Genomic DNA, 72089 nt, shown 5'->3' on the forward strand with positions numbered 1-72089 from the left:
GGATCTCTGTGCTCTCACTAGGTCAGGTCCACTGTTTCTGTTATTCTATTCTCACACTATTGAAGACTCTGTGGTTATTTGTTATGTAACTAAAGCTGACTGATACATAATATCCAGGATGGACAGAGAGAAGGGAGGGAAGTCTCAGGACAGAGATGCTTTTCATTGAAAATGTGGTGACAGGCTTTGCAAAGACCAGTATGCATGTGTCTATGATGTTGGGTCTATTTAAGATGCTCACACAGCTCCAGTGAACCCCTGACTTTTTTTTTTTATAAGGGATTCATACAAGCTGATCCTGTCTCAGCTAGGAGGGCCGGGAAGTCCAAAGAAAAGAGAAGTGAGATTGTTGCTTAAGTAAAGCACAAAACAAGGCACAGTTGGAACCAGGGTTGCCATGCATAGTTACACAGGCTGTGTCCTGTGCACAAAGGTGCCAGGGCAGCCTGAGATGTGCTGGATACCAGGAATTGGCGAGGCAGAGAGGAGGAAAGTCCTTCTGCATCCTCTTTTAAACTCGGGAACACATCTGTAAGATTAAAGTGCAGGCTTAAAACCTCTGGTCTCAGAAGAGCTCAGGGACGGGATGGCGTTCAGCACTAGACACGCAACTTCCTCAGTATAAAACAACTCAGTGGCTTCTTTGCTGAAGCTCTATAGATGGAATAATAACAGTCCTTCCCCCAACAGATAAAGTTGGTATAATTCTGGTCTGCTTGGTGTCTCCAAGAGCACAAGTTCCCCAGATAAAGTCACAAGACTGTCAAAGGGGAGGCATTCTTCTTGCAGAGCCAGTGGATTCTGGTTCTGTGATGGGGGTGAACACAGCATTCCTCAGCCATGTTCGGACTCTGATTCTCATGTCTTTGAGGTCAATGACTTGATGGAACCTCTAGGAATATCTCAGGGTCCAGCTGTCTGGGGCAGACCTTGCTGGAGTTCAGTGGGTCTGAGAACCCAGCACTGTAAGGATCTGAGCAGGCTGTTAGCCATGCTAACAGAGGAGAAGAGGGAGGCCTAGAAAGGCCCCGGGTTCTGTAGCTCGTGCATAGCACCATTGACATGGAAACCCAGGGACTTTCACTTTTCTTCTTGTGTTCACTCTGGGAGCAAGGATGGATGGCAGTGACAGTATTGGACCAGGATAAAAAAGGGCCGAGTAGCCAGAACAGAAAGTTGGTATGGAGCTACATGCTTCAGCAGGGAGCAGCTGGTTCTAGGGGGCTATTAGTAGAATGCCTTGATTCTAAAACTCCATTTCCAGCTGGAAGACATACCTGAAGACAGGTTAGTCATGCCCTAGGCCCCACAGACCAGGTCCATGGCTCAAGTTGGCAGATGCTTTGTCATTGAAATCACATGCTAAGACCTCTGAATTCTCACACACGGATGGATCAGGACAAACGAGGTTTCCAGATCAGAGTGCCCCTGATGTGTTGTCCTCCCACTGGCAACAGGTAACAGTGTGAGTGGCGCAGTCAATAGAGGCAGGTAAAAACCACATTCCCCAGACACCAGGACAACTAGCCTCAAATGTGTTCTCTGAAGTATGGGGTGGGTAGGACTGGGCCTAGCTTGTCCCTGGCCTGCACACCATGAAGTTCTGGCCTGGTTCCTTCCTCTTTCTGGGCTGTGAGGACCTTCCAAGCTTTTCCATATATCCGGCCTTGACCACATGAAGACTCAAAGCAACTAGCCAAGAACAGTTATCTCCAGACTCTTCTTCTGCCCCATCCTGTGCCTGTTTCTCCTTCTTCTCCTGGTTCCCCCACCCCCTCCCCACTTTCTGGACAGAATGGCTTGCTATTGGTTTTTTGACCTCCATTAGGTGAATGTGTTTGCTTGGAGCACATTGATACACAAGGGGGCCACTCAGTCTAAGTCATGGTCTCTGGAAAGCCCCAGCATCTCAGGGTGAAGAGACGACTTTCTGGTCAGAGGTTTGGGTGGCTGCCAAGCAGAAGGGAAGTGCAGAGGCCGCCTTGTCCTCAGTGTTGCAGAGTGTGACCATCCCCTTTCCACTGTGCTCTTTACCCAGTCTGGGGGGCAGGAAATGACTCTGGATGCTCCTGCCCCAGAGAACACGAGTTGGAGCAAGGCCAGGCCTGGGAAGGGGAAAGGAGGCTGGCTCAAGATTGTGTAGAGACTTCATCAGAAAGCCGGGGTGGTGGGGAGGGGAGGAGTGAACAGAGGTCATCAGGCTGGAGGTCTGCCTGTTTAGGCCCTTGCACCAAGAGCAGGGTGGACGCAGCTGCTAGCATGCACCTGGTCTGGATGGTCTGGCCTGGGCAGGGAACTGCTGATCTCCCGTGTTTTATCTTCAGAACCCAGTGCCTGGCATTGCTAGGTGCTCAGTAAACATTTACTGACTTTGTGTATTCTGCATTCTTCCAGATCGTCAGTGAAGTCCTGGCGTCTGTGCCATTCAGAACTTCCGGTTGGGTTGACTGCTTATGCCTCTGAGAAGCAGAGCTGGGGAGACAAGCTTTGTACATGTGGTTAGGCACCTTGAGCCATTGCTAGGCCAAGTCCCTGCTTCTTCCAGGCCTCAGTTTCCATATCTATGAGGCAGAAGAGAGAGGTAGGGCGTGAGGTCCCACTAGTTCTGGGGCCTCTGTTATTGTCTCCCATTGGAGCCTAAGAGAACTTACTGAACTGATCATGGGGTCTGTTTGAAGGAGACAAAGCCCCACAGGGGCCACACTTGAACCAAAGCAGAAGGGACTAAGGAAGCAAACACCCCACACTACTCTGACCATCAGGAGCCCATCCTTGGTCTAGTTTATAGCCATGCAGGACACTTAACAAATATTCCCTTGCATTGTAAGCCATGTGTGTATTTGTGTCAAAGAGTTCGCATTGTGCTTTACACACTTAGTGATTCATCTGCTTGGTCTTCCCACAACATTCATGGACCACCTCAGGGCGGCAGGAAGTAGGGTCTCCACTGGGAGAGTCAATGCAGTGAGTAGAAAATAAAGCCACAAGAGCCCAGTGTTCTGGGGGTTGAGGATGGCACTTTTCATCTCCTTGGGAACAGTGTGTTGAGTTCTCACCAACATCCCTCCATAGAGAGGATGAATGACTCCTTCTCCATGAGGACACTGGTGCTCAAAGAGACCAAGTGACTTGCTCAAGTACCTGTCCTCTCAACCTCAAACTGGTACTCAGAATGTTACCTTGTGTTACCACATAACCACAGAGACATACATACATACATACATACATACATACATATCCATAACTCACCTTCCTTTGAGATTCATCTTTTCTTAATCAAGGCTATTTTGTTCCTCTCTCTCTCTCTCTCTCTCTCTCTCTATATATATATATATATATATATATATTATAGTCATCAAATTATGATATATATATAACATACATAATAACATATATAATATATATATATATATATATATAATATATATATATGATAAAAGTAACTTTTTGGCTACTATATTTTCAAAGCTGAGTGGCCTAGGCTCTTGAATCATTTAAAAAAGATGAAGGTACTTTGGGCTTTCAGCTGTTTTTCTACCTCAAGCTGGGCAGTCATTTCCACCCCTTCTCTCCATGGAGATCTTTGGACATCTAGGCACAGAGGCTGTCCCTGGCCAGCTGTGAGTCATCATGGCCGGGGGGAGCCCCCTCCTTGCCTCTTGTAGGTCAAGCTTGCTCTGCATGTATACTTGTTTCTCTCTCGCCTCCAGTAAACAGCTGTTCTCATGAAAGTGGAGCAGAGTCACACAAAGCAAAGCAGAGGTGGCCCGGGTTAAACCTTTACATTCTGAGAATGTTGGTCGGGTTAGGTCTGGTTAATACTTGGATGGGAGAATGTGTGTCAGTATTTGTCAGAAGACGGAGACGTCTGAATTGAGCCCCTTTTCGCTCTGTGACTCTGATCCAACCCCTCAACATCTCTGAGTTTCTTTGAACTCACTTGTCCTATAGATACTAAAGTGACAGTCACCTGGCACAGCTCACTGTGGGATGCCAGGGCTCGACAGCAGTTCATAAGCGGCGATCGAGATGAAGGGAGGTTAGGAAGGCAAGCTGGCTTGAATGCTGGAAGGAGACTGCTTTGGCATATTTCACTTTCAAACTCTAAATGCGCCTCTTAGGAGCCGTGACTTTAAGCAAGCTTTCACAGTTCCTGGACTCAGCATCAAAGCTGGCCAGAGAAGATCCCTGCCTGCCCTTTCCATAAGGATGCTTTCCTGGCCCCTGGGTTTCCTGAGTTCAGGGTCTCCCCATAACAGTGGAGCTCCACGCTCTTTACTCCACGGAGTTCCTCAGGCTAGGTTCTAGGCCTCCATGCTTAGACCCTCCACCCAGGCCATCAGTCAGAAGGAAACAGCCCTAGTAAACAGTGGAGCCCCATGCTCTCCACTCCACGGAGTTCCTCAGGCTAGGTTCTAGGCCTCTATGCTTAGACCCTCCACCCAGGCCATCAGTCAGAAGGAAACAGCCCTAGTAAACAATCAACTTGGGTAACCCTTGAGGGCCAAGCCACCAGGGCCATTGGCTGCTCTCAGAGCACTGTGTGCAGCAGCAGTTCCTGAGCCCCAAGGACCAGTCCTGCCTGCTAAAATGGACGGCTTCCTCCAGGTGGCCAGCAAGGGTGGGGCAGCTTCACAAATAAGGAAAGCCGGGGTAAGAGTCAGTGTTTACCCCTAGGAAACAGGCAGTGATAGTGCTGTGATAATTCCCAGGAGGCTGTTCCAGAGTCAATGTTTTTAAGGAATGAAAGGCGGCGGTGCCCACCTTCGCTTTGAAGTGCTGTGTCTGTTTGTGCACTTGATTCGGGTAGGTGGAGCCCATAGGACTCCGCTTCTGGTGTCCACTTCCCTTATAGGGTTCCATGAGAAACACAGGTGTAACAATTAAAAAAAAACTATGCAAAGAATATGGACAGAATAGAAAATATGTCCTCAAATGTGAAAGCAAGCTCTCCAATGCCTGGAGACCCTGACTGCAAACCACTGGCAGCACTTGGGGCAGCAAAGGCTTGATCAGTGCACAGTGTCTGGGAATCCTGACACCAGGAGAAAGGTGTTTTGTTTGTGTTTTGTTTTTTTTTTTTTGCATGTGGCAGAACTTCTCTCAAAAACATTTAGCCTATAAAGAATTGTATAGACATCATGTTTTCCTTACTTATGCTGTAAAAATAATCTTGGGAGAAAGATCCATCAACATTACACGTTATATAATACATTTGAGAAACATTGCCTAAAACTCTAAACAAAGACCATTCTGCGTGTGGTCCCCAGGTACCAGGGCAAATATGGAGCCTGACTCATGCCAATGGATACAGTCTAGTTTCTGTCCAGCTAGTGAAGACTTGAGCTCAGAGGTTTTACAAACTTGGCGGAAATGCCTTTTGGAGGGCACAGTGAGGACCAAGCAGCGATCTATCCAATCAGCCCCCAATCTTCCTAGAAGACAGACCGTGGGAGAAGCTGGGCTCAAGGTTGCCTTTCTTCGCTTCATCTGGGAGGGCCTCAGCACACAGCTGTCCTTCAGTCGGTCTAGGGTAGCAGAGCTGGGCCAGGTCCAACTGGCCTTCACTCTGCCTCACACCCCAACACCGAAGACAGCTGCTGATTAAATACTTCAGCAACAAGGACCTTAGTGTTTGGGGTGACAATCTGTTTTCACATCACTCAAAGGCTTGTCCTTACACTGTGCTGAAATGGGGCTCCCTTGAAACTTTACCTACGACTTCTAGTTTCTTCTTGCTGGGAAGCTTTGTGGAATCCAGTGTGTGCCTTCTTCACATGCTTGCCCTTAACTGTGTGAGAATAGGTCTCTGTCCTCAGTTTCTTCAACTTTAGGGATGTGTTCCTTAATAACCTGGGGACTCTGGACTCCACATTAGAGTCTTTGGAAAAAGTCTGTGTACACCCTGCTGGCGGCTTCTGTCTGCTTCTGGTCCCACCACAACTCTCTAGTTGTCAGTTGGCTACAGGGAGAAACCATGATCTGGAACTAGGGCCAGATGACAGTGGTGGCTGGGAGCTGAGGTGGCCTGCTGTTCTCACATCGCTCAGTGTGTGGAGACTGGCTGCCCTGGCTTGCCAGCCCAGGCACACACAGGCTTAGCAGGGTCTGGATGGCAGTACCTTCAGGTCTCGGTTGAGGTAAGCAAAAGGAAGTTAGAGACTGCTTCTAATGAGCCTTCCCAAGCAGTGACACCGATCAGGCACCAAGCCTGGACTCTTTCTTCTGGTCCCTTCATGCCTCCTCAGGGGACAGGGTGTCTGGATTTGAGCAGACTAAACGGTTTCCATAGCTGCTCTCTTTCCTAGGGAGGCTGCTCCCTCAGCTCCCAACTTCCTCTTCATGTCTGAGGTTTATCCACCAAAGAGAAGAAGAGGATTGGAAAGACGAGAAGAAGGGAAGAGAGGAAAAAGACAAAGACAGAGGGGAGAAAGGTAAGGAAGGAGAGGGACAGGAGAGGGACACCTGAAGTCTAGGAACTCTGGAAGTGACTGCCTTTGGTGGCTTCCAGGGAGCCACCTTGAGGGGCTACCTGCTCATCTCTGCTAGGCCCAGAGGTGAAGCCACTTCTTTGGGAATGGCAGCACAGCAAGGAATCAACACAGGAGCAGGCCTGGGTGCCTCTCTGAATGTCATTTGGCCTCTTGACTCTCTAGCATCTGGGTCACCCTCCAAGACTGATAGCCATTTTGGCAAGTGACCTCACAGAATGTGATGTGCCCTTTAGACACTCATAGAATTTTCAAGTTGCAAAATGCACTTTTGCTTTGGACATGCTCTGAAATTTGCCCCAGCTTTACTTCCTCCTCAGGTCCTCCCAGATGACACAGGCCTCTCTCTCTTCTCTGTCCTATAGTGTGCCCCCACCAAAGCCCTTATCACCATGCATTGAAGTGATATCTGAGAACTCCTTGCTGGAAGAGACTGGGTGCTCATTCATCTCTGTCTCTCTAGAGCCCAGCTGGCAAACAGTCTGCTCTGGTGATTCTCATAGTGCCCGGAAGAGCCCCAGTAGTTCCAAGAAGGCAGCTTGGGAGCCCTTGGAAGGAAGAGCTGGTTTGTGGCACAGTGGGGGGAGGGTCCAGGTTTCCCACCCACAGGCCCCACTTGCCCCTGCTTATGTACAATTGTGGGCTTCTGAGTGAGGCTTCACTTGGGCGGAGAGGGGCGATAGGAAGGTTTCCATAGTATAGAGTATAAGAGCCAGCTGTCTAGCCCTGCTGTGCTCTGGGTTATATGTGTGTCATAAGTTTTCAGCAACTGCAAAGGAGCTGCAGTTTAATATCTGGGTACCAGCCTACTTCCTTCTTCCTCTTCTAGTAGTCTTCTGTGTAATTCCCCTGTCCTTCCCATTAGAAAGGGATCAAACCCCGTGTCTGCTGTAGAATGAAATTGTTTGTTCTCTACCCAAGGAAACTATGATGACAGACAAGAAGAAGATGTTTCTAAGGAACAGGAAATGGCTGGAGCCAAATCACTCCACCTTTATTGTCTTTAGTCAAAACCAAACTCATGAACATTTATTTTATGCCTAAGAGCCTGAAGGGACACCAGCATGCACAGCAACTCACAGTGAAGATAGGGATCAGAGGCTTAAAACCTGGATATTGGGACTGCAGAGGTGGCCCAGTGGCTAAGAGCACTAACTTCCAGAAGACTGGGTTAGATTCCCAGGACACATATGGCAGTTTACAACTGTCTCTAACTCCAGTACCAGGGAGACTGATACCCTCTTCTGGCCTCCCTGGGCACCAGTCATGTATTCGGTACGCAAAGTTACATGCAGACAAAGCATCCATACACATAAAATAAGTAAATAAAATAAAAAAGCCTGAGTGTCTGGGATTCTGTGTCTCCCCATCTCTTTTTGTTTTTGTAATTAGTTTGTTTGTTTTTAATGTGCATTGGTTTGGGCCTGCATATATGTCTGTGTGAGGGTGTCAGATCCACTGGAACTTGAGTTACAGACAGTTGTAAGCTGCCATGTGGGTGCTGAGTATTGAAACAGATTTCTCTGCAAGTGCAGCTGGTGGTCTTAACCACTTAACAATCTTTCCAGCCCCAGATTCTGTGTTCTTAAGGCATGATTGTAAAATTTTAGTGTGGTAGAAAGAATACGGGTCTGGTTCCATCCAGCTGGAATCTGGTATCTCATGTCCACATTATAATTATGGTCTCAGATGTACTGTTAACCTCTGAGCTTTGAGTATTTTGTTCTAACATGCTATATTTTGATTACCAAATAAGATCTGTGAACCTCTCTTATAAAATACCAAGACCTAATCAAACGTGATACTTGATGTCAGTGATAAATCTGAACCTGAAGACAGAAAAGGCTGTGGGTTGGGGCCAGGGGATATCATCACACAGGGTTGCCAGGGACTTGTGGTTCTATGTCTCCCTTTGAAAGGAAGCTGTTGTCCAACTTAAAGCCTCGGGTTGTATTACATCTGAGTAAGCTGGGCACACCTATAGGAAGAAAGAGAGTGGGGACCAGCTTGGCCTCTTCCAAGAGAGGCCTGCCAGGACCTGATGTTAGTTACCCCAGAACCTATTATCAGACTCATCAAGGAATGAACAACAGCTTAATGGAAGGAAGTGGCAGGGACTAGCAGCAACCAGCCACAGTGGGCATATCTCTGAGGGCCAATGCCATTTCCTGATTAGAACACACTCATGTCCCCCATCTTGTGGAAGCAGATGTCAGCAGATATTAGCAAGGACCTCAGGAAACAACTGAACAGTTGGTAGCCAGAACTTTTGAAATGGAATCTAGGTGTGGTGGTACACACCTTTAGTCCCAGACCATGAGAGGTCAAAGCAGGTAGATCTCTGTGAGTTCAAGGCCATTCTGGTCTGTGTAGTGGCAGGCCAGCTATGAACTGTCTCAAAACAAACACGAAAAGGAGCTATGGCCCAGATATGAAAATAGCCTTCCATAGAAACCACCTCCAGACTAGCTCTATCCCTTTTAATTCCCAATTCCGAATTCTTTCTGGGATGACATCATTGGCCTCTGCTTCCTTCAAAGATGGCACATACCTGTTCTTCCTGTCCCAACTTCGTTTTCCTCCTTTCTGACTAAATGCTAAAATTTACCCAGGCTTAAGTCGGATTGTATCAGTAACATAGATTACTGGAAAAATAAAGTACACAGGTCACTTGTATTGACTTTATTTTTATGATGTTACTTGCATTGTCCATGTGTAACACTGAATACAAGCTTCTAATCATACCCTCTAAGACTAAAGTAAATGTGTAGATTAAACATCATCAAAAGACCACAATAAGTAAGGTTCAAAGTGTCTTTAATGGACGGAGGTGTTGGTTTGGCTGAAAGCAGATGGTTATCACACAGGGGCAGGGCCATTCAAATCAGTTCCGCTGTATCTGGCTCATCATATACAGCACACCAGCCAGCCCTAACCGGAGTCACTGCAAGACCTTGATGTAGCGCTGTCATGTGACCTTTGTGGTGCACAGACATCATTTCCATGCTGTGTCAGCCTGTGCTCCTCAATTCATTTGTTTATGTTCGAAGTGCTGCTTCATGTTGCCCAACCATCCGATGAGCCCTGAAGCACCTGATCACCTTTACCATACAAAACAAAGGCTGTAAAGATTCCCCAAGTGACTGTTGAGGGTCCCTTAGAAAGCCTATTCTGGTAGTTGTTGTGGCTTGAGGTTTTGCAGGAAAAAACAAAACCCCAAAAGCTCTTCTTGAGAAAGCAGGTGGGGAATTTGTTCCACATCGCCCCCTGGTGGTGAGTCCGTAGGCCACCTGCATAGTTCTCTAGAGAGACCTGGCTTGAGCTGGGGAAGATAGTGCCTGAAAATGTTGACATTTTGGCTGGGTTAAGGGGCCTGGACATTAGGACAAGAAGGGGGACCTGTATAACCTAGGTCATGACTAAATCGGAGATTTTTTTTCTTCCTGTCACTTGACCTTTTCTCTCCAGTGATTTCCTTTTGCTAACAAGGTCATTGGAAACATCCACACTGGGTAAGTGCCTTGGCTCCTAGGAAGGCCATATAGAACCTCCTCTACTTGACAACTGGGGCTCCAAAAGCAGATACATTAGCTCCTGTGAGATCTGTGGCTTCGTCTGGCTCCCTCCTGGACCCTATGTCCCAGAACCTCACAACTCTGTGGGACTCAGGAGCAGGGTTTGAGCTGGAAGGCCATCCTGAAGGCCAGATTTTCCCCAGACCACATCTCATGCACCTTTCTCAGGGGACTTAAAGAGACAATTCTCAAATACCCAAAGGCTGCAATCATGGCATCCTCACTACAATATTTCTCTCCCAAAGGTCAAGTCCCAACTGTTCTAGTGGAAGTTTCACCCCAGCCCCTGGCATCCATATAGCCAAAGAGTCTGGGATGTTCTGGTGGAAGATCTATCCCAAGCCCTTCCCCTATCTCTCTCCAAACCTACTGCATCTCAAAATCCCACCAAATGATGACTCTTCCTCCAGAGATGCTTAAGACAACTCCCACAGGGTATTTAAACTGTCCCCCAGAAAACCGACTCATGGCTTTCCCGTCTCTCTTTCCCTCTCCTCTCTGGGGGGGGGGGCTGGAAAATCATCTGGGAGCATTGTATCCATTAAACGTGGGCTTTTTCTAATTTGTTTTGATTTAGTCTCATTTGGATTGCTGCATTGGCGGAGAGGCTTATCAGGGTGTAGAAACTTTTCACCAACAATGTTTGGAAGTATTCAAATTCCAGTCTCATCACTTAATCACCAAGAAAAAGTTCTTAATATGCTTGACCCAGTGACTATACTAGTAGCTCAGCACCTCACCCTACATTGTCACCATTTCCAGGCTAAACCTCTGAAGATCCTGCCACTCTTCCCCAAACAAGAACAATCTTTGGTTTTGGTGACTCATTTTTCCACCCAAAAGACTTTCCCAGGCCCCAGACTGCCGTGAAAACTGTGTGTTTGGACCTCTTGGGTGTATGTGAGGCTCCGGCCTGGAATTGTGGTAAAGCTGAATGCTATTCTGAGATGTTCTCTAGCCTTCTAGCTATTTCAGGCCCCAGTAGTCTCTCTGTTCATGTCTCAGCCACAACTTCCAAAACTCATCCTTTTATACCCCTGACACCCCCAGATCCAAAATAGCACCAATCTGGAGGTGGTGAGGAAGACATATTAGATAGAGCAGGTATGTGTACATACTCCACCCCATCTGCAGCTGGCCCAAAGACAGCTAAGAAGGAGCGAGGCCTAGAGGCCAAGATGGAGCTTGAGAGAGGCAGCCAGGGCTTATATCTCTGCCCACAAACTGGAGCAGTAGCAATTTACAGAGCTGGCCAAATAAAGGAGGGACTCATTTCTTGCTTGCTGAGTTCCCCTGAGCTGAGTACCTCATTCTGAGATGGCATCCATTCCTCCATTTTACAAATATTCCCAAGTGCTTACCACAAGCCAGCTACTGTATAAGATCCTGGGGCTACAACTGTGGCAATAGAGGCAAGGACAAAGAAACAAACAAAACAAAACCCCTCTCTGATGGAGCTTGCATATAACAACAACAACAAAATCATGTAATGAATTTTCACTAGCCTCTGTACTTTGCATAACACTTTCCCATTCCATTTTTCAATAGATCATTCATCATTCTACTGAGTTCCCGGCACTAACAGGGTATGTCATCAACCTCCTTGTTCTTGTTGGATCCATCCAGTAATCCTCTGGGTTCCACAGTATTGTAGCCTTTAAAAAGATTTGTGTCTGTGCACAGAAGTACAGGTGCTTGTGGAGGCCAATAGAAGGCATGGGGTTCCCTGAAGTTGCAGGCAGATGTGAGCCACTGGAGACAAATGCTGTGAACTGAATTCTGGTCTAGAGCTGGAAACACTCCTAACCATGGAGCCATCTTCCCCAGCCCCACAGTGTAGGCATCTGGTCTGTGGACCTGAAACGGCTTCAGGTGAACAGAAGTAGAAAGAGAGGAGCTTGAGGCATGGCTTTCTTTTGTGCGCTCTTTCTGGTGGGTCAGCGGATCTGGTAGGAAGAGCAGGGAAACGCTCCAGCGGTTCTTTGCATTTTTCTGTGCAATTGTCCCCAATAAACACCCATTTATCATTTATCTTGGGTCTAGTGATACAATTACATCCCCACCTTCACCCACCGTGTTCTCCTCTTCATTGCAAAAAGGACAGAGATGCCAGAAATGTCTGTACTGTGTGAGGTCCAGACAGCCAGCATGGCAGGGCAGGAGTCTGAAGCCACAGACCTCTGAGGTTGGAGTCCAAGCAAGATCCCATCCATGGTGCACAGAAAAGTAGGTGGTATTCCATTACAGACCTAAGAGCTCAGGAGACTGGTGTGATTGCACAGTCTTTAGCTTTGAGTCAGATGCAAGACTCCTACCCCATCTCAACTGCATGGAGGACTGGATTCTGCCTCAATACTTCTGGGCTCAGTGGCACTTTCTGCACCACAGGGCAGCCCATGCTAGGACTAGACACTGATAAGATTACAGTTCTTTCTGTTTTGTGAGGAAGTTCCTGCCCCAACCTGTTCATCTGGTGGCCCTTTCAGGGATTCCTTCCCTTCAACAGAACCCTGCACAGCTTGGATTTAATGCGCTGGTTTCTTTCTCTGATAAACTGCATACTCCAACCAGGGAGAGGCTCCCTCCTCTGCATTCCTCAGGCTTCCAGCCTTCACATCTGGCACCTCGTTTATCTCATTGTTTGGGAATATCCTTGCTCATGCGCCACCCCATAATGCAATGCTGCACACACTCGGTCCTCGGCTCTGAGTGAGCACTAAAGGTGGTCCCCAGTGCTCAAAGAACACTTGGTCACTTCAGCCATGTGCCAGCTTGAAAAGGTTGGCTCAGTTGTTTGTCCACAGCTGCTTTGCAAGAGGGGAAATGCCCTCTTTCTAAGTCTGAGTTATGATACTAACATGACCCATAGCATGTGACAAATACTTGTGACTTCTGGGTGCTGGCACCGAGGACATTTCTGAGGGCCTTGTCTGGCTTTTTCATTCCTTGTGCATGTGAACTGGGCACATTGGTGTGACATGACTGGGATCCAAAGCCAGATGGGATGTCTGGGTGTCTTAACCATGCATTGACCAACCACCCAAGAAACAGAACCCATGGAGGGAGTCCTAGTAGGGTACCCAGTGAGGTTCCTGCAGCTTCACGGTTGATCCCAAAGCACTGCATCTGTCCATGGCTTTGTAGGTTGACCCCCTTCTCTTGAAGTTGTTGGTGACCAAGAAGTGGCAATTGACAGACTGTCATTTGAATGGTCCCTAAAACAAGCTCTTCAGAAGGTTTGCTTAACTGTTTCTGCTGCTAAAGATACAGGGCCCTAGCAGCTTATTGCCCCAGAGCTTTCCCCGTACCCTCCCTTGGCAGAGTCCTCACTACAGAAGAGCAAACAACCATGCTGCCAGTACCCATGGATTCCTAACACCAGAGGTTGAGTTGAGGAATCTTTCTTTAAACTGCTATTCCCTCCCAACCCAATAAAGGTCTATTTTTGTCTTAGCTCAGTCCTCATCTAACTGTGGCCTGGGACTAAATAAGGCACCAGGATTCTTTTTGTTGTTGTTCAGTATGGGAGCTTCAGAAAGTTCAACACTTTTAGACAGGGTAACTATTTTTCAATTGCCAGTTCCTGCCTCTGTCACGTGGCAAAGTATGCTAGAGGTGGCGTAGTGATTGGGAGGCTGCCTGTGTCCTGGGTCCATCTCTAACTAGCTGTGTGTGCAGCTTTGTCCTTTGTCTATAAAGTCAGCATTGTTACTCAGCATCGTCACAAATGGTGACTATTTCATGGGTTCATTGTGAGGGTGAAATGAGAGTATTAACATGTGTAGGTAAACATTTATGGAGCAGCTATAGTCCAGTTTGTATTAGGAACTGAGACTATGGAAGGGAACAAATAAACAATTGTCAGACCTATGGCAACTGTAGACACTGCATGGGAGGGACAGACAATGAACCCAAAGGTGACACAGCTAGCATAGTAACAAGTTCTCTGGAAAGCCAGGCAGTGGTGGCACTAATCCCAGCACTCTAGGGGCAGAGGCAGGTGGATCTCTGTGAGTTCTGGGTCAGCTTTGTCTACAGAGTTAGTTCCAAGGCAATGAGGGGTATACAAAGCAACTCTGTCTTGAAAAACCAAACAACAACAACACAAAAATTCTCTGGAGAAAGGGAAACAGTGGGGCAGGTGGAGAGTCCAGGGTGTAGTTTTAAAAGGGCGGGGAGGAGCTGGGCCTGATGGGTGCAAACTTGTATTCCCATCTAATTTACTTTGTAACCTAAGTTACAAAGTAACTTAGGTTACAAAGTAAATTCAAGGCTGGACTGGGTAGTTCAGTAAAACCTTGTCTCAAACTAAAAAGTAAGAATGAAAACCTAAGATTGGATTAGAGTGCTTTGTTAACACTTGGAAGGCCCCAGGCTTATCCCTTGCACCATGAACCCCGTGCCCCCACAACTCCCCAAATCAATTTGGGAGGGAGGCTTGGCTGGATCCTCCTGTAGGACACAGGGAAAGAGGTGAATAGTGAACCCCATGGAGACCCAGGGAGGTGAGCACAGCCCTTGCTATTTACTGAAGTTCCAGCTATTTTCATTACTACCTGCCTGGTCCTCCAGGTCATTTGAGTTTGTGACCTTGCTATGGCTTCTGTTGATACGGCTACAGAACTGCTCCTGGGACTCCAGGGTTGGCTGGAAGAAAATAGAGGGGCATAGAAGGAGCTTCAACTCAGTCATTCACTCTTCCACTGAGTGAGCTCCCTGAGGGCAGACCATAGCCCTTGGCTGGGGCAAGGTCCATGCTCTCCTTAGCTGCATGGATGTAGGGGTGAGGTCCATGTTCTCCTTAGCTTCAGGGATGCATGGATGAAGTCCATGTTCTCCTTAGCAACATGGTTGTATGGTTGAAGACAATCTTCTCAGGGTCTGAAGGAGCTAGAAAAGCTTGGAGAGATGGGGAAAGGGACCGAGGAGATAAACCCAGCAGAGGCAGCTCTACTTTGGGGACGCATGTTTCCAGTTGTGTTGGTGACTCTAGGCCAGGGCCTGGCTCTTTTAAAAGGAGTCTGGTTTCCAGCTCATTAGAAACGGTCTGTTGGTTTAACTGCCTGGCCAGCTCCTGATCCGATGCACATCTAAGCAGATTAGAGACATTTTTGTCAGAGTTGCGATTTTAGCAGGCAACAATTAGTGTGCCCACCAGGAAACCAGGTTCGGTATGAAAATAGAGACTTCCCCTGGCAACTTGAAATTCAAGAAACAGCAGCAGCTTTCTCAGTGCACCACTTCTTTATGTGGAAAACAAGGGGTGGGGGTGGGAGGGAGTGGGTGAGAAGCAGAAAGAATAGGACTGCCAAGGGCTTGTGCTAATCACCAGCATAGGAGAGGTAGGAGGGATCAGGCTGTCCTTGGGCTGCAAGTAAAACGAGGAAACCAATACCCATTCATGTGGCTCCTGGCAGGATTACACAGATATCCTAAGTAAAAATTCTTGGTATATGGTGGGTGTCCGTAGAAGTCAGCTCCTTCCTTTCTCTCCTGTGGACCCCATGTTACAGCTCATTGGAGATCTTTCCCTCTCACTAGATCAGGATAGAGGTTTCTTCCTTGTGAGACAGGTTCTGGGGAGAGAGGATGGAGAGAAGAAAGCAACAGGGTATATGAGGCTCCTGGACAGGAATGGTTTCAGGAGGAGCAGTACTAGGGACTCCTGCAATGAGCGCTATGGGCATGCACGGACATTCTATCCGCACAATCTATGTTGGCCTGAGTGTGACTAGCAACCAAACCCACCAGTGTGGGAAAATCTCAGCAGTAGATAGGAGGAATACCATGTGAGGGTCATTCATATCTTCCCACTCTAAAAAACGTAATGCAGTAATACACATATAATGCTTCTAAATCCTGTGTCATTTCCCATTTATTTATTTATTTATTTATTTATTTATTTAGTGTGTATGTGCAGTTGAGATCTCATGCCACGGCACATGTGTGCATGTCAGAAAACAACCTGATTGATTCTCTCCTTCCATAATGGGAGTCCAGAATCAAACTCAGGTCATCAGGCTTGGTGGCAAGTCCTTACTTTTCCCAGCTATGTCCTCTTTCTTGCCCCATCCTGTGTCATCCTGGTTGCAAACATCAGAACTTTTTTTTTCAATAAGCACAAGGGAAGCACATGCCTATGGAGTCCTAAGCTGAGCAAAACAACCAAGCCAGGAGGAGGCTGCTGGCATCACTAGGGCAAAAGACCCAAACACCACCGAATATTCCCTTCCCTCTTAATTTCTACCTGTCTCTTCATGACAGTCTTGGCCTGCTGGAAATATGACTGATAGTAGCTTTGCCACTGGGCAGAATAAGACTTTGGCTTTCTCAACAGTCGGTTAAAAGTTCCCAAAAGACTTCATTGGTTCAAGTGTGTTGGGGACTATTCCTGGGTCAGTCAGTTGAGACTGTGGGGTGGGGCACGCAGCACACCCACCCTATGTGGTAGTGCTAAGAGTGGCAGAGTAGACAGTTCTATGGAGTGTGAGTGGCCACCATAGGGCTGACATGACTGCCAGCTTTCCCAGGGCACCATCTGCATGCTTAGATGCTCCTTCAGCATCGATGTCTCTCTATTCCTGTTCTTCACCTCCACTCCTCTCCTGCATTTTCCACTCCGACCTGGCAGGGTCTTTGCAGGTTATCCTGGCAGCATGTGCTAGGGCGAGTGTGGATATTCTTGTCAGCAGACTGGTGAAGTTTGTGTGCTGTGCTTTCTCAGCCGGCTTCCCCTTCTCCACCCTTGGATCCTCCCATGTGGAAGAACATTCCTGCAAAAGTAGAAACAGGTCCTGGCCTCTAGGGTTTCTACTCATTGGAAATGTTGTCGAGTATCTCATATAATCCAAGTGGCTGTGGGGTGGGCAGAGCCAGGGCTTCCAACGTGGCAGCTCACCGGCTCCCCAGGACAACGTTAGTTCCCGAGTCAGCTTTGATTTTTCTCTATCACCAAATGGTGACAGTGACATCTTACTCTCTTAGTGGGAGAAGTGGGTTGGTTACGTGCTCTGGATACAAATGCTTGCAGCACGCAGCTTTATGTCATCTCCCTGCACAGTTATCTTCAGCCACTCTCATGAAATATAGTTAATAATGATGGTTATAATGCTAGGAAAGAAACATGGTGGAAAGGGTTAAAAAGATAGTTTTTCTAATAAAAAAATAAATAAAAAGCGAGATACAAAACAAAACAAATAGTCCATTAATACAAATAAAAGTAACAGTATTTTTACATTGATGTTCTTGCAGTGATGAATTTAGAGCATGGCAATGTTTGTTTTCATAACTTCTAAACAGTTCTAATTAATCTCATCAGAATTAATCTGTGTATATTTATTTATGTTTGGTGAACAGTAGAATTATATCCTTATGTCTTTGCTCAGGGTTGATTGAATAACACATTTTAACGTAAAAGTTCAGTTTATGTGAAATAACATGCAAAAAGGAAAAAACCCTAATATAAGAATAAATTTAGCAGAGAGTCAGAGAAATTCTGTTTTGCAATAAATTGCAAGAGTTATATCATCGCCCATGTCTATGTGTCATAGGCATCAATTGTAGAAGCTGACAAACGTTGATGTGCTTGGAAATTTTCTGGTAAAATGAAAATGTCACCATTTGTTTATTATTTTTAGTTAAAACTTCCAGTCTTTGTTCTGCAAAAAGTCAGAGTTAGCACAGTTAAGATTATATTACATCATTGCTTAGATAAAGGGCCCAGTTCCTGGTGATGATGGCCAAGGTACTGTGACTCTGCCCACTGGACTCTGACGACTCTCGCCAATTCTCCTGGCATCCACAAAGGAACAGCATCAAAGTCACCATGGCTCTGCTCCTTTGCTGTTGTAACCACTCTGCTGCCATGCTTCCCGTTCAGATGCAGAGGGTCTGGGTACCTCAGGGTTACACACAGAGTGAGCCTGAGTAATCCCAACTGTTAGGAATTTACCCGAAACCAACTTCTGTGGCTGAATCCATGTGTATGGAGGCGTGGCCACATAATCGAGAGTTTCACTTCCATGTAGGATGCGTACACAAAGCCTAAGCAGTGAAGACTGTGTTACTTAAATGCATATTATTAAAACTCAGCAGTGACACGGCAACTGTTTACAATGGAGACCCACAAATGTTATTTTCGAGAAGTGCTTTATCCCTGACATTGTTTGCAACTGCTGGCACATGGGGATAATAAATGGCTGCCTGGCTTTATTCTTGTTTGTAAACTTTCTGCAGATTTTCTCTTTGCTTGCACCCGGGCAGATTGCTCTCCTTGTTCAGTCATTGGCTCACCACTCATTGGACATTGCTGTGGCCTGTGGCCTCGGTGTGGGGGAGTACGCACGGGTTCATATAAGATAAAGACCTCAGGGCCCATCCTGGGTTTGGGGGCTTAGGAGAGGGGCACTGTTGTCTCAGGCAACTGTGTGTGACAGCTATTGCAGTTTCCTTTTTTAGATGATGACCTCTCTCTCTCTCTCTCTCTCTCTCTCTCTCTCTCTCTCTCTCTCTCATCTCTCTCTCTCTCCCTCTTCCTATCTCTCCCTCTCCTCTTCTACTCTTTGTGATCTGGCATGATCACATATGACCACAAGTGTAATGGGCTATAATTCAAATCACATCAGCTACCATAATGTCATCAAGCCATCGCTCTGAGCCCAGAGAGCAGAGTGAATCCCATTCCTCCAATAGTTTTCACTGAGAAACCATCTGAGAGCCATCAGACTATGGATTATTAGGTAAATGGAGCTGCTACAACACACCCCACCCTCACAGTCTATGCCAACACAATTTATCCCTCTTAACATTATTCCTTTGCCAGCCTCTGCGTGTAACTTTTTTTTCTGTGTCAATTCTGCATGACCCACTCCAGGCCATCTGAAGTTCAAACACTGGCCATATAGTGGGCGTAACTGAGCAGGGATGTCCAGAAGGTTACACTGCTGTTTCTTGTAGTTGGTGAGAGAAAGATGCAGTAGAGACAATTTTGGAGGGGCCATCTCACTTAGGTTCTTGGATTCCTTTGGCCCCTTCTCTACACCCCAGTGTCCCTGGCCAGGACTCTGCTCTTTTCCTGATGGTGCAGAATACACACAGGATGCCCAGTGAGAAATGCAAGTGGGAGTCTGATTTGGCATCTTGGGGTTCTAATTGCAGGGTGATATTTTTAGTGATCTCAGGTCAAGATAGTCTGATCACAGTGAGACTCTGACTTTGATTTTATGCCAACAAGGGAGACTCTGGAACAGTTACTGTTCTCTCACTGAGAAGTAACCATGCCCCCCAGCTCAGCTTTTCTCGTCTCAGATAAGCTGCTTTCCATGGTACCTAGTGGGCCCACCAGACCTTGCCACCAATGTGTTCACTATGTCACTATTTTTTTTTACCCAAGGATTGCTTAATTACAAATCTCTGAATATAGGGAAGAGTTTCAGGGTCCTCACTGCCACCTCCACGTGACATTTACCCCAAGCCTGAAATGGTTGCCACACTCAACAAAACCAGCTTATGAATAACTTAATTTTCTTGTCAATCTAACGCGTCAAACACTCAGTAGAGTTGTTTTGAAAAAAAAAATAATAAGGAGAGAAGGGCATTTGTTGAAAAGCAGCTGCATCTACAGAGGGAAGAGTGGGGGAAACAAGCAAACAATGGGAAGGACAGAAATCAAGGCTGTGGCGAAGGCCTCAGGAGCAGGGGCTTCTGGTCCTACATTAATAATGTGGGAATTGTCTGCAATGAGACAGGTGGTGTTGCTTAGAGGAGAATTTGAAGTGGCGCCTGATGGTGGGCAGAGACAACACTGAAGAAGGCCTGCTGGGCAGAGGTTGGTGGGCATCCCTGGTGGGCATCCCTGGTGGGCATCCCCACGTCAGGGATGACTCAGGGACTGGCAGCCTCTGTGGTATGTACAGTACAGGTTTGGGGAGGAGGTTGTGACTTCTTCCTACATTACCATTATCCTCTATGCGCCCCATCATTGGTACACACTACAACTCACTTCCCAATGTTAACTGGCTGATTAAAACACACTGTTAGCCAGATACAAGAGATTATAAAAGAGGTTCAAGACCAAGTCAGTCTCTGGTTAGGAAAGTAATGGTGACCTGGGAAAGGAAAAAAGAAGACATGGAGTTGATCCCAAGGCTAGAGGAAGAGTTGAAAGAGGGGTGATGTCCCTAGTATGATTCTGCCTGATACATTGGTTCTAAGGCTCAGTAGTCAGTCCAGCCTCTCTCACACCAAAGAGTTCATGCCCCCATTCAAAGGGAGATTTGAAGGACACAGACCGAAATGCCGAAGGCTCTAGAACTGTCTTTTAGGTTGTGAACTAAAGACTGACAAAGGCTATTATTGTTAGGTAGATAATTATGAAAATGAGTACAAGTTATTACTGAACAGCCAGTATGGGGGCAGGAGAGATGGCTCAATGGTTAAGAGTGCTTCCTCCTCTTGCATAGGACCTGAGTTCAGTTCTCAGCCCTCAGGACTGGTGGCCTACAAGTGTCTAAATCCTGAACGCCAGAGAATTTGATAGTTAATGTGTCTGCCTTCTGGAGCCTGTACTCAGACCCACATAACTCCTCCCACACATAGCCCTCTTTTACAGACCACACACACACACACACACACACACACACACACACACACACACACACACACACACGCACACACACATGTCCTAGGGCTGGATAGGAGGCTCAGTGATTTAGAGTACTGGATGCTATTCCAGAGGAGCCAGATTCTGTTCCCAGCTTCCAACAACACTTACAACCAGATATAGCTCCGGTTTCAGAGGGATCTAATGACCTCTTCTGGGCTTTTTGAGCACTGCATGCTGTACACAGACATATATAAGACAGACACCCATAAATGGAAAATAAAGATCTTCAAACAAATAAGAATGGCCAGCTTAGGTAAAACGTGAACTGCACATTGCTGGGGAAGAACCAATGAATCATAGGGTAGTCCAATGAGAGTCACACGGCATCTTTTCTCTGGGGGCTTTAAATGCACACCACTGTGGTCTTAGCCAGAGTGTGGCTCAAGGCCTGTGGACATCGGTGGATGCACTCTGAAACTGCGCAGGGAGACACAGACTCAGAAGACAAAGAAGAAGTGCTGAAGTCATCTGCCCCGAGAGGTGGGAGCAAAGTCCCATGGGAAAATGTAAAATGTTCTGATGAAAATGACGATGAAGAAGAGGATGGTGATTTTGATGATGAAGAAACTAAAGAAAAAGCTCCAGTGAAGAAATCTATATAAGAGACTGTAGCCTAGAAGGCACACACAAACACACACACACACACACACACACACACACACACACACACACAAACAAAACAAAAAAACCAAAGCTAATACAAAGGACTAAAATTATCAACATCAAGATCAAAAAGTCAAGAGCCCTTCATCAGATAGGGAAAAGCTCCTTTAACAACTGTATATGGAACAGCTTGGGCATTGCTGGTCAGTTTAAGCCTGGAGATGGGAAAAAGAGAGGAAAATCTAATTCACTCCCAGCTGCAACAATCTACACTGAAGGCTGTGCCCTGCCCTTAACCACCTTCCCTGATGCATACTCACATGCCCTGTGGGCTGGAAACAATTTTTCTAGACGTCTGTGAGTCAGACAACCTTGCTTACCTTCTTCTACCTGGTCATATGGCTCATCTCTTTGATCATTTTTTAGTTTCCTTAGCCATTCAGTTAATATTGGTATGGGGGAAAATGTGGTATGTAACTGGCTCCTCTCTGTTCTATTGCCCATATGTTGACTCTAGCCTTATTTCATAGTTCCCATCTGCATGTTCCAAGTCCTGAAGTACACTTCAAGATTCCCAAAAGACAACAGCAACAAGAAAAACAGGAAAACAAAAAGAACCAGGTGTGGTGGAGCACACCTTTGATCCCAGCACTTGGGAAGCACAGGCAGGTGGATCTCTGTGAGTTTAAGGCCAGTCTGGTTTAGGGCCAGCACTACACAGTGAGACCCTGTTTAAAAAAAAAAATCCCCAAAGGGCACAATTCATCTCTTATTTTTTCTGAGGTTTCTAATACATTTCAAAATTACAGCAAGGCTTTTACTCCCTTACCTGATTCTCCACCCTACCTGCTTATTGTCTCAGACAACTCTTAGACCTTATCATCACAGCATCACATTCTTCCCTGGGCATGTTTAAGACCTTAGGTTCAGTATTTGCCAACACACACACAGACACACAGACACACAGACACACAGACACACAGACACACAGATATACAGACAGACAGACAGACAGAAAGACAGACACACACACACACACACACACACACACACCTTGCCTGCCATACTTCATTATAGTGCATGTTTTTTATCTCTATTATCAAGCCTGCTGTCCTTCCACACCCTGAAGCCTGTAAAGATAATCCTCTCAAAATGGCGTTATGATAAACAAGATGGAAGGTTTTGACACAGGCATGGATGAGAGGGAGAATTGAGTATTCCTATTCATGGTTTTTATTTAAAACATTAGGTTGACAGTTCAGTGACGACTGTGCAGAAAGTTGATGATCTGTTTAGAACAAGATTCCTATCGTTACACTGTTGAGTAGAATCTGATTGATTTTTTTTTTCTCACCATTAGTAAGTCTTTCATCAAGTTCTGGTTTCCACTCAGGCACAATCAGATTACATATTTCCAACTCCAAATGAAATTCTGTAAGAGATCCAGCAAGCTGCTTTGCACACAGTAGACACTCAATAAACACTACCTGAAACATAGCAATTAGAGAAAAACTCAAATTCATTTTTATGCTAAATCTTTCATCAAAGGATCTCCTGACTCCCAGAACTTAGGCGAAAGCTCTGATTTAGTCTGGTTGCTCTCAAGAAATAGAGGGAGAAGGGCAGTAATGAGGCCCTCCCTCAACTCTGCCTTCCACAGGTCTTTAGTCACCACCACGCCCTTAGGTGCTGCACGGGATAAAAATATGTCCTCTCACTTTTCTTGTCTTTTCTTCTTTCTTTTTCTAAACAAGAGACCCCTAAAATGGTATATTTGTGGCTTAGCTGAGAAAAGCCTTCCGCCTCTTCCTCATTGCCCAGTGGAGGCAGATGTAGTGAGGAAGTCACATTGATGTTAGCTCACGATGCTAACCAGGTTCTGGGCCTTCCTTGAACTTAGAGCTGTGAACACCCAGCCTTTCTATAAAGCAGCCTATTTTCAAGACAAAGGACAAGGAAGCAAGGCCTTAGTGAGCTTGTCCAGTGCTGAGTTTCATGGTACTGCTGAATAACTGCTGTGCCTCACTTTATGCTTGGTAACTAGAGATCAGAGCTTGTATCCTGTAAGGTGATTAAGAACCAGAAAAGCCCATCAGAATAATCAATAAACATCAATTAAATCATTTGTTCTTTTTCATTTAAATTAGAAGAAATCTTGTTTTGCATGACAATACCAGTTCCCTCTCCCTCCCCTCCTCCCCTGCTCCCCACCGACCCCCTATTCCATCCCCTTTCTGCTCCCCAGGGAGGAGGAGGCCTTCCATGAGGATCTTCAAAGTCCGTCATATCATTTGGAGCAGGGCCTAGACCCTCCCCCGTGTGTCTAGGCTGAGAGAGTAGCCCTCTACGTGGAATGGGCTCCCAAAGTCCATTTGTACACTAGGGATAAATACTGATCCACTACCAGAGGCCCCATAGACTGCCCAGTCCTCCTGACACCCACGTTCAGGGAGTCTGGAACAGTCCTATGCTGGTTTCCCAGCTATCAGTCTGGGGTCCATGAGCTCCCCCTTGTTCAGGTCAGCTATTTCTGTGGGTTTCTCCAGCCTGCTTGAGACCCCTTTGCTCAGCACTCCTCCCTCTCTGCAACTGGATTCCAGGAGTTTAGCTCAGTGTGTAGCTGTGAATCTCTGCTTCTGCTTCTATCAGCTATGGGATGAAGACGCTAGGATCTCATTACAGGGGAAGGGCATTTAAAGTAGCCTCTCCACTATTGCTTAGATTCTTAGTTGAGGTTATCCTTGTAGATATCTGAACATTTCCCTAGTGCCAGATTTGTCTTTAGACCTATAATGGCTCCCTCTATTATAATATCTATTTTCTTGCTTTCCTGTATTTTTCCTCTGACTCAATCTTCCTGCTATCCCCTGTCCTCCTCTCCCCTCCTCTTCTCCCCTTCTCTTTCTCCTAACTTACTCTTCTCTCCCACCACGCTCCCAATTTGCTCAGGAGATCTTGTCCCTTTCTCCTTCTTGGGGGAACCATGTATGTCTCTCTTAGGGTCCTCCTCGTTTCCTAGCTTCTCTGGCGGTGTAGATTGTAGACTGGTAATCCTTTGCTCTATGTATAATATCCACATATGAGTGAGTACATACTGTGCTTGTCTTCTTGTGACTGGGTTACCTCACTCAGAATGGTTTCTTCGAGTTCCATCCATTTGCCTGTGAATTTCAAGATTCCATTGATTTTTTTCTGCTGAGTAGTACTCCATTGTGTAAATGTACCACATTTTCTCCATCCATTCTTCACTTGAGGGACATCTAGGTTGCTTTCAGGTTCTGGCTATTACAAATAATGAATCTATAAACATAGTTGAACAGACATCCTTGTATGAATGTGCACCTTTTGGGTATATGTTCAAGAGTTGAATTGCTGGATCTTGTGGTAGACTAATTCCCATTTTCCTGAGGAATCAACATACTGATTTCCAAAGTGGCTGTACAAGTTGGCACTCCCACCAGCAGTGGAGGAGTGTTCCCCTTTCTCCACATCCTCTCCAGTATAAACTGTCATTGGTGTTTTTGATTTTAGCCGTTCTGACAGGAGCAAGATGGTACCTCAGAGTTGTTTTGATTTGCATTTCCCTGATAGCTAAAGATGTTGAGCACTTTCTTATGTGTCTTTCAGCCATTTTGATTCCTCTATTGGGAATTCGCTATTTAGTTCTGTACCCCACTTTTTAATTGGATTATTTGGTGTTTTGGTGACTAGCTTCTTGAGTTCTTTGTGTATTTTGGAAATTAGCCTTCTGTCAGATGTGGGACTGGTGAATATCTTTTCCCATTCTGTGGGCTGCCATTTTGTTTTGTTGATTGTGTCCTTTGTCTTACAGAAGCTTCTCAGTTTCAGGAGGTCCCATGTATTAATTGTTGATTTCAGTGTCTGTGCTACTGGTGTAATGTTCAGGAAGCAGTCTCCTGTACCAATTTGTTCAAGAGTCCCTCCCACTTTCTCTTCTAATAGGTTCAGTGTGGCTGGATTTATGTTGAGATCTTTGATCCATTTGGACTTAAGTTTTGTGCATGGCAATAGACATGAATCTATCTGCAATCTTCTACATGCCAGCATTCAGTTGTGCCAGCACCATTTGTTGGAGATGCTTTCTTTTTTCCATTGTATAATTTTAGCTTCTTTGTCAAAAATCAGGTGTTGGTAGGTGTGTAGGTTAATATCAGGGTTTTCAATTTGATTTCTTTGGTCTACCTGTCTATTTTTGTGCCAATACCAAGCTGTTTTCAGGACTATAGCTCTAATACAGCTTGAAGTCAGGGACAGTGATGCCTCTGGAAGTTCCTTTATTGTACAGGGTTGTTTGGCTATCCTGAGTCTTTTGTTTTTCCATATAAAGTTGAGTATTGTTCTTTCATGGTCTGTGAAAGACCATGTGCTGGTATTTGATGGGGATTGCATTGAATCTGTAGGTTGCTTTTGGCAAGATTGCCATTTTTACTATGTTGATTCTACCTATCCAAGAACATGGGAGATTTTTCTATTTTCTGTTATTTTCTTTAATTTCTTTCTTTAAGGACTCCAAGTTCTTGTTATACAGGTCTTTCACTTGTTTGGTTGCCATTATCCCAAGATATTTTATGTTGTTTGTGACTATTGTAAAGGGTGATGTTTCTCTGATTTCTTTCTCAGCCCATTTATTGCCTGTATATAGTAGGCTACTGATTTTTTTTTAGTTAATCTTGTATCCTGCCACTTTTCTGAAGGTGTTTATCAGCTGTAGGAGTTCCCTGGTAGAGTTTTTCGGGTCACTTCTGTAGACTATCATATCATCTGCAAATAGTGAAAGTTTAACTTCTTCCTTTCCAATTTGTATCCCATTGATCTCCTTTTGTTGTCTTATTGCTCTAGCCAGAATTTCAAGTACAATAGAAGAGGTAGGGAGAGAGTGGACAACATTGTCTTGTTCCTGATTTTAGAGGAATCACGTTGAGTTTCTCTCCATTTAGTTTGATGTTGGCTGTTGGTTTGCTGAATATTTTTTTTATTATGTTTAGGTATGTTCCTGTTATCCCTGATCTCTCCAAGACCTTTATCATGAAGGGGTGTTGGATTTGTCAAAGGCAAATCAGCACTTAGTGAGATGATCATGTGGTTTTTCTTTTTCAGTTTGTTTATATGTGGATTACATTCATGGATTTTCGTATGTTGAACAATCCCTGAATCCCTGTGATGAAGCCTACTTGATCATGGTGGATGATTTTTCTGATGTGTTCTTGGATTCGATTTGCCAGTATTTCATTGAGTATTTTGCATGAATGTTCATGAGGGATATTGGTCTATAGTTCTCTTTCTTAGTTGTGTCTTTGTGTGGCTTGGGTACCAAGGTAATTGTAGCCTTGTAAAAAGAGTTTGGCAATGTCCCTTCTGCTTCTATTGTGTGGAACACTTTGAGGAGTATTGGTATTAGCTTTTCTTTGAATTTCTGGTAGAATTCTGCACTGAAACCATCTGGCCCTGGGCTTTTTTTTTTTTTTCTTTTCTTTTCTTTTTTCTTTTTTTTGTTGGGAAACTTTTGATGAGGGCTTTTATTTCCTTAGAGGGTTATAGGTCTATTTAAATTGTTTATCTGATCTTGATTTAATTTTGGTAAGTGATATCTACCCAGAAAATTGTCCATTTCCTTTAAATTTTTGAATTTTGTGGAGTACAGGTTTTCAAAGTGTAATCTAAAGATTCTCTGGAGTTCTTCAGTGTTTGTTGTTATTTCCCCATTTTCATTTCTGATTTTGTTAATTTGCATTCTCTCACTCTCTCTCTCTCTGCCTTTTGGTTATTTTGGATAAAGGTTTGTCTATCTTGCTGATTTTCTCGAAGAACCAACTCTGAGTTACATTGATTCTTTGTATTGTTTTTTTTATTTGTTTCTACTTTATTGATTTCAGCCCTCAATTTGATTATTTCCTGGCATCTACTCCTCCAGGGTGAGGTTGCTTCTTTTTGTTCTAGAGCTTTCAGTTGTGCTGTTAATTCTCTAGTGTGACTATTCTCAGTTTCTTCATGTGGGCACTCAGTGTTATGAACTTTCCTCTTAGCACTGCTTTCAAAGTGCTAAGTTTGGATATGTTGTGTCTTCATTCTCATTGAATTATAGGAAGTCTTTAGTTTCTTTTCTTATTTCTTCCTTGACCCAGGAATGGTGCAATTGTGTATTGTTCAATTTCCATGAGTTTGTAGGGTTTCTGCAATTTGTGTTGTTGTTGAATTCTAACTTTAAAGCATGGTGGTCTGATAAGATACTGGGGGTCATTCCAATTTTTTGTACCTGTTGAGGTTTGCTATGTTGCTGAGTATGTGGTTGATTTTAGAGTATGCTCCATGTGGTGCTGATGAGAAGATATATTCTTTTGTTTTAGGATGAAATGTTCTATAGATGTTTGTTAAAACCCAATTGGTTCATAACTTCTGTTAGTTCCTTTGTTTCTTTGTTAAGTTTCTGTCTGGTGGTCCTGTCTAGTGGTGAGAGTGGGGTGTTGAAGTCTTCCACTATAAGTGTGTGAGGTTTTATGTGTGATTTGAGTTTCAGTATTTTTTTTTTTTTTACAAATGTGGGTGGGTGCCTTCGTATTTGGGGCATAGATGTTCAGAATTGAGACTTCATCTTGATGGATTTCTCCTGTGTTGAATATGACATGACCTTCTTCATCTCTTTTGATTGATTTTAGTTTGAAGGTTAATTTGTTAGATGTTAGGATTGCTACCTGCCACTTGTTTCTTGGGTCCATTTGATTTGAAAACCTTTTTCCCAACCCTTAACTCTGAGGTACCATCTGTCTTTGAAGTTGAGGTGTGTTTCTTGTATGCAGCAGAAGGATGGATTCTGTCTTTGTATCCATTCTGTTAGCCTGAGTCTTTTTATAGGTGAATTAAGACCATTAATATTGAGGGATATTAATGACCATTGTTCATTCTTGTTTGTTTTGGTATTGTGTTTGTTGTTGTTGTTGGTATTGTGTGTGGATCCCTCCCCTTTTTGGCAGTTGTTAAAGTGGGATTATCTATTGCCTATGTTTCTAAGAGTGTAGTTAATTTCCTTGGGTTGGAATTTTCCTTCCAGAACTTTCTGTAGGGCTGGATTAGTGGATATGTACTGTTTAAATATGGTTTTGTCATGGAATATCTTGTTTGTTCCATCTATATTGATGGAACAATGATTGAAAGCTTTTCTGGGTACAGTACTCTGGGCTAGCATCTGTGGTCTTTTATTGTTGGTAAAATATCTATCCAGGACCTTCTGGCTTTCAGAATTTCCATGGAGAAGTAAGGTGTAATTCTGATAGGTTTGCCTTTATATGTTACTTGGACTTTTTACTGATCTTAGTATTCTTTCTTTATTCTGTATGTTTGGTGTTTGGATGATTATGTGGCAAGGGGATTTTTAAATCATTATTTTTAATGGGCACCTGATTATGGGGTAGCTGCTACATTCTAGCCACCCTGTGTGTCTGCATGTCCACACATATCATACATACAGACACCCATATTCCACAAACTATGTTACTTATTGTGAGTCTGTCTTAATCTTTATCAAGGGAAGAATTGGTCTCTTGTTTTCATTACTTTATTCTTATACCTTGTACAATGCCTGGGACTTAGGAGAGGTTCCAAAACATTAAGTCAGTTTACATTTAGAGAAATCCTTAAATATATACATATTTACACACATACATACTGTTAAAGCTTGGATCAGGACCGTGTACTAAAGGCTTAGCCATCAACCTATGGCATCACTGGTTTGTAGCAGAACCTTTAGGAGACAGGGCCTGGTTCAAGATGTTCTGACATTTGTGGTATACCCTTGGAGGGATATTGGGACCATGGCCCCTCCTGTTTCTTTCACTTCTTGGCCACTATCATTGTTCCATGTATGTACTCCTCACCATGATGTATTTACTGCCTCACTATAAGCCCAAGACAAACAGAACAAATAGAGGTGGTCAAACCTTTGAAACTGCACTAAGATAAGCATCCTTTTGGTACTACCTCACATCTACACACAGAGAGACACACACACAGACACGCACACAGACACACACACACATAGTTACATTTGCCTATAACTGAAATTGCCACCCACACATATGGACAATTAGAAATACAGTGGATTTTTTGTTTGTTTGTTTGTTTTAAAAACAGGAATCTCCTTCTTAAAGTAGAATATAATTAGGTAGCAAACATCACCTTGTGAGAGATTTGGTTAACGTATTCCAATTTCATAAAATATATTAGAATATAAATCCCAAGATTTTAAGAAAGTTTAGTGGGCTGGAGAGATGGCTCAGAGGTTAAGAGCAATAGCTGCTCTTCCAGAGGACCTGGGTTCAATTCCCAGCACCTTCATGGCAGCTCACACCTGTCTGTAACTCCAGTTCCAGAGGATCTGATACCCTCATGCAGACATACACGTGGGCAAAACACCAATCTACATAAATGAATCTTTTTTTAAAAAGTTCAGAAGAGGCTAATACTACTTCCTAAGAAGAATCAAAGGGATGTGGGGAGATGTCTCAGAGAGATAATGCAGGCAGATGTAGAGAACTCAGGAAGTTGCCAGGCTAAAAGGGTAGAGTTGAGGCCCACTGACCCCTTGGCAGGAGCTGGATCAGAGGCGCAATTAGCTGACAGCTGGCTAATAGAACACGGGTTCTGATTGGCCCAGTCAGCGGGATGGTCCTCCCACCTGCTCCCTACTGGAGATGCACACGTTGCATCTTTTCAGGTTGTTTCTTTTCAGGCCAGTGTGCTCTTTATCAGCATTCTTTGGATTGCTAAAAAGGACAAGCCTTGGACAGTCCAAGCCTTTTGCTGAGAACATCTCTGCTTTTCCAGCAACAGGCCCGAAGCAGGGAGTTCTTCCTGAGGCTGCCCAGTGTTAGGCACTGGGCGAATCCTGGTTATCCCGGAAGAGAGACACAGTACCTCAGAAAGGTCTGGAGACTTTTATCCATGAGATTCCTTCCGGGAAGTCACAGGCCATGAAGACCTCCACATGAATGGCTACCTAGAGCCACATGGTTTCTCCCCAAGCTTCCAGGAAAGCAGGACCCGCTACTTCTCTCCCCGTCCACTTTTCTATCCTAGTGTCCCCAAAGACAGAGGAAACATGGGTGATCAAACTAGACAATGCCAGGGACTGCAGAAAGAGCAGGGATCTATACAGTGTGGCTCCGCCAGCACACACTATGTAGGAGGGAGTCCCGAGAGTGTTAGCTGTCCTGATGGGAGACTTTTTCTTCCTTCCTTCCTTCCTTCCTTCCTTCCTTCCTTCCTTCCTTCCTTCCTTCTTTTTCTCTCTCTTTTTGAGGCCTAGGGCTGAACAACATGATCCCATTAGTTTAGCAAATAGATGATATAGAAAAATATCTCTTTCCCCACGTAAATAAGAAGCTACTTTAATGCAAGCCTTCATATCATTATAAGCAAATTATGTGTGATTTCATCTAGTTAGCGATGGTGAGCCTTCAAAATGAGCTCATTCCTTCAAGCATTCATTCATTAAAAAAACAAAACAAAACAAAACAAAACAAAACAAAAAAACAAGAGCTAGCCGTGTGGAAGGCTACTAGGCAAGTGGGGAATGCTGATAGAAATTAGGAGGGAGTGAATATTTGTTTTGCTGCACGGCATGTTGGGTGCTTCTCCAGTCTTTGCCTTTAGTATTTCTAATCACCTTGAGCAGTATGACAAAGACTGGTGTCTGTCCACCTATGGCCATTCTCACCCTTTTGGGGTAAGACAACATTATGAGCTTTGCAGTTTAGCAGTGTGCCTTCCAGACAAGTAGTATGTGGGATAAAGGGCACTGCAAGTGGACATAACACCAGGAGCAAGGGACAGAGAGCAGGAAGGCATGGGAAGACATCCTCTGGTATGGCTGCTTTGCAATGATAGCGGGAGTGTGACAAGGGTAGTCTGCTGGCATCAGGTTAGGGTCTGTCTAGAGCAGCAGGTCAAAGAACTGTCTTACCAAGTGTGCTGTTGCTCCAGGCACAGACAGGGGATGGGTCTGCCCACCATGTGGATGACAGAGAGGAGGAGGACAGATAGGAAACCAGAAGGCCAGCTAGGAGACTAACTAGGGAAGCTGCAGCAGGAGAGAAGGGGTGGGGCAGGCATCCCAGCGATGTTGTGGGTGCAGGACTGACAGCACTTGGCAGCCCGCTGGGAGTGGGAGGCAGGGAGACAGAGGAGCCCAGGACAACTTGGCACTTCATTTCATCTTGCTGTGAGGGAGGAACATTGCTTGAAGATCCTCTCACTAGCTTTTCTCTTGATCAACACATTGAACAAGGAGTTCTGTGTATGATAGAAAGACCTCCCTTTTAAGGACTAGTGAGAGGCATGCTCGGAGCACATTCTGTTTCTCTGAGGATGATTTGCTGGTGGCGAATTAAGGTGATATATGCACCAAGTGGATACCTTTGCAGAACGGAGTCCATGCTTTATCCAGGAGTTGACATGGTCCAGAAGAAAATGGGCAGTGTCTTGTATTTAAACTGCCAGCTAACCTTTCCTCTTTCCTTCCCTCCCTCCCTCCCTCCCTCCTTCCCTCCCTCCCTCCCTTCCCTCCTTTCTTCTTCTTTCTTATTTTTTGGAGACAGGGTTTTACTATGTAGCCCTAGTTGCCTGGATCTCAGTATGTAGACCAGATTGGTCTTGAACTCGCAGAGATCCATCTGTCTCTGCCTCCTGAGTGCTAGGATTAAAGGTGTATGCCAGCATGCCTGGTGATATTTTAATTTGTAAACTTATCCAAAGGTTGGTACCCTAGAGAATCTTAGGGATCTTAGAAATCAAGGAATGGCACATTATATGTTCCTAAGGTTCATACAATCCTCTCAGAATGTGTCCCACTATGGAGGAAATATGACACATTCCTGGTTTGTGAAATGTGTACGTGCATGTGGTATATGAATGTGTGTGTGCAATGTGGTTATGTGTGTAGCGTATACATGTGTGCATGAATGCACTCTCAGGTATATGTGGAGGTCAGAGGTTGATGTTCAGATGGTTTTCTCAGTAACTGTACCACCTTTTTGTTTGAATCAGAATCCCACTGAACGAGGAGATCACTATTTCAGCTAGGCTAGCTGGCCAAGGATCCTAGGGTCTGCCTGTGTCATCCCTCAGTGCTGGAGTCACAAATGTACACATCGATACCCAGCTTATCCAAACATAGGTTCTCACACTTGTCCAAAAGCATTTTACCCATGGTGCCATCTCCTCAGCCACATCACTAATGTTTGTTTGTTGAGACAGCGTCTCTCTACATAGCTCTGGCTGGCCTGGAAATCAATATGTAGACCAGGCTGGCCTCAGATTCCCAGAGATCTGCCTGCCTCTGCCTCTGGAGTGCTGGTACACGGGGGTCCTACATCACTGATTTTCTGTTTGCCTTTGGTCTTCTTTGCCTCCCCCTCTCAGATCTTTGATCACATTTATTCTAGGATCTTGAACAAGAATTAATGTAAAGGTGAAGCACAAGCTGAACTAAAGGCAAAGGCCGAGTTAATCATGTTCAAATATTAGCTAGCAGATGGAGGATTTCAGGCTCAAAAGAGCTAAATAGTCGGTATCCCCAGGAAATCCCAGTCAGTTTCTTGCTCTGGTGAACAGCTTCACATTCTGCATGGCTGCAGCAAGCTCAGTGGGCACAAGTCTTCCGAGTGCTGATTCATCACTAAGAGATTTGCACAGAGAAGCAGAAAGAAAGCATTCTGTGTCTATGTACTTTAGAAACATTCATCCACGAAGAAGAAGCCATGTTTGCTTCTGAGGATGAGTCTTCTGTGAAGCAAAGCAAGACCAAGCCCATCCATGTTGCTTCTTGTGCTTTGTGAGAGTCTGTGCTACCCCATTGCCTCTTCCAGTTCAGAAGACCCATTTAGAGGCAGGGCAATATCCCAGAGGCAACTGTCCTATAGCCCCTGATGACTGGCAAAGCCCAGATCCCCCCACCCACTGTCCACGCTCTGATCTGTTCAATTTGATTGAATGTAGTCATAAAGCTAGAAAATAAGAGAGGGAAAAGAGGCCCCAGGGCAGTGGGAGAGGAAAAATAGAGTAAGTTTAGTATGAATGCAGAAATGGGGTTATAGGGGGAGGCAGGAGGCTGGCAGGAGAGAAAGGATGGGAGTAGGGAAGGAGAGTCATCAAAAACTGACTTATATGGGACTGGAGAGACAACTTGGGGGTTAAGAGAACTGGTTGCTCTTCTAGAGGACCTAGGTTTGATTTGTTGAACCTACACCGTGAGTCACAACCATCTGTGATTCCAGTGCCAGGGGCTCTGCTACCTTCTTCTGGTCTCCTTGGGCACGTGGTGCACAAACATGGAGCTAAACATCTATAAACTTAAAATTAAAAAACACAAAACACCCATGCATGTTTAAAAAAAAACCTGTTTGGAAATGCCTTCTTGAAACCTATCACTGTGTGGGCTTTTTAAGCAGGGGCTCATTGGGCAAATGCATCTGGCGCCAAGCCTTAAAACCTGAGTTCAGTCCCCCAGAACCACATGTTGGTGAATGCTACAAGTTGTCCTCTGACCTTCATACATGCACCATGACACCACCCACAGATACACAAAAACTAAAATAAAAAGTAAGAACTAATAAAAAAAAGTATGAGCCCATTCATGTCACTTTTGTGCAAATTCTCCCCTCCTTTTTCATCACACTTGGAATGAAACTCAAATTCCAGGCTCAAACCTGCAAGATCATTCAGGATTTGCTTCCTATAGACCTCACCTCTTCCTCTTGCTTTACCACACAGGCCTCCACATGACCTTGAACTTGACACCTGATCCCACTTTCCCACCTCTCATACCCGCTGTTCCTCCTATGTAGACCCTCCTTGTTCTAAGTATTCATGTGCCACGCTTGCTTGTTCTCTGTAGTTTCAGCCCCTATGTCATATCCCATCAGCCATCTTTGTGACCACAGAAAGAGACCGCTCACCCTTCCAGGCAACAAGAACTAAATCTTGTAACAGTTCTGCTGTGGGTCTCTTGTGGTCCTGGATATGTAGGAAAAAGGACTGGAATGACCAGGATTTGAGGAGACAAGGGAAGTAGAGGATGGCTTGGGATGGTAGCTATTTCCCACCGGCAGGGTGTTTTTCCAGTTTTTAAGCATTCTGCCTGCATTGTGGATCCTACTGAAGCCTAGGGCTATGTTAAGCAAATGCAGACACCCAAGAAATGCTTGATTCAGTAAAGAAGCAAAACTGGACAACAAGAGCAACATTTCTGGGAGCTCAAACAGGTAGTGAGAGGCGTGCGGAAGAAAGGCGAAGATGGTCCTGGTTGTTGGGTTTTGATCCTGGAAGCTGGGCAGTGAAGAACAACTATCATCCCACTCTTCAGGGTTCACTTCTTATTTACATGTGTACAAGAATGTGTTCACATATGTTCAGGTGCTTGTGCATGTGTGTGTGCATGTGCGTGTCTGTGCAGGCCAGAGATGAACGTGGGATATCCTCCCTGAGGTGACATCCACCTCGCTTTTATGACACAGGGTTGCTTCTTGGCCTGGTGCTCACCAAATAAGGTAAACTGGCTGGCCAGCAAGTCTCAGGAATCCTGTCTCAAAATCAGGTCATTGGGCTTGGTGGCAGGTGCTTTTACCCACTGATCTCCCAGCCCTATCTTGTAATAACTCCAACTTACAATGTAGCTGGACTTGAGGGTACCATTCCATAAAACAAGAAGATGGCCTTCCCAAGTGCCTATGTAGCAAAGTGGGACCCATCACCCAGTCTTAGCTTCTTCAGTGGCCACACAGGGTCGGGAGAAGTTAGAAGGACCTGCTTCTCTGTATCTCAGATGGGCTCCATGTTTTAGTGCCCTGAAGCAGAAAAGAAGGAGGATCTGCCATCCTCCAGTGAGGCTGGATCCCAGCTGAGGCCTGGGTGGGTAGAATGCATGGGAGTTGTGGAGGAGAATAGTCTGTATGCAAGTCCACACATGCCCGTGGGGTTTGTTTTTGCTTCTTCCCATGTATGTTGATAAGTTGCCCATTGGCTACAGATATTCTGAATCTTCAGAGTCCTCCTTATAGCAACAGGTTTTGTCCTCCTAGCCCATGAGCCAACATGGGAAGTGGCCTTCCATGTCCCCAAATCTCTTGTGTTTTCACTAGCACTATGAAGTCCCTATGGTGAGTCCCCTTTTCTATTTTCTCAGCATACCTGATACCTTTTAGCCTCAACAAGTGGTACTTTCCCACTCAACAGCTGTTCCTGAGGTTCTGCTATGTGGTAGGTGTCACTGGCCTGGGAGGACAACTGTGAGGAAGCCCCTCAGGCTCAGCATGCCCACTACTACTCATACCTTGGCCCAAGCCTAGTTCCCATCTCAAGCCTAGTTCCCATCTGTCAGCTGAGTGGACAGCACCACTGTTCCCATAGGCCCTGGAGAGCAGTGGAGAACACCAGACACCCAGACTACCTGGATTCTAGCTAAAACCTTTGATGAGGCTGTTGCTTTGTACCTTAGTTTCTTCACAGGGTTTTGAGGACTGAGGGATCTGTTGTGTAGAGGTAACGTGTGTTACTACCAGCTATCCAGTTTCTTCAGAGAAACAGTTCCTCTGCCTTTCCTACCCTTCCAGTACCCATCAAGTCTTCAATGACATTCTAAAGGGTTGAGGAATCTATTAGGTACTACCCCTCTTCTACATAGGGGCTTTAGACTAGCCACCATCACCTGCTCAGTGGATTGTACAATTGTTTCTCTTTTTTCCCCAGAAAAGAGCAATTTATTTCATTACATTAAAGGGTAAGACCCATAATACGACCATACAAAGTTAGACAACTAGAGAGGCCAATACCCAACTGTCACACAGAGAGAATAATGGCTCCTGTCATTAATACACAAAGAATCAAAAGTCAAAGCAGGATACAACTTTCACCTATTATTGTAGAACTACAGATTTTCTTTCTTAGTGTTATGGCTCATATGGTTCTTATTGATAGGCTTATTGACTTCGTTTTCTAACTTTAGTATGCTATAGTAGCAACAGAGTGAGGAAAAAATGGAGTTATTTTTGATGACGTGGCACTGAGAGACTATCCTATGGGAATATTTTGAAATAATAAAAACATTTTACTCACAAAGTTGATCACAGAAATATCTGTAATACTAAAATTTTGGAAATAACCTAAATTTCCAACAATTGAAAGAAAGTTAAGCAAATTATAATAAAACTATGCGATAAAATATATTACCAGCAATATAAAATATCTGCAAATGTCACTAATAAACATACATAATATGAGAGAAAGTAATAACAGAAATTGTATTATAAAGAACATAGAGAATCAAGAAATGTAAAATATTCATACCTCCAAAAGGACAAGATATTAAGTGACAATCTCAGGATAAAACACTCAGATATTTTATCACCTTTTATTGCATTTCTGATTTCCAATTTTTCTATAATTAACACATCAAAATTCATACTGAGGAAAAATACCTTTTTAAAAGTGAAGTAAATAGCAGAATTTTTAGACATGTTCGCTTTCCCCCACAACACAGTCGAGAGAGTCCTGAAAGCCTCAGCCTCTTAGCATCAGGGGCAGGGGAGCCAGGCTGTGAAGAATGGCTATGAAAGGGTTGGAGGAAAGAAGAGAGGCAACAAGCTAGAAGGGCCAGGGAGGCAGGGATTGGCAAGGGAAAGTCAGCCAAGGGAAGGGCATTGTGGAGCAAGGGAAGACTCTGACTGCTCAGTGGAGGTACTGTTCAGTAGGCACTGATGGTGTTCTTAAAGGACAGGGTCAAGAGGGATTTTTAGGAAGACACATGGATTCCTTAAGGGACAGGGGAGGAAAAGGGGAGGAGGTAAACTGTTTAGGAAGGAGAGGGAGAAGGACAGAGACAATGGTGATGAGAATGAAAGGAAGAGGCTGATGGCCTCTTCTATGCCTAAACCACACTTTCTACTCTACGCCTAAACCAAATACAGTTTGGTCATTGTGTACAATTGTTTCTTATTTGGTCTTTCCACATTTGCTCTAGTCTGTTCTGTTCTCCACACTGTAGCTCAACTGGACTTTCTCCATAACCTGATGTAATCATGCCTCCACGCCTACAAGATGCTTAGTCCCCATACCCTGCTTACCCCCACATTCCCTACACTCCACTGGCATTCTGAACCCTTGTCACAGGAGATTGTCTTGTTTAACATTGGTACCATGTCATATCTTCAGCTTCTATATACCTAGAATCTCTGCTGTGAAAACTCTGTCTTCTTTTGGACCACTCCAAAAGAAGATGGGCTAGTCCTTTTCCCATAAGCCTCTATCGGCCTTGACTATTTCTGTTCTCCCCCCTCTCAGCTTTCTGCTGCCCCTCCCAGTGTGAGCTCTCTTGATATCAGATACCCCTACCATGCAGTGCTTACTACATGGTAATCAAAATAAGCAGCTAACAATACAGCTATAATTCTGCTTTATTTGTATGGTTATTTGTTTATGTGTTGTGTGTGTGTGTGTGTGTGTGTGTGTGTGTGTGTGTGTGTGTATGCATATGTAGTGTATGAGTACTCATGTTTGTGTGTGTACACACATGTACATAAGGGTGTGTATGCACATATGTGTTTGTATGTGTGGAGACCTCATGTGTACTTCCTTATTGCACTCCACCTTATTTTTTTCTGACAGGGTCTCTCATGGAACGCAGTGCTCCATTGGCTGGACTGGCTGACTGGCCAGCAAACTCTAGGGAGCCTCGTGTCAATACTTCCTATTTTCTCCTCTCCATGCTAGGTTTATAGATGCTCTCAATTATACCTGGCTTTTTATGTGGGTTCTGGGGGTCCAAAGTTAGGTCCTCATGATTGTATGGTAGACACTACATAGCAGGCACCTCCCAGGTCCCTGTATGTGTGATCCTTTGGTTACCACCTGTCTAATCCAACAGAATGTAAGCTCCATGAGGAGAGGCATGGGTTTTTTTTTCATCATCACTGTATACCAGTAGATACAAAATAGCTGGCCTCAGAACAGACACACAGTGGACAATCAGTGTTTGCTAAACTAATGAACACATGAAGAAATGGCCCTTGCTGTCACACTCTCTACTGAAAGAAATGGGCAATTAAATGTGCAAAGTCAACACAAAATCCAGTGGTGTGATAGCCATTGATGAGAAGAACACAGACAACCCAGCAGTTTTGGGGAGATCAGGGTGGTTCCTGGAAAAAGTGTATTCCAGTTCTTGTTAGGGAATCTGAAAGGAATTGAAGAATTTAAGTGACTAAATCAGAGAAGAGGACTCTTGGGAGAGTGGAGGATTTCAAGTGAAAAGGTCAGATTGGTTAATGACTCAGAAATAAAGGCTATGCGGTCCTCAAATCATTTCTCCGCTGACCTGGCTTCTTTCCAATTCCCATGTGCTCCAGGCTCAGGTCTTGCTTAGGTGATCAGTCAGAGGGAACATGGGGCAGAGTCAGGGATAGAACCTCGCTGGCATATGAAGGGGAGGTAGTAGGGACCATCCCGGTTTGCCGGGAACTGACCTGGCATTAGAACTAAAGATCCTGTGACCTTGAGAGCCCTCTGGTCCCTGGGTAAAGTGGGGAAGCTGGCTGTTCTCTTTGTCAGGCCACCTGGAGAGAGCACTAGAACATCAGAGCATCTTGGAATGAGCTCCAGACTGGAGCTGAGAATCGGAGTCACTGGGCTGAGTCCTAGCTGCATTCCCCAACAGCCTGGTGTTCTTGGCAAGTTGTGTCTTTAGTTTCCTGCAATGGGCATTTTCTTTATCCTTGATGCCAAGGCATTTAGGGACCTGAAGGCATTGCCGTTCCTAAATACAGCATATGCCTGTTTTCAGAGCCTGCCTTTGATATGCAAACCAACAAATACAAAACCCAACAAAACCAACAAAGGCATTTCTCCTACCTCCCATCTCCTTTACCAAGCTCATACACCATATCAGCCAGCTCATATGAACCCACAGCCAGCCAGGACTCAGTGCTGGCAAATAGACCTCCTCTACAGTCTAGAACTAATGAAATGATGCACACTGTGTCCAAAATTCCTCAACACACCTGGCCTGGATTACCTACCTAGCTCTTCTGAAAACCTTACAAGGGCTCTGGGCCATGCTCTATTCTCCCCACCTTCTGCCTCCTGGCCAACACTGTTCCACGTGTCCTGTTTCCAGAGATCTGTGGAAACTTCTTCCGTGACAATTGTTTATGCATCTTACTATGCCTTATGAAAAAAAAAACAAAAACAAAAACAAAAACAAAAAACGTTCAGGTAGACCTTAACATACTCCCTTTTCTAATCAAGTTCTTCCTGTCTCACATGGTGGTTGGAAGGGCCTTGTGAGATAATGTCTAGGAAAGCGATTCATTAGCTTTGAAGTACATTTTTATTATCGTTCTTTTCCAGGCCATTTAATCTGAAAATACTGGAAATCCCTAAGGAGCCCTATGGATGATGCAGGGAGGCCCTTCCTGAGAGGCTGCCCCGGGTCACTGGCCATGGCCTCTTTCCGGTGAGTATCTGCCTGCCAGGCAGCAGCATCTGAGGCCATTTGGATAGCAGCCTCCTGGACTCCTGGGCTGGCTGTCTCCTCTCCAGCTTGCACCTTCTTTTCCTTTCACTGGGGGCGGGGGTATGGGGGGGACAAACACATTGAGAGTTTAGAGGAATGAAAGCACTCTATAAAATGTGTGTCTGAGCGAGAACACTTCTCATTCCTTGTGTAAGCATCCACACCACAGAGCAGGGCTTCCAGAGTGTTCCTCCAAGAAAAACACATGCAAACTGTTAAAGCCAGAGGCAAGCGCACTGGGCGGGAACCTCCTCGTAAAAGCAGGAGACTGCATCTTCTCTTCTCAAATCTCTTCCTGGAAACCGTCGCTTCTCCAGCCCAGGGTTGTTTACTCTGGTCTACCCAGCTGGGTGGTTCACATCCACATAGCCGTCATGTATGACCTGTGACTACCTTGCAAGCCCTCAGACTGGGAGGTAAAAATCCCAGACTGGCCAGGGTTACTTCTGTGGTTCTGTGGCTTCAGTGAGCGCTAAGTGGGCGTGACAGTAGCCGGTAGAGCCTTGAGATGGTATTGCCAGCTTAAACATAGCCTGCCCAAATACTACATGGGATATACTTATACCAAAAAAAAAAAAAAAAGTGCGTGTTTATCTGAAATTCAAGTTTAACTGGACATCCAGCATTTTTATTTGCTAAGTCTGGTAACCCAACTTGACTGCCCATTTCTGTATCTATTTTTTTTTTTTAATTTCCTGAGTGGAACAGGCTTATTCCCTCTACTTCCTGAGGAGACTAATGGGTCTTGTCTTCTAGTCTCCTGCTGCAATCATCAGTAGCTTCCTAAGCACATCAGGTGGGCTCTGGGAGTGACCTGCTCCAAGATCTTTAACTATTAGACTTAGGGAGCAGATCCCCAATGTGGGATTAGAAAGCAATCAGACTATGGATCTCACAAGGTCTTGAGAAACACTTGTAGGCACAGAAGCTGTGTGTGGTTGAGTTTTTTTTTTGGGGAGGGGCTCTGTCTGGGCAATTTGTATCTTAGGGCTTGCCATTGTGCTGCCGAGGGAGGGTGGGATGGATGATCCTGTCCCCTTTACTTCTTTTGGCACTGGGGTCTTTGCTACTGTCCTGTGCAACCTGGTGCATCTATTTGTATTTAGACATTTCTAAAGATTGGGCAGGGGAGGGGAAAGATGTTGGCAACTTCTGTCTCTTTTCCAGGACTTGAAGAGAAGGCTTTTGTGGTGAACTATGTGGGTTAGGTTGGGAGTAGAAAAGGCAACTGGGAACCTCAAGGGGAAACACCCTGTAGAAGAAGGAGGTGAGAAGACACAGAGCTCAGTAAGAGAGTGTCTGTCCTAGACAGTGCCATCAGAGAATCATTTTGACCATGTCCCAGCTTGGAATAGGGCTCTGTTCACTCTGAGTTGTGTATTAGGACCATGTAGTTCTTCTAGGCATCCTCGGGACAGGCAGTTTTCTCTTATTACTCAAAGAGCACTGGTACTGGGTAGACAAACAGCACAATCTATGTAGGCATGTGTGGAGACAGAAATATGGGACTGGGGGGTCAGCTGGAGTGGTGATGTCAGCCCATATACCAAGACCTTGGCACACTCTGACCCGTGCCTGCAAGTTGGAAACAGCTGAGGTGGAGATGGGTAGGTTGATGCTCAGTTGTCTGGAGGTTGACTGGTTCCCTTATGTCTGAGATCCTTACCTTGGTTCAGAAGAGCAAAGAGAAGGAATGAGTGGAGACGAAGTTCATAAATAGGGTGCATTGTGTAAGAGTTAGTGAACTAACTCTTATGGGTATGGGTATATGTATATTTTGTATAAGTTTTGGAACACTTGGAGATGATATCATTGACAAATGGTAGGTAGGTGCTTAGGTTAATATCATTTAGTTATTCAGTTTGATTAGAGTCAAGCTTTTGAGACACCCATGTGGCAGGAACTCTCCCTTTGAATGCAAGCTGGTACCAGAGTGAACCTCTTTTGATTAAACTTCTTTCAACACCAGATTAAGCTTCCCAGTTGGAAGATCTTGTTCAGCCTCACCAGTCCCCGTTTGTCATGAATGTAAAGAAGTAGGGAAGGGGAGTGGGGTCGGGGCAGACTTGGAAAGTTAGCATTTTCTCTGGGTCGGTATGGCTCACTATGTTGACCAGGCTGCCCTCCAACTGAGAGATCTGCCTGCTTCTGCCTCCCAAGTGCTGGGATTAGAGGTGTGCACCACCACATCTGGCACAACCTCACATAAAAAAAAAAAAGAGAAGTTCTAGAGCATTGCTGCCACTGACCTATGATGGTTTTAATAACAGCATTTGCAAACCCTCAGCATATGCAGAATATGAATCCAAGTACATTAAAAAAATACGTACCAGTCAAGTCTCACTCCAGGAAAGTTAGTGAAGATTGGCAGATCCTAGACAAGAGAATTAATGCGTCTCTGATAGCAGCCTCCTTGGTCCCCCACACCCACAGGACAAAAGTGGAGGACCCTGGATGCATCGATACCATGACGGAAGGAGGAAAGAGCTAAAAAGCATGGGCCAAAAAGCCTCCTATGAAGCCAGGATGAATGGAACTTCCTGCAGTCTACAAAGGTTCAACATGGCGAGACCATCCCACAAACACCGATTGCGGCTTCACTGGAGGTGTGGTGCTAGGGCATGGCCTCCCGTTTGTCTTCATGATCCTTCACCTTTGTTGGGTGGAGTGCAGACTCGGGGGAGGGGTGGTCAGAAGGTAGACTGTGAGAGCTCAAAAGGCCCAGACTTCAGTACTGGGTCCCTTTGTTCTCATGAGGGTTCCCAGTCACTTAAAGCTCTGACAATCTCTTGTATCTCTCCGTGTCTGTGTTCTTAACCCCAAAACATGGACAATCACACCTTCCCACCTAACTCTAAAGGGACAGTGTGGACCTGACCGAAGTAAAAGCAGTGCCCGATTACAGATTAGCAGATTCCAAACTGGACTTGCTTCAGACATTCATTTGAAGAGATTTCATGTGCATTTCAGGCGCAGGTGGTAAAAACATGAGTCCGATTATGGAGCTCTGGGGACTTTCGTGGTTCGGGGACATCTGCTTCCTTCCTGTAGGCCTTGGGTTGAATTCTTCTCACCCATGCTGAATGGGGTTCTCTTTGAAGGACTTTTATTTAACGAAGAGCAAGCTGAGCTGGGACTTAGCTGTTAACATTGCCAATTTCTTTCCAATTACTATGAGAATTTTATAAGCAATTTTGCACTTATAATAGCATTCCATCTAACAGTTAGAGCAGACCAATTCCTACACCAAGCTTTGTGTTTATGAGAGAGAGAGAGAGAGAGAGAGAGAGAGAGAGAGAGAGACAGAGACACAGAGACAGAGAGACAGAGAGACAGAGACAGAGAGAGACAGAGAGAGAGAGACAGGGACAGAGTGAGAGAGACAGAGAGAGAGACAGAGACAGAGTGAGAGAGACAGAGAGAGAGAGAGAGAGGGAGAGAGAGAGAGAAGAATGAGCAGAAAGGTAAAGTATACTGTGATCTGATCTGGGAGGAAAGGACTTGCTAGCTCACCATGACCTTGGTGGTTTTTATCCTGAAGTAGAGATTACATTCTGTTCTCTGAGATAGAGAAGGCTTAGATTAAGGCCCAGAGAGAAAAAGAGACAACAGATTTCCAGGGGACCCACAAAGGTAGGTTCTTCTCTTGGGACCAGAGTGTTTGCAGAAGCCCACTGACCTGTGGGAAAGTTGGCCATGTTTCTCAAAAGGAAAGAAATAAATAACAACTCTGTTCTTACAAAGGCACAGAACAACAGAATTCTGACGAAGGCAAGAAAGTCATTGATGAGACCGGCCATTGTGCATATTCATAGATCTGTTTCATTATTTGTTTTGTATTGATGTGCTAAAGACCAGAACCAAAAGCATCTGAGGAGGGAAGGATTTATTTGGCTCACTCTTCCATGTCATAGCCTGTCACCGAGGGAGGTCAGGGCAGACGCACAGGCTGGACTATGGCAGAAATCCCCTTCCTGGCTTGCTCCCCAGTCTCTTTACTCTGCTTGCTTTTGTATCAAATCAAAGTATTTCCACTAATCATATTTTGACTGTTCATTGAGACTTTCCTGAGCCTCCTGTTTTTCCCTCTGCCTGCACTTGGTCTCAGAGGGTGCAGTGTGATGGGTGTAGGACCTAAGAAAGCAGTCCAAGTGTCTACACCTTACCAGGTGTTGGCATGAAAAAAGTGTTTCTGCATGAAGCCAAGGACTTCTAACAAAATGGACCATTGAATTTTACAAGATCTTCCACTGCCCTTTGTTATTATTCACCCAGAAACCCTGCTAATTCAACATACCTATGGGAAAAGAACACATTATTCTGGAACACTCTTCACATTATTGCTCTGCTAAAGATGTTGTGGTGAGCAGAGCCATAGTTGCAAACCTATAAGTGCCACCCCCTTTTGGGATTTGCTTTCAGAATGACTCCTGAAGTGTTTGATAATAATATACCGATTACTATCCAGGGATTCAGAAACTGTCCCCATTCACTCTTTACAGTGACCCTAGGAGTAGAGGCTGTCTTGAAAGCATAACTCAAATCTGAGGCAAGTAAGGCCCCCAAAGAAAACTGTTTTATGACAGATTTTCAAAAAGCAAATAGTAGGGAGATGGGAGGCAAAGGATGTAAGGAAGGAAAAGAGGGATGGGGGGGCAGGGCGGGGGACTACACTTTACAGTAATGTTCTGTTGTTTTGTTTGTGTTTTCTGTGCCACTTAATTAAAAAATGAGCTCAAAGTATACTTTGTGAATGGGTGTGTAAAATGTGGCATCCATTTTGGTGTATACTCTGTGTCCCACAACCCTTCCAGTTTTACATGAAGTTTATGGTTTGTGATATTCATTACAACAGGAAATGGCAAACTATTGTACATCCATAAGATGAAAATCTAGAAAGCAGTTAAAAGAACAAAATTAGCCCTGACAATAATCCATAAACATTTGTCCTTATACTCACTGGTGAATGTAGCCTTCACCCCTCATTAAGGAAACTTCTCTTTGCCACAGATGGACCACTATAGAAAACCTCAGCCAATCAAAATGCAGAGCTGTGGAGCCCAGTCCTAGTGGATGATACATCTACGAAGCACTCCTGCATTTAAGGCTCAAGGAATATTGCAGGAGAAGGGGCAGAAGTCTGTAAGAGCCAGGGAATCAGAGTTTGCTGTGAAATTTTGTGTCTTAGTAACTTCAGAAGCTACACCTGTAAAGTCCCGCCAACATGACCTCCCAAATGTGAGCTGAATGGAGCACACCATACCCACTCTCTTTCAAAGCATGGCATCACCCGTGCTTTGAAAGATTAAGGACTGCAGCCCATGCCCCTATCCTTCAAGAAAGTCTCAGGCTACTGATTTGCATGGAATCTGTGGTCACTGCTACTACTTCTGTGCTAGAAAGTGCCATGAGCACATGTTTCTTACAGGTATGAGGTTAGTATGTTATCCCTGTTTAAGTACTAGAAGGTACCTAGAGCTGAAATTTGTCACAAGTCTACAGTTGGCATGTTCAGGGTGGACTGGCAGGTAAAGAGGGAACCATCAAGAAAGCATCAAATCAAATCTAAGGCTATGAGGTTTCTCTCTCTCTCTCTCTCTCTCTCTCTCTCTCTCTCTCTGTGTGTGTGTGTGTGTACATATGAACCAATGAATGCCCTCAATGTAAAAAAATACCAGCTATTGGAATTACAGCTTTCCTTGGTTGCCTATATTTGTAATACAACCCAGGACCAACAAGGATAGCACTGCCCACAGTAAACTCAGTCCTCCTGCATCAATCATTAATCAAGAAAATACCCCACAGACATGTCTATAGGTCAGTCTGCTAGAGATGTTTTCTCAACCGAGGTTCCCTCTTCCCAGTTGATCTGAGTTTATATCAAGTTGACAAAAATTAACTAGCAGTCTTCATGTATGAGTTTGTCTACAGGGTCCTCTTAGAATCAGTGTTCTTTGTTTACTCTGTATGGCGTTTTAGATCCTGTGCCAGGTAGTAGTTAAGAGGTAAAGTCTTAGCTTAGCCATAGACAAGGAAGAAGGCCCCTTCATCTCTGTGGCTCTTCCTTCTCCAGCTGCCACATGAGGTTCTTGAGGGCTGTTTCCATCAGACTCACCCTGCTTCTTCTGCTTCTTTTCCCAGATTCCTCAGACAATCCACTGGCCCAGTCAGTGGTTCAGTCCTGACAGCACCTGGGTTCATGCTCATGGTTTCTTCAGACCCACCACCTTTCTGTCTCCTACACTCACATCCAGTGGGACAACTGACTCAAGCCCCAGTGTTTCTGACATGAGTACTGGATCCTTGTATCTCAAGATCTCCACTGAGGCCTGCTTAATGCCTTATTGGTATCCCCAAAGCAAGACCTGTGTGCTGCAGTCAGGGAGACCTGGATTATGCTAGGGTGACTCTTTACCTCCTTGCTTCAGCTTCCTGACAAAAAAGAGCAGAGGTCATCAAACTGCCCTGCAGCTTGCTCTCAAATGCCAAGCAAGCTGTTAGCAACTAGAAGACAGTGGTTTGAAGAAGGCATCTCCCTTCTACCACCTGGGGCACACTTTAGCCTGAAGGCCTGTGTGCCTAGCCCTTGCCCTGAAGTAGCATGAAGGAAGACACCACTGCTGGAGCAGCTCCAGAAATAATCTGCCCACTGAATAGTGTCTGAATTTCCTCACCGGCTTCTTAGAGGATAGGATGCTTGTTGGAGCTACACTAAGCATCCCTCACACCCTCCCATCCAGTGTTCAACTGAAGCCTGTTTGTGTCATCATGTCTTTGTGACTCAAACTTTTTCCCTTTGTTCATGTAAAATGGTACAACTCTGCTTTTAGATCTCCAAATAACAACAGTCTATATTTACTGATTATAGAGCAGGTTGCAGAGGTTGGGATGCTTAACAGTTTATATAACTGTATATAAGGATCCAGCTCTATGATGTACCCATCTGACATGATATTAATATACTAGTTATTTTCATTCTAACCATCATTATTCCAATGTCTAATAAACAATTTTCCTGGATTATTTAGAATATTCAAAAAGGTTTTGAGGCGCTTTGGATGGCGAGGGTTGCTTTCAAAATCTATACAAAGATTCTAGGCCTGTTCTCATTCACTAAGACTTCCTGACAGGGAACACAGATGCCAAACAGAATAGCCGGTCTGTCTCTGGAGCAGTTGCCTTTGGGAAGAGGGATTCAGAGGGGAAAGAGAAGCATTCGTACTGTTGGCAAGAGCTAGCCTTACACACCATGACTCTTCCTTATGAGAGTCAACAGATGGCAAGTTTGTCAGAGTTGTTTTCATTCCTCTATTTCCTGTATTTTAAAATACTACACAAGTCATGTGTTTTGAATAGTTTGTTAACATATAATAAGCAATAGATATTAATGTTTGGTGAGGTTTAGCATAAGCACATCCCCATGAAACTGTTATGACAATCAAGATAATTAGTGAATCCATCTTCCTCTCACACACATTGGTCTTTCCCCATCTAGTCCCTCTCTCTCACTCACTCATCCATTTCAGTTTATATTTTAAAGACTTATTCTATTTTTATTTACATGTCTGTGTATGTGTGAGTATCTGCAGAGGCCAGATGAGAGTGTCAGGTTCCCTAGAGCTGGAGTTATAGGGAGTTGTGAGCTGCATGTAGTCCGGGAAAGTGAACTTGGATTCCTAGAAAGAGCATCAAGTGCTCTTAAACACCAAGCTATGTCTCCAGCCTCTAGAAGCTCTCATTTAAACAACCATTGAGCTGCTTTCTGGTACCACAGATCTTTTTCCATTTTCTAGCATTCAGTTCTTTTCCATCTGCCTTTTTCCAAGTGCAAGAATTATCTTAAGATTCATCTGCAGTATTGAATCTTTTACAAGGTTTATTCCTTTTTACGCTGAAAAATCTTTGAAAGAAAAGACTTTGTCCTTTGTTTTCTCTCGGACGTCTCCTAGTTTTCAAGTAAGCTTTATACCATTTCTATCTGGGGATCATTTTTGAGCTAGTTTTGAAGATGGTGTGAGGTTACAGATTGGAATAGTTGCTTTGGAGCAGAGAGCTGATGTTCTGAGAACTGCTTGGTGAGAAGATACATTTCTTTCTTTTTTTTTTTAAAGATTTATTTATTTATTTATTATGTATACAACATTCTGCCTCCATATATGCCTGCACACCAGAAGAGGGCACCAAATCTCATTACAGATGTGAGCCACCATGTGGTTGCTGGGAATTGAACTCAGGACCTCTGGAAGAACAGTCAGTGTTCTTTACCTCTGAGCCATCTCTCCAGCCAGAGAAGACACATTTCTATAGCAAGTCGTCTTTACATTTTTTTGTTGGAAGTTAACCAACCACTTGTGCAAGTTGTCTCTTAATATTTGCAAGGGCATTAGATACCTGTGGATGCCTACATTTTCGGATATTCAGTACCCCAAGTCACTTATCCAAGTCCCTGGATAAGAACCTGTAGCTACAGAAGGCTATTTGTATGTAGGGGACCTTGCTTAAGGGTTAATTTTCTGGTGTCTGTTTGGTTTCACTGATTGGTTCGGATGTCTTGATGTCAGTGTCACTCCTTCATGAGCCTTCCAATTTTGTTCTATTGTCTCATAGTTGTTTTGGTTAGGCTAAGTCCTTTATATTTTATATAAATTTTATGCTTGTTAATTTTTAACAAAAAGCAAAGAATATTTTAATTGCAGTTGTTTTAAATCTGTAGAAGATGTGCATGCAAACGGACATTTTAGCAATCTAGGCATACCTCAGAGATATTCTGCACTTGTTTCCAAACAATTATAGTAAAGATAAAGAGAATTCGGCAATAAAATGAGTCACACAATTGTTTATGTTTTCTGGTGCACATAGAAGCTATGTTTACACTTTATAAAGTATGACATACATCTGTGTTTGGAAGCAATGTATACATCTTAGTTAAAATTAAGCTTTATTGCTTCAAAAATAGTTAGCAATCAGCTGTGCCTTTAGCAAGTCATTTTTTTCCTAGTCTTGGGAATTTCTTAAAAGAAGACCACAATAAAGTTTATTGCACTGATTGGTTCTTCTTTTAATGAAAGAGTTCTCTCTGGCAATGTAATATTGTTTACCTACAGCAAAACTTCTTCCAAAATTAAAGTCAATATCCTCAAACTGAGCAATTGTTCTATCAACTAAACTGATGTAGCATTCTCAATCTTCCATTATTGATTCAGCAGTGTTCACAGCATCTTCATCTGGAGTAGATTCCATCTTAAGTTTCTTTTCTTTTCTTTCTTCCTTTTTCTTCTTCTTCTTCTTTGTTTTTTTTTTTTTTTTTTTTTTTTTTTTTTTGTGTGTGTGTGTGTGTGTGTGGCAGTGGTGAGGTGGGGGTGGGGTTAAGAGCTGTGGCTGCTCTTGCAGAGGACTCAGGTTTAATTCGAAGGACCCACATGGTAGCTCACAACTGCCTGTAAAACCCACTGCCCTCTTATAGCCTCTGCAGGAATGAGGCACACATATGGTACATAGACATACACGCAAGCAAACACTCAAAAACATTAAAACATATATATTAACCATGCTCCCTCCTGTGCACTAAATTCTTAATGAGACAAAGGAGACAGAGAAAACCCTTTATGCCCACAGGTCAAGTGTGTAGGTGAAGTGGTGGATTTAGGAGACACCTGCACAAATGAGAGACTCATAAGAAAGTCTCCTATAGAGTGGTTGCAAAGTGAGGCCTCTGGACCAGCAGCCTGAGCATCCTCTGAGGATTTTCTACAGACACTGATTTTTGAGCCACATTGCAGACATGCTCGAAAGTGAGTACAACTTACGTTGCATTACAAGCCCCCTCCCCAGCACTGAAGCATGCTAAAGGTGGAAAGCAGCCTCTGTCATGTGGCTGCAATCCAAACAAGCCAACAACTGAATACTTGCAAAATGTGTTCCAGGAAGAGAATCATGGTGCTGTGCACAGCCAGAGGAAGCTAACTATTGCATTACAAAATCTCAAAAAGCAACCCTAGCAAGCCTTGAAAACAATACAGGGATTTGCTTGAGGTCTCTTGGGATTGGTTACCAAGGAGATTATGGGGCTAACCTTCCTAAACTCTTTCTCAATATCCCTTCCACCTCCAGGAGTCTCGCTCCTCACACAGAGCAACTGTGGACTCGGCTTTCTCTGCTTATGCATGAGAAGCAACTTTATCTAATGAAGTTCTCTTTTTTGCGACTGCAGCAATTCAGCCCCATATTCAGAACCCACTGCTAATTCATCTCCTGTTATTCCTACCACATCTGAAGTTACTTTTCCCATGGTAGTTTTGATCCCCTCAAATGTTTCTATGAGAGCTGGTTTACATCCTCTGAAGGCTGATACCTTGACCTCCGCCCATGAATCAGAAATGTTCTTTAATGACATTTAAGACTGTTCTAGAATGATGATGTCTATCCAGGAGATTTTAAATTTGCTTTGCCCAGATCAGTCATCATCCATAATAGTTACTGCCTTATGACATGGCTTCTTAAATAATGTCTTGAAAATCAAAATTATTCCTTGATTCATAGGATTATAGTAGCAGGCCTTAAAACTGTATTACTATCCCTCAGATGGACATCCCCATCTGAGCCCTTGGGTGGCCGATTGCATTGTCATGATGCACTATTTTGAGGGAGATCTTTTTCTGAGAAGTAGGTCTCAACAGTGGACTTACCGTAGGTAAAGTTTACAACCAACCTTGTTGTAAACAGATGTGTTATCATCCAAGCCTCTGGTGCTGCATAGAAAGCACAGCCAGAATAGATGCAACCAATTGCTGAAGGTCCTAGGGTTTTCAGAATGAGTAAATGAGTACTGGCTTTAAGTTAAAGTCACCAGCTATATTAGCCCCTAATGAGATCTAGACTGTTCCCTGAAGCTTGTGTAGGGTTACATGACACCTTCTTCCAATATAAAACTCCTTAGTCTACATTGAGAGAGTTCATAGCAGCTTCCGTAGCAGCTGCTGCTCTGCCTTGCACCCCTGTGTCTTTCTTGAAATCTCAGAAGCCAATCTGCTTATCAGTCAATCTTCAGTCTTTTCTTCTGTAGCTTCCTTGCTTCTCTTGGCCTTCATAGGATTAAAAATGGCCAGAGCTTTGCTTTGGATAAGAGTTTGGTTATGGGAGTTGTGCCTAGTTTGATATGGGCCAGTAAGCTTTTCCACATTATCCATGAGGCTATTTCACTTTCATACAACTCTGTGTTAGTTACTGTCTTATTTGGTATTTCCATTAATGTGATAAAACACCATGACCAAAAACCACATGGGTAGGAAAAGATCTATGTCATCTTATAACTGTCAGGTCATTCTCCATCACTGAGAAAAGCCAGCACAGGAGCCTGGAGGAAGGAACTGAAACAGAAAACATGAAAGGGTGCTGCTTGTTCCTCATGGCTTGCTCAACCTGCTTTCTTATACAACCCAGGGCCACCTGCCCAAAGGCAGCACCACTCATAGTTATCTGGGTCTTCATTAATCAAGAAAGTGCTCTACAGCCCTGCCGGGAGGCAATCTGACAGAGACATGTTCTCAATTAGAATCCTTCTTCCCAGATATGTCTTAGTTTGTGTCAACTTGATAAAACTATCCAGCACAGTTAGAGTAGCAATCTCCATTTCCTTCAATAACCTTTATTTTCTATCCATACCTTGGTCAACCAGCACAAGAGGCCCATCTTGGCTCTTGAAGTACATTTTTTACTAAATTTAATAATTTCTAGCTGTGGATTTAGAGAAAGTCTTCCTCTCGTGTGAACCTTTGAAGGTCACTGTTCCTATCTGACCCAACTTAAATCTTGTTGTGTCTAAGAGAGAGAGAGAGAGAGAAAGAAATGGGAGGGGTGGGAGTTAGTCAGAAGAGCAGTGAGAAACCAAACACACTTACAGGTGAGGTTCGTCGTCTTGCATGGATGTAATGTGTGTGTACCCCCAAACAATCACAGTATATGATAATGATCACTGATCCCAGTAAACCACCACAGAACAATAATGGAAAACTTCTAATTTTGTGAGATTACTAAAACATGATGCAAAGTGAATGGTACTATTGGAAAATGGGGTGAATAGACACAGGTTTACTGAAAACCTTTAATTTGTAAAACAAAACAAAACAGCTTACTGTCTGTGAAAATTAATGAGGCAAAGCACAGTGAATCAAGACACGCACATATTAGATCTTGCAGTCCAATAGCCTGGTATGTGGTTGTTTCTTTAGGTTGTCTATAAATTCTCTTTTCAGCATGGTGAAGAGTTTATACTATGGGCCTTGCATGCATATTGTTAAATGTGTAGCAAAGTATTTCATGTTTTTATACTACTGTAAATCATATTTTTAATTTCCATTTCAATGGTCTGTTTCTAACATATACAAATATAATCTTTTATATATTGATTTTCTGCTTTGAGCTTTGCTAAGCTCATTAGTTATTTGAAGTAAGACTTTTGTAGATGCCTTGAGGTTTCCAAAGTGAATGATTTCCAACAAAGACAATTTCAACATAAATCTAGCTTACTTCTCCAATTTTATGTGTTTATTTCTTTTTCTTGACTTATTGCTGGCTAGGACACCCAATACCATGTTGATCAGAAGTAAGAACATCTTTGCCTTTATATGGTCTTAGGGGAAATAATTTAGTCTTTCAAAATTAAATGCTAAGTACATATTCCCCCTTCCCCCATAGATTTCCTTTATCAGTTTAAAGTCACATATACATCTAGATTGCTAACTTTTTTTTTAACCCCAAATGGCTATTTTTCTTTCCTTAGTTTTTTCCAATGCCTGTTGAATGATTTAAAGATTTTTTCTTTTTCTGAGTTTATATTACATAGTAGTTACCTTGTTTGGTTTTGAATGTTAGTCTAATTCTGTATTCATAGAAAAATCTCCATCCACCTAACTATGGTACACTCCCCTTTTCTATCCAGCTGCTCCTTTGTTATGAATGGGTTAGATCTTGGTTAACTCTTCATAAGTTGAAAAGACTATAATTTGAAAATGTGTCTAATGTGAGGAAAGAAAGATATAAACATTTATGATATAGCTTAGCCACACAGGTCTCTGCAGACTTTCATTGTTCGTCCTTGTTATTGTATGACTGACTGCAATCTGCAGCTCTCACTGAAGCTCAGCATCTCAAGGGATTATCACAATGCACATTGCTAGTCTACAGCTGGCCACAGCAACACATGCCTGCAACCATAGTACTTAAAGGGCTGAGGCAAAAGGATCTTGAGATCAAAATTAACCTAAGCTGCACAGAGACACAGTGACACTAAAATAAAAACAAACACATTGAAAGCCCAGAAAAGATAAAAATTGAAAATACTGTTTCTGTTGAATGTGTATCATGTTTCCATTGTCAATAAAGATGAAAATCACTTAATTGAGCTATCATATGTCAGAGACATCCTGTAGTATAAATAAATAAAAGGGTCATGATCAAATGAACGAGGGACATGGAACACAGTAGACATTATGGAAAAAATCATGTTGCAAAGTAATATTCCTTATCTTTTAAAGGTGAGCGTATTCATTTTAATAAGTCACTATGGGCTGGGTCACTTTAAAAACACGAATAGTAATAATCCCTTACAGCTACGGTCTTATTTGCTTACATTTTTGTGGAACACAAAAGAAATTATGGAAAAATTGTGATGCAAAATAATATTCCTTATCTTTAAAGGTAGGCGTATTCATCTTAACAAGTCACTACAGGCTGGGTTGTTTAAGAAACACAAAGAGTAATTGTCTCTTACGGCTCTGGAGGCTAGAAGTGTGATATGAAGATGTTCACAGGTTGGTTTCCTCTTGGTTCTTCCTCCTTGGCTTGCAGTGACCATGACCTCACATAACCTTTCTTTTGAATAGTCACAGCCCTGGTCCCTGGTTTCTCTTCCCTTTTCCATAAGGATATGAGTCCTATTAGACTCTGTCCCACTCTCATGATAATTGCCTTTTTAAAGGATTTATAATCCAAATATGGTTATATTGGGCATTTGGACTTTCACATATGCATTTTGGAGTGATATGCAATTCATTCTGTAACAGTGAATAATTGAAAATTCATGGCTGTAGTGAATGCAAGGAGAATGAAGTTATGAATCCTTATTTAAGGAACCTAATTGAAGAACTTAAGATGCTATCTTTACTCTAAGAGAGGGTCTAAATAGGCAAAGGCAGAATGAGAGACAAAATGTATCAATAAAAGAAAGGAGCCGATGGTTATTATTCTATTAGGTACAGACATGGGTGCTTAGAACTGAACTCAGGTCCTCTGCAAGAACAGCAAGAGCTCTTAACCACTGGGGCATCTCTCCAGCCCTTGGATTTACTCTTAGGTAAGCTAAGAAATACTGATAGAAATAGATTATCTATCCAGAATAACAGGTTTAAAAGCTTTTAAAAATTAAAAAGGTTAACTGTACAAAGTATCAACAGAATTTAGAAGTCTATTTTTTATTGTGAGTCTTTCCTTGCTATATGGCCATACTCACATACTTGATTTAGACTTACCAACAACAGCAGCAACAACAAACCAAAACAAAGAGAATAAAATTGCCATGCCCTCTTCACTTAAGTTCTTCTTCAAAGTTTTTATAAAACAGGGGTACTTGTGAAATTCAGGACTAATGGTTATAACTCAAATTCTCATTCAGTATTTTCTATTTCCTTGACAGGAATTTGGGGGAAGCATGAATTTTATGATCCTGAATTCTTTTTGATGTAGGATCTCAATATATAGCCAAGGCTAGCTTCTAACTTTTTATATATCTAAGACAGCCTCAAACTCATGACCGTGGTGCCTCAGCTTCCCAAGTGCTAGATATAACCATTGCCACCTGGAAAACAGAGCAGCTGTGAATACCCATCTGAGGTTCTCCTAAGGTTGGACCCGTTAGTACTCCCTCTTGGAGGGAGGGGAAGGCACATTTTGCCCACAAAATGCCATGTGTGGTGGTTTGAATGAGAATGCCGCCCCCCCCCCCACAGGCTCATATATTTCAGTGTTTAGTCATCAGTTAGGGAAAGATTAGGAGATGTGGCCTGATAGTAGGTGTGTCCTTGTTGCAGTAAGTGCACCACTAGGTACGGGCTTTGGGGTTTCAAAAGTCCAGTATCTCTCTTTCTCTCTTTCTGCCTGCCCACAGATCACAATGCAGCTCTCAGCTACTTCTCCATTGCCACTCCTGGGATGCATGACACCATGCTGCCTGTCATTATGATAATGGATTATCATAGTGAAACTGGCTAGGCAAGCTCCTGATCAAATGCCTTTTTTTCTTTTTTTGGTAAGAGTTGCTGTGGTTGTGGTGTCTCTTCACAGCAATAGAACAGTGACTAAGACACCACACACGTCTCCAGTGGCTGCTGGGAGCAGAGGTACTTCTCTGATGGTACAGCTTCTCATAAGTTTGTCATGCCATTAGGTAATCCCCTACTAACTCTCCTGTTGTAACCCCAGTTCAACTCATCGGTTCATGTAGCTAGACTTGGGTGGAAGTGCTTTTGGTCTTCTTGTCTCGCACTCTTCACATCTCACCAGGAAAGGTCATGACATATCCGACATCCAAACAGGGGCCTGACAGAAACGACAAGAAAGAATTGGGAGCCTAATATCTATAGGCAACTGAAGCAGCCCCAGCAGCAGCAGCAGCAGCCCAGAAGGGATGGGGGGGGCACAGCTTTACCCAAAAGATAAGCCAGGTAGCATTGGTGAAGAACCCGTGAGTCCTACCCACAGGACGAGCTAGTAGCTTTGTCAGCCTTGACTCCAGTTGTGGGTTTTGGTGAGACAGTGACTCCTCTTGTGGGATGCATCAGCAGAGAAGGAATTCCATTTTGTCACCGCCCTTGGCTTAGAGGGCTGTGGCCAGATACCATCTAAGAGGGAACTGATTGAACAGATCTACTCTGGAGACCTGAGATCAGTGAACAATCTTAGGTCAGAAAGCCGCAAGTCTATCTGCCACAGCCCCGAGGGAGAGGGAAGGTGTGCATGTGGGCAGCAGTCATGTAGAGCATCAGGACCGGGTGCTGGCAAGCTAAACAGAGCAGGCAGCGTGAGGCTCAAATTAGGCAGAGAAGGGTACAGAGGGAGGTAGCCCCACACTCAATGGTTAGGGGCAAACTCCACCAACTGATAGTTCCAAGCCTGAGGCCATTAGGTGGACCAGCACCTAAAGCCTCTTATCTGCCATAAGGTTCACTGCTGCAGAAACCAAGAACTCTCAAGTTCCAGCAGACTTCTGCCCCCTGCCAGCAAGGTGATTTAATGCTCAGTGTATCTTGAGAATTGAACCCAGGTCCTCCAGAACAGCATCCATTGTTCTTAACCACTGGCCTGCTTGTACACTTCTCAGTGCCTTGTTTGTTTCCTCCGTCCCAGAACACTGGAATGACTCCACACTCCAGTTAGAACATGAGCTACAACAGGGTGTACAAACTGGAGAATACTGGGAGGGTGGGAGACCCTTTCCAGACTACAAAAGCAGAGTGTGGCCAGCTGAGGCCTCTGGGATGCAAAGCAAGCAAGCTGCTAAGATGAACACAATTGTGGCAGCCACTTGACACTTGTCCAGGGCAGGCTTAGCACCTATGGATATCACAAGAAAGAAAAGAGCCGACAGTGTGGGCTGCTGCCTGGCTGCCATGTCCACCTGATGGTTTCTAATTTCTGAAAACCCTCAAAGCAGCCATGCTAGGACTTCATATCTCTCTTTTGGGGGAGGGGTCCTTTTTATTTCCCTTTTACTATGTTTGTAGTAGCACTTAATCTTACTGTTGTACTCTCTTCTTATGTTTATCTAATTTTGTTTACACGTGCTTTTATTCTTGAACAATCTTTCTTTATCCTTTGTGTTGTCTCCTTTATTATTATTTTTATTATTTTACTAGTCATTTAGTTGTATTTTGATTTTGTCTTACCATTGTTGGGTTATATAAATTGTTTTTAACTTTCATTTCCCTTCTCTCATTTCTCTAATTTTGTTTAAGAACTTACATTCATTTTTATTGTGCATTTGATGTGTATATGTGAATGAGACCATGCACTTGGAGGTCAGAGGACAACTTTCAGGGGTCAGTTCTCTCCTTCCACTGTGGGTTCTGGGGATTGAACTCATGCTGTTAGGCTTGCATAGGAATCACTTTTATCTACTATGATGAACAATCAATGTGACTACATCTGGAATCAACTAAAACTCAAGCAGCTGAGCACACCTGTGAAGGATTTTTCTTGATTGGACCATTGAAGGTTGTAAGAACCACCCAAGTCTGGCCCATACCTTCTGATGGCCGCTCACATAGAAGGCCATGAAAGACTGAAGCTTTTGCTTCTTGCCTGCTTGTCCTCTCTGTTGCTGTTAATTTCATCTGTTCTGTCCTGCTGTTGAGAAATTCCTTCCATGGTATTAGAACCCACCCTTTGGGATTCCAATGTATACTGAAGAACAGCTGAGACATCTAGCCTCGTGGACCGAACAGATGCTGGATTCTTGGCCTTTCTGTAGGTAGACAGCCATTGCTGGACTACAGACCACAGCCGGCAAGCCACTCCAATCAATCCCCTTTTAATAGATATGGATTTATTCTATCAGTTCTATTCCTCCAGAGAACCCTGACTAATTCTGCCACTGTTACTGTCATTGGGCTCTGGCTTCTTCAGCCTTTCAATGTGGACTGAAGACCAGTGGTTCTCCAAGAATCAAGGCCTTTGGTGCCAGATTGGGACTGCTGAGTTGCTCTCGGATTCTCAGCCTGTCCAGAGAGAAGACAGGCATTGCTGGGTTACCCAGACTGCATTATGTACACCAAACTAATAAATCCTCCATTCCAATCACAACCACTCCATTGGTTTTGTGCCTCTAAAGAGCCCAAGTCAAATGCTGGATAAAGAATTCAGAAGCTCACTTACAAAACTGTTCTGTGAGGATACAAACAAGCAGATGAATGAAGCAAGAAAATCAGTCCATGACATGGGGAGGAAAACCAGCAATATATATGTGAATGTCAGGAATGAAGACCAGGAAAGTGGGTGAGAAAGTGTCCTCTCTGGCTGCAGGGGTAGGCACTGACTTTCACTGGCTGCAGGGGTAGGCACTGACTTTCACTGCCTGCCGGATTGTGCATTAACCCCCATAGTTTAGCTTCAAAACACCTTTCTTCTCTGTTAATCTAAGTCCCCAGGTTTTTCTGTCAGGAAACAATGGAGACCCACTTATATTTGGAACAGAGTGCCCCTGGGATGTGAATTAAATCTCTGATATGTAGACAAATCTTGTCAGAAGTAGAAGATAATGGAGCCAACCCAAAGAAGTGAGGGACAAAGGCAGACAGGGTCTGACACCTGTGTTATCTGGATTAGGCAGCCACTGGGCATGGCTGTGAAGGGTTGGTTATCCATGGGCTGAGGGCCTGAAGTGAACATAAAAGAGAAGGTGAACAGAGCATGGGCATCTATCCCTCGCTGCTTCCTGACTGTGGATGTCATGTGACCCATCACCACAATTCCCTGCTGCTTCCATGACTTCCTCAATGTGATGGACTATTTCCAATAGCTGTAAACTGAAACAAACCCCTTCTCCCTTTTGTCACTTTCTGTCAGAGCAAGGAGGAAGCTGAATAATATTCCATCTACTTTGGAAGCTTCTCAAAGGCCAACTCAGCAGCTCCTTCTTGCTTCCATGAGCTACTCTGGTATCTTGTCAGTAATTGCACTTTACCGTGTTCAGACTCAGTTCTGGATGTTTGTACTCAAAAGGTCTGTAACTAACACACATTCTTTGACCTCTTCATGTCTATCAGAATCTCTTTGCAAGCTTGTTAGAACACCCTGTGCCTTTTCTGCTCTATTTACTGTCAGTGTCTCTACCATGGCACTGACCATGTTTGCAGTGTTCACCACTTTCTAATCCCCCACACAATGCTTTACATACAGCAAGAACTCAAATGCTTGCCATGTTAATAAAAACAACTTTATGGATAATTAGATATGAAGCAGGGAAGGAAGGGACAAGCCTAGAATGGCTCGAGATTTTCTGGCTCTGTCCAGAGGGTAGGCATGGTATCACAGACTTACCCTGAGAACATGTGAGGAAAGCATGTGTAGGATTTGGAAGAACATGAGATAGGTTTTGGACATGGATTTGTGCTCACATGGCACACGTGCCAGCCAGGGCTTTGTAGCCAGCAGCAGGTCTGTCTATGTCTAGTTTAGCAGACAGACAGGGTTGGAGATCTGGTAGGCGATGGGTTACAGGTGTGTCACAGGCCTGGGGGAAATGAGACCTTACATGAGTTTACAGTTCAAGAGGAACTCCAAGGAAAACACCCTCAGTGAGTCTAGATCTGGAGATGTTTCCTGGTCCTCAGAGTCTGCCTACTTCCTATCTTCCAAGGGGACCAGGAGAAAAAAAAAAAAGCCATCACTGGCCACTGAGTCTACTCTTGAGTTCATCAGAGTCTCTTGGAGGAAGGTGGTGTGAAGCTGAGCCTAGCAGTTTGACCTTTGGGCAACCCAATGCCCTCTAGAGTAGGGTAGAGCTCCCAACCTCCGCATGGCCCCTGACTCTGTTGTCCATCTAGGGGCTGTCTTAAGGCATGTGATACGTGCCAGGAGCTTCAGAAGCATTTCCCTGTGTGCATAAGTTTAATCTTTGACCTTCTGGGCTGTAATGTACTGTCGTGCCCATTTTATAGAAAGATCAGAAACTTGTGATGACCGTAAAACTTACCTTGGATCTGACATCTGGGAGATTTCATGCCAGAATTGGACACCTTATCTTTCCAGACAGGTTTTCTTTTTGCCTATTTTATGCCATATGGAGAGGAAGGGGTGGATTTAACTATTGACATCTATTGGAACAAAAGGTCTCAGAGGGCAGCAGCAGCCTGAACATGAGCTGTTTGCCAGTTCTCACCAAACCTCTTCACAGGCAAGTGAGGTCAAGCTGCAAAGCCACCTGGTGTGGGAGTCTTTCTTTGGAGTGCCACCAGCTCTATCTGTGTGGTAAGTTCCAGTAACTCCTGCTTCAAAGCAGGTGCTGACTGGGCCGGTCTTAGCCATAGCTTCCTCAGCTTCTCTTTGCCCACTCCCAGAGCATCATGGGATTAGAGACCCAGTACTATGAACTGAAATGTACTTAGTGGTCTTTCCCTCCCTCTTTCCCTTCTCCTCCCCCTCCCCTTTGTTTTCCTTTCTCCTCCTCCCTCTCCCCCACTCCTCCTCTTCCACCACGGTTCAGGTCATTCTAGAGCTCATTTGTGGCCCAAGCTGCCTAAACCCCACAATTCTTTTGCTTTCACCTCCCAAGTGCTGGAATGACAGATGTGTACCACCATGTGCAGCTGAGATGATTAGTTCTAAGAGTGGAATCATTCATTAGGACAGGTAAGGTTTCTAGAGGTTTAAAATCAACAGAGCTCCCTGCCCCCACCAAATTCTCGTAAAAGCAAAAGCAAAATTTTGGAAACCGAGCTTGGCTTTAAGTCCACTTCGGATGCCTTTGCCAATCTATAACCAATCTGAGTTTAGACCCATAAAACATTGTAACTGTGTAACCACATCTGGCGTATTTGGACACAAACAGTCTTGAGGCCGAGGAAAGTGACTAAAACACAGGAAAGAAAAGGGGGTTCCCATATTTTCCCTTGAGTTTTCTAAGAAAACAAAAATTACTTTCAGAAAAAGAAACATACCCACAACCTCTAGACCCCCCTCCCTCAACTCTTACTGTGACACAGAAAAATGAAAACCATCTCTCTGGGTCAGTATGTACCATACATTCCCATGCTGGGGGTAACAGAACATTGCCCGTGTCTTCCTCTAACCCTGGCCATGGGTAACTAGGCTAAGAGTTGATTCACAGCTTATCAAGAGCCAGCCTAAAGGGCCCAGACTAGGACCCTTTCCAAAATCAAGAAGGATATGAGTCCTGACTAGGGATCTCAATCTAAAGCTTCTAGCTAAGACGAACAGGCCAATGTCTTAGGGCAATTCTCACCCTCATTTCATATATCCATAATTCAGCAGATATTTCCTGGCTTTCTTCCATGCTGGGAGTCACAGAGGATGGAAATATAAATATAATATGCTACAGTGTTCTCTCAGACCTCATTGCCTGGTGGGAGCAACTAACCAGCCAATGACCCATTCTAGCACAGAGTGTGGCGAGGTCAGTGATGGAGATGTGACCTGGAGGCTCCGTCGGCATTCAAACTGGGTACATTGTGGGGACAGAGCCAGGAAAGACTTCCTGGAGAGAGGCCTCCCTGCATCATGTTCTATTGGGCCAAAGCCAAGCAGAGTGGAGAAAAGGCATTGTGAGTAGAGGGAGCAGCAGAAGAAAAACAAAAGCCAAATGAAAGAAACTGTTCTTGGCACTTCTCTGGAGCTATAAAAAGCCAAGTGTACCTTGAACCATGAGAAAGGAAGACAACAGAAAGGGTGAAGTTAGAGCAGAAGGCAGTGGCTCATGATGGAGGAAAGGGATTGTGGGATTTTATTTGGAGTTAGTAATGTTTTCAGTAAAGAACAAAGCAATCTACATTACAGGTCTCTTGAGTCACATGGTCTCCATTGAACCGTTTGACTCTGCTACTGTAGCACAAGAGTAGCTATGGCCTAAGTATAAAGAAATGAACATGTTCCAGGAAAACCACTTGCAAAAATCGTCTGTAAACTGAGTTGGCCTGTGGGCTAGTCTGCAAATCCCCATAGTCACTCAGTCATCCAGGAACAGGCTGACTAGCTCATCTCCAGTTGCCCAAAGCTTCTCATGTTTGGCTCTAAAGTCTCAAACCTAGGAGGCTCTCAAGTCCTACAAAACCACCTAGAAGGTTGTTTAAAGTGCAGACTCTTAACTCTACCTGCTGAGTCAATGAACCCCAGTCTGGAGTTGGGAGAGATCAGGGTGATGCGGTGCCATCTACGGGTAAGAGAGCCAACCACAGATGAGACTGGCTTTCCAGGGTGGTAACCACTTCCCCATGCCACTACCTTGTTATCACAAGGATGCAGTCAGTGTGACCCTTTAAGAAAGTGGATTCAACTGCGTAAATAACACTTGGTACAAAGCCTGACATTTATGCAAAAAGCTTTTTTGCTTAGTAACCTCTTTGCATCACGAACAGAGAAAGACTCCTTGGACAGATCACAGACAGAGATGGAATCCCCTACATCCCCCTTCACTTTCTAAAAGAGACACGCCCAGGTCTGTGTGCCTTCCAGAAATAATAAAGGCAATGAGCCCCGAACTGGAGTCATAGCTCTGTGTTCCACGAAGGCACATGTATAGATAAAGAAGAGTAAACAGAGAGGAAGATAAACTTTGGGCCCCAGATACCAAGTTTTGGAAGTTTGTCACGGCCAGTCCTTATCAGCAATAACCCTACAACGCCAGGTCTGAAAATGGCCTTTCTCAAGCAACAGGTGTCTGAGTTCTGATCACAAATGGCAACTGTTTGGTTTAAGCAAACACAAGAGTTCACCCCCCTGCTTCAGTCAGTCTCTTTTCAAGTCAACCACACAGCCATGGGGAATTTTCCACTTGGTTACTAATGGTGTTTGCTCTTTTCTGGACTGTTCCTTTCCAAACCAGGTGAGTCTTGTTCTAAGAACATCAATACATGGAAATCCACATTCACAGTACAGATAACTTGGATTACATAAAGATCCTTAACATTTAAAATCGGCTTTCACTAGCACAATGCAGGTTTTTTGTTTTTTAAATGAGCCACTAAGCACATAACCATCTCAAGTCATCAGAAATGAAGACAAAATGTATTTTGAGGCCATTGAAAGAAGCCTTGTAGCATACAGTGGCAGGGTGTGGTGGTGACATTACACAGCACCGGAGTCAGAGCACTGCACATGGAACCCTTGTTTGCACTCAGTAGATGTGTCACTTTGGACACTCATGTTCATCCCATCTGTGAGTATTCTAAAGCATTATTAGCATCTTGAGTACTTTGAATTAGGAGTAAAAATGAGTGCACCTCTCTATGACTGTTGCAAAGATTATCCAAAGTAATACATAGAAAGTGCATGCAGTAAGCACACAGTAAATGTTGCTAATTTCACTCATGTTTGACAAGTCATTTTAGCTTTATAGAGTCATATGTTTCTTACTAGCTCATCTGCAGAGTCTCTCTGCTAATCACCAAACCTCTCCCCTGTGCAGAGGAATTAAAGAAGGGAGAGCAGGGCTATCTGGACATCAGAACAGTACAGCTTAGGACAGCTTTTTGAGAAGCAGCAATGGGTTTGAAGGTAATTTACATAGGGGTGGACATTATCTTATGATACATGGGGGAGAGAAGGAGCAGATGTTCTAGACATGCATTCTATTTCCAGACTAGAAAACGGACAAATATATTGTCTTAGTTACTTATAAAGGCTATGTCTACAACTCAGACACTGGACATGGCTGAGGGTGTGCTAAGTAATTTGCTAAGTCTCCCTTTCTGCTAAAAAGAGAGCAGCTGATAGGTGTTTAGCCTCTTTAACTGGCATTGTATTAAATGTGTTAGCACAGCCCTGGCCTTCATTTGCAATATCCATGAAGAATGCATGGGTGGTACCCAAATGGGAAGCACTTTGGGAAAAAGTAGCTTTTGTTAGTTCCCAAGTGATGAACACAAGGGGCATGTATGCTGGGAGTATCATATAGTACTCCAAAGAGCCATGGTTTTCAGAAGTAAAATCCCACACAATATTGTGCTAATTAAGAAGGAAATCCTAGCAGTGCTGGTGGAGGTGTGGACACTCCACAGCATTACTAAACACCACCTTCCAGATTTATGTTTCGTCCAGGAAGATAGACTTTTGAAAAGGCCCCGTTCCTAAAGAAACCCACAAACCCACAAACCCACAGAAGATAGTGTATGAGAATGATCAGCAAGTGTGCAATTTCAACATAGTTACATTACTGCTGAGGTGGGAACGTGCACAGGTGGCTATTCAAAACTTGTGGAGACAGCTGGCCAGATGAGAGAGGGACAGAAAAACCTCCCTAGCAGATGGAACTTAGTTTAGAAGCATGCATGGAGTTATAGAGTAAAAAAGGAGGCTGCATTCAGGAGAAAGAGATTATAGTGGAACCTTGAAACAATGTGTGTGTGTGTGTGTGTGTGTGTGTGTGTGTGTGTGTGTGTGTACATGAGTATTGTGCATGCATGTTCGTGTGTGCATGTTTGTGTAGATGTTACGCGTATGTAGATGTGTGCATGTGTCCTCATGTATAGAAACCTTGGGTGCCTTGTAAGCATAACACTGATTGAGCCATATTCCCAGCCCTTAATTTAAAACTTTTCCTAAAACTGAATTTGAATTAAGGAATGCAAGAAGATGTAATAGAGAAACAGAATGAGGTGATACTGGACCTTGTTGGAGTAGAAGAGCCTTGAATATGAACCTTGATAATGAGCTTGGGTGCTATTCTTAAGCAATGGATACCACAGGAGATTTCAAATTGGGGGAATTGAAATGATACCGTTTATACTTCAGATCTGTGGCACCATGCATGATGAACTTTTGGAATTAAGAACAAAAGCACACAATGGTGATGCGTGGCAGAAATGTTAAAGAATGAGAGACCATCCAGAGAGTGACAGGAAGATGAGGGTGGATCTGGGTTCTTTGAGAAGATAGAACAGATATGATTTTGCAAAGAGTTGGGTGTAGGAGATAAGTGAAAGGACCTATTGCTGTTAGTGACAACACAAAGGATAGGACTGAACAAAAGAGTAGGAGATTCAGTGACAGCAGATGGGGAAACAGAAAAGGACGGAAGCCTTCCATAAGATCCAACCAGAAAGGGAGCATAGAAGAAGCTACTGGAGGGAGAGGAATTGCACCAGTGGGGCTGTCTTGAAAAATCAAGACCAAGACAGTTTCAAGCAAGAAGCCAACAGTGCCTGTGGGGCTGTGTCACAGTCAGGGACAGAGCTGAAGAACCAGTTGAGCCCTGAGCCACATGATAGTGAAGTGAGGGACAGAGAAGGAAGCAGAGGCAAGACACAGGCTGTTCTCTAGGGGTCTTGGCTGCAAAGGAGGGTGCAGGTTTAAGGAGCAGCTGTGTTGTGCAGGGATATTTTTAAAGGGCATTCAGACACCTGAGCTTGTATACAGTGAAGGAAGATGGTGACTAGATGCCCAGGAGCTGCAGGAACTGTCTGTGACAGGTGCTAGCACAGTGGTCCTCAACCTTCCTAATGCTGTGACCCTTTAATACAGTTTTTCATGTTGTGGTGACCCCCAACCATAAAATTATTTTCATTGCTACTTCATAACTGTAATTTTGCTACTGTTATGAATCATAATGTAAATATCTGTGTTTTCTGATGATCTATGGCATCCCCTGTGAAAGGGTCACTTGACCCCCCCCCCCCCAACAAGGGGTCACGATTACAGGTTGAGAACTGCTGTGCTAGAGGAAGGAGTCCTTTTTCCATTAGTCTCACTGAACATAACGACATCTTCAGGAATTCCTCAGTGTGGCCATGGCCTACTACTCTTTCATGTTCCATGTTAGCCCAGGGGGATATCCAGAAAGACTGGAGCTTCTTCACACTTTAAGTCATCTGCTTCTGAGGGAGGGACTCCTGACCACTTGGTCATTCTCATCTCCCTCTTATCCAGAGACCACAATGGCTTAACTTGGGAGTCCTTCAGGATAGAGACCATTCTCAGGCCAGTCACCTTTCCAGGGTCTCTTTGGTGGAAAAGCCAGAAGAGCCACTTCTCACCAACTTCTAAAATGCTTTTTTCTTCCAAGGTCTGTTATTTTAATTCCTTTTCATTTAAAGGGGTCAAATGTCTACCGAGTGCCTACCTAGCACCTGGTAGATGGAACACCTCTCCTTCCCTTAGAAATATAATCTTACCCAGGGATTCTACTTTTTGGGGGGCTTGGGATAAAAAGAAGATGAACTGATGTAATAATCAAATTACTATTTTTAAAACTATGTTTAGAGAACCCCCTAGATTCTAAGTGCCTCCATTCACTTAGCTTAAGTAGCTCTACTTTCATTTGTTTTATATACTTGTGGGGCTTAAAACTCCACCAAAGCAATGCTGGCTGATCATAATTTTATAAAAAAAAAAAGATAAAAATTAGGGCGATGTCTCAGAGGGAAAAGTGTAAGCATGGGGATCTGAGTTCAGATTCCAGAACCCATGTAAAAGCCTGGCAGAGCAGCACATGTCTAACTGAAGTGCTTGCTCTCTCTTGCTGCCTCCCTCTTTCTTTCTCTGTGATAATTTTTGGGGATTTATTTGATAAACAGTCTAGCCCAAATGGTAAACCCCAGGTTCACTGAGAGGCCGAGTCTAAAAAAGCCAGGTAGGATGTGGCAAAAGAAGATAACTGACATTGACCTCTGACCTCTGGCTTCTACTTACACACACACACACACACACACACACACACACACACACACACAGCCTGAGTTAAGGGTAACTTTGTTTGCACCAAATATACTCATGAAAATAATCCAGCCAAAGTGTGAAGTAGCAGGCATAGGGCAGTCCTGTGTTGAAACTTGGAAAAATGAGGTGAAGAAAGCTTGTCTCTGTCCTCAGGGACCTCACGGGGAGATCCAGAGGGGGTGCTCACTCTCCAGGAGTATTAATTGTCACTGTCAAGATCCCAGCTTCAGGGAGTGGAGAGAAAAATGACAACTGGTCAACCTTGTCTAATAAATGTGAGAGAGGATGTCATCAGGGAAAGCTTCCCAAGGGACCTTTCAGAGCAGAGCTCCAAAGAACTGCCAAATATTGGTGTTCGGTAACTGTGTGGGAATCAGCCTGAATGAGAAAAACTGGCAGCTTTCTTCTAGGGCTGAACCTGTGCACACCCGAAGCCAAAATGCTTTGGAGTCCTCATGTCCTTAGGGACTCCAGCCTGCTGTCTTTCTGCATACTGACACCCAGTGGTTGTCTACATTTCTCACATTTCTTGGAGTGCATAGAGTCCTCCCTTCCCACTGACTTTCCAGTTAAGGAAGTAGTGGACACCTTCTGGTGGACAGAGATGCTTCCAATAGCACACAACATGTGAAGCTGGGATGGAATAGACCTCACTCTTGGAACTCCAATGCAGATTGACTGCAATGCAGTTAGTTCCCCACCACAGCCAAGCTCTGAACATTGACACAAAAGTCCCAGTAAGCCTCGAGTTAGTGACTTTGTCTGGAGTATGCTGAAAAGCTTCATGCCAACCTTGTGAGGGGTTGGAACATTGTAACATAAAAGAAACACACAATTAAGTGGCTTAGCCGGGTGAAAATAAAAAAGAATGGGGCATTTTCTTCTCACCCCATTCCCACTGGTCCAGCCTGCAAGCATCTGTCTCATTAATGAGTAAATGTGGCTAATAGAGGCTAAGAGGATGAATGAAAACTATTTGCTTTTGGTTTTCAGAAACAAAAATATTATGAGAGATGGGAGGGAGGAGGCCTCTAAGTCCATTTCTTTTCTACCTATAGCTGCTAGCAGAGGAAAATAATTATAGAGTCCCAGGGACAGGTCTAGAGGGTTCTAACACCTGTCAGCTGTTGACTATCTTAAAACAGTGCATTCAAATATGGTTCTCTGTTCAAGCTGAAGATTTACAGGTGATGTGTTTCAGAAGCCCAGCTGGTGTTACAGAGTCTACCTCAATGTCCTTGCTATCGACCACTGTGGCTAATCTTCATCTGTCACTGTGTTATGAATGGTCCTGCTGTCTTCATATGTTATGTCTTTTGAAAATGCATTAATGACAAATTCAATCTATTGTTTTATATCAGCAGTTAGTGAAGAATGGATCTTAAGGATCTTACAGTAAAAGCCACAGGAATAGTAAGGCTAATAGAATTGACACAGTACAGAGACATGAGTGACCAAGGAGAGAATAAGGTGGTGGAAAGCCTATACATGGGAGAACAGCTTGAGAAAGAGGAGGGCTCCAAGGTAGATTCTAAGTTTTGGTCTTATCGGCACCACCAGTCCAGGACAGAAAAGAATGACCATTTACATAGTTCTGAGTGAGCTCCTGGCAATTTAGACATTCATGTGTAGCATTCTGTCAGGTAGGCAATACTAAGTGTCTCGGTGTTTGTTTGGTTTTTCCAAGATCATGCATGTATTATATAAACAGTGGTGTTCTGCACAATGATGAAAGTTAAAGTATTTCTCTACAACCTTAATCTGTTTATGTCACCAAGGCTGGTTGTCTCTAGTCACTCTTCCTTTATTGTGTAGTCTCTCTCTCTCTCCCTCTCTCTCTCTCTCTCTCTCTCTCTCTCTCTCTCTCTCTCTCTCTCTCTCTGTGTGTGTGTGTGTGTGTGTGTGTGTGTGTATGTAGGCCAGAGGTCAATGTCAGGTATCTTTCTTTATCACTGCCTCCCTGTTTATGGAGACAGGATCTTTTACTGAACCAGAAGTTCATTGATTGGCAGGCTGGTTGACTAGAAACCTCTAGGGATCTGCCTATCTCCATCTCTTCAGTGCCAGGGTTACAGATGTGTGTCACCACTCCTTGTTTTTTTATGTGGGTTCTGAGAATCTGGACTCTGGTGAGCATGTTACCAACTAAACCATCTTCCAAACCTCCCCTCTTCATTTTTTAAAGCATCCCCAGCACAAAGGCTGTTGACATGAAGGAAGAATGGTTTCTGGAAGAAAGTAAGAAAGTAAGTACTTCTGGAAGAAGTAAAGAAAGAATATCTAGGTAGCAGTTCCTGGAGGAGCCTGGCCATGGTAGACTGGAACTTCTCATCTCCCAAATGAAAAATTCTGGGTTGCTTCTGAACATGCAATAATTGAGCCTGGCATCATGGCTGGTGATCCTAGGAGCCCTGGGGAGTGCTAGAATTCCTCCTTGTACCCATCAAGCTGAATTTACAGCAGGGAGAAGGGAGGAGGTTGGGGGCTGCTTTTGATTAGCTTGCATCTTCTGCCAAAGTTATATGTCCTCTCTGTGGGCAATTAAGTGTTTCTCACGGACCCACCATCTGGGTTCAGCAAAGTGGGGAGTGGCTCTTTCTCCACCCAACCTCACTCCAAATCCAGGGGCCAGGCAGCAAGACTCAGAATATCTAAGTCTTTCTCTAGCTCCCATCTTTCTTTCTTCCCTTCCCGGGATAATAGCATCTCTCAGCAGATAGATCCCAACTGGGGGCACAGCCCACTCAGTGGTCCTGAAAAGAGCCAGAAAGCCACCACCCTTATTGTGCACCTTGGGTATGAACCAGCCACACCAAAGACAAAACAATTCAATTTCAATTTCCCCAGCCACTTCCAGGAAAGAAGTTTTCAGAGAAGAAAGTCCTGACTCATTGAAAGCTTGCAGAACAATTTATGTCTTATTATTGTTTGTTTCTTAAACATGTCCTCAAAATCATGTGCTGAAGGCTTAGAGCCATAGGTAGGTGGCAAGAGCTTTAGGAGATGAGGCCTGATTGGAAAAAGTTGTGTCACTGGGGACATACAGGGTATATTGAAACCCTGGCATGCTTATTTACTCTCTCTTTCCCCCAGCCCTGTCCCTTTTCCACCACGAGACAAACAAGCCTGTCCATCAAGTGCTCCTGTCAAGATACACTGCCTCCACACAGACACAAAAGCAACTAAGCCAGAAAACCATGGACTGAGACTATGAGCCAAAATATTTTCACTTGTTACAAATTGCCTTTCTCCAGGCCTTTTGTCACAAAAACAAAAAGCTACATATCATTGTTATTGCTGTTTTTAAGTGTGTTGGCATAAGGACAGAAGGTACAAACAACATCTGTCTGTAATGGTTTATGTTAATTGTCAATTTGACAGAGTTAGAGTCACCTGGGAAATGGGCCTCTGGGCATGTCTTGACTATCTCAGTTTTGTTAATTGGGGTGCGAGGCCCCGCCTACTGTGGGTGGCACCATTCCTTAGGCAGTGAGTCCTGGACAGTATAACGTAGAGAATGCCTGATGAATGCTAGCATGCATTCACTCAGTGATATTTTCTTCTGAGTGTGGTAGTAACCTGATCATCTACTTCAAGCACCTGATGCCTTGACTTGTCCACCATGATGGACAGTAACCTAAAACGATGAGCTAAAATAAACCCTTTCTCCCTTTGTTGCTTTTGTCAGTGCATCTTATCCCATCAAGAGAAAAAAAGGAACTAATAAAAATTAAAAATTATTTGCGAAAGAAACATCTGACTTATTCATCCTGCTGTTTCAGGCCTCATCTTCCTCACCTAGCCAGCTCCAAAATAACAACACAGAGACTTATATTAATTAGTTATGGTTTACTTCAAAATTAATAAAGATCAGATTCGATGCAGGGAGACTACCTCAAATCTTAGCTACAGGCATAAAGGAAAACAAACAAACAAAAAACCCTACAGCTCCAGGACAGGTAACATATATGCTGACCCCTCTGCATGGGAACAGCTCTGAAACTGGATGAACATGATAAATCTTGTTGGCTACAAGGTCCTCATGACTTATTATTACATGCCATCTTTTCATATGGCATGGATAGAGGTTTGGTATAAGCCTAAATAGACTTAAATAGTTGACAGATGCCTTTTACCTGCTCAAACATAAAACAAAACATCATCTTCAGCTAACTTGTACACACTACAAATTCCATACTTGTGTTACTACAGCTATATATGGTACCTTTTAAAGTTTGTGTGTTTTCAGAAAAAAGGAAAAGAAGCAGCAGAAACAGGCACCCACAGCTAAACACTGAGCCATACTCCTGGAATCCAGTTGTGGAGAGGGAGGAGGGATGAGCAAAGGAGCCAAGAAGGGGTTGGAGAAATCCTGCATAAACAGTTGACCTGACCTAGTGAGAGCACAGAGACCCTAGTCGTAAAGCTGGGAAACCAGCATTGGACGGAACCAAGCCATCTGAATGTGGGTGCCAGTTAGGAGGCCAGGGCAGTCTATGGGACCTCTAACAGTGGAGCCAGTGTTTATCCCTAGAGCACAAATGTACTTTGGGAGCCCATTACCTATGGAGGGATACTATTGCAGCCCAGATACAGCAAAGAGGTCCTGGGCCCTCTCCCAAATGATGTGATGTTCTTTGATGGTCCCCCATGGAGGGCCTCACTATCCTTGGGGAGTGGATGGGGGAGTGAGTTAGGGGGGTTGGTGGGGAGCATGGGAGGATGGGAGGGTGAAGGAATGGGGGGATTGATATGTAAACAAGAGTGCTTCTAAAATAAAAAATATTTAAAATAAAAAAGGACCAGATACCAATGAAAACAAGTATTCCCTAGTCTGAATAATGTTACAGTGAACAGGATTGTGGAGATGTGGTCTTGGAATGGTGACTTCTTTCCTTTGAATATACATACACAAATTAGATTGCTAGATTCTATGAAAGCTCTATTTTTGAAGACCCTGTAGCAGCTGTACTAATTACAACATATACAATGGTTTCCTTTTCTCCACATTCCAGCATGTTATCTTTCTAATAACAGCCATTTTAACAGGCATGTCATGTCATATGGTTTGCAGTTCTTTGATGACTAATGGTGCTGAACACTTTCTCATATCCACTTAGATGTTTGTTTGTCCATTTTGAGAAATATCTTCTCAGATCCATTACTCATTTTATAGCAGATATTTATTTTGTTAGTTGTATTACTGTGTAGTGTGGGCACTAACCCTATGTCATATGTTCAGCATAGAAATATTTCCTCCATCCCCTACGTTGTCTCTTTGCTTTGCAGAGGCTTTTGGATTAATGCAGCCCTGTTTGTCTATTTTTGCTTGTCCTTGAGAATCATATAAAAATCATTCCCTAGATAAATGTTGGGAAACTTTTCTTCTCGTAGTCTCACATGTAGGTCTTTAATCCATTTTGAGTTGATTCTAGTAATATATGGTATAAAATAAGAGTAAAATTTGTCTTTTGTATGATATACATTTTTTCCAAATTCATTTATTGAAGAGATTGTTCTTTCTTCATTGCATGTTCTTGGTTGACATTCTTGCCAGAGATCAACCAATCATATAATTGTGAATTTATATCAAGGATTTCTTTTCTGTTCCATAGTCTATGTGTCTGTGTTGATGCCAGGAACCATCACCACACTTTAAAAATGTTTTGATATGTATTTTAAAATCAAGTGTGGTTCTTCATTTCCTCACGTTTGTGAGTTCTCCAATTTTAGGAAGCTTT

This window comes from Cricetulus griseus, assembly GCF_003668045.3.
Source record: "Cricetulus griseus strain 17A/GY chromosome 1 unlocalized genomic scaffold, alternate assembly CriGri-PICRH-1.0 chr1_0, whole genome shotgun sequence".
NCBI classification, from domain to species: domain Eukaryota; kingdom Metazoa; phylum Chordata; class Mammalia; order Rodentia; family Cricetidae; genus Cricetulus; species Cricetulus griseus.